The sequence below is a fragment of the Rhipicephalus sanguineus genome, chromosome 2 (genome assembly GCF_013339695.2).
Source record: "Rhipicephalus sanguineus isolate Rsan-2018 chromosome 2, BIME_Rsan_1.4, whole genome shotgun sequence".
Taxonomy (NCBI): domain Eukaryota; kingdom Metazoa; phylum Arthropoda; class Arachnida; order Ixodida; family Ixodidae; genus Rhipicephalus; species Rhipicephalus sanguineus.
The window spans coordinates 132,436,109-132,501,826 of NC_051177.1; the positions used below are offsets into that span (position 1 = coordinate 132,436,109).

The following is a 65,718-nucleotide window of genomic DNA, read 5'->3' on the forward strand; positions in this document are numbered from 1 at the left end:
TGTGTTACTGCTTTTACGCATTCCGCAATAAGTAAACTTTGAGTTCGCACTTTAGAACATGATTTCTGTGTACAATAAATAACTGCTTTGCCTGAGACACGAAATGCAGCCTTGTCTCATTTGCACTGACTGAGTCACAGTGTACACATATGTGTACGCGTGCTAAAACATAGTAAAATGTAATAACATTTTTTTTCTTTTGTATTATTTTCCTTCATGGCACATTCTCGTGTTGAAAAATCTTGTGGGGTCATTTTCGTGCACTTAAATTCGTGACTCCAGGGGATAATAATGGAAAAAACAAACCGAAAACAAATCATGTATATGTTGAAAACAAAATGGCACAGACAGAGCAGCCTGTGTCTGCACGTCCATACCGGTCCTTCTCAAGTTTTTTTGGCTCAATACATCGCCAAATGAAAACAAGCAACGACCTGTGCTCGCATTTTGGTAGCATCGTAATCGACGGTAATGCTTGTTTTCTGTATTTATCTGAAATAGTGAGTGTTGCGACATCAACACATACGGATGCACGTGCAGATAGTCCTTCAAATATTTGAATCACGTTCCTCTGCATCCAAACGTAAAAGACCGCCGTATGCTCTGGAAGGCAGGGAGCTTGCATATGTCGCAGCGTGCTATAATGACCTGCTTAACTCGTCTCATTTCGTCGCCACTCGACCACCCTCTCTGGAGGGATTATTTCGCAGAGTTAAGAAAGATGACGAATAAGTAGAAAGTCTGTGGCATGTGGAAGGATAATGTCAAAGAGAAAAAGGCCGCAGCAAAATTGGCGCAGCATTAACATAGCTAAAAAGAAAACGTTTAGGAAGGACAAAAAAGTGCACGTGCTTAAACATGTGCAGAAATTGGTACAGGCAACTTCAATGACATAATCAAGGTGGCAGATGTCTGCTCTGTACCGTAAGGTTCCCAGATAAGTCATTCCTCTTCGAGTAAAATGAAAGTGTAAGGACACTAATTTAAATATGTACGTACCGACATGGATCGAAAGACCATGCGAGATATGCTGTGTGGCAAAGCGGCCAGAAAGGATGGCAGAGACGTCGAATTTATCAAAGACGGAGGGAAGCATGTGTAATACAAACATGCGGCAGTTTACATGACATGGAAGGCGCAAATGATCTGGAACATTATGTCAATTTACAAGAAGGGAGACGTACAAGAGCAATAACTACGCAACGCAAGAATATTACTGTTACGCACAAGTTTTCTTATTTATTTATTTTACATACTGCAGCCATGTGAGAGGGCTATTGCAGGAGTGGGATTATACAATGCAGAAATGGCCGGAGCAGACAAATAATACAAGTTTCACGTTTATGTATAGTACAAAGGTGTAGGCAGCGACCATCCCTATAACTAGTACTAGCCTTTCTTCTATTTTGGCGCTTCGGCAGAAACAGCAGAATATGTTTATCAGGTGTGGTGCTTAGAAAACTCCCGTGAATATGTCGATGCTTTGGATCAAGTAAATTACTGGTCAGAAAGCCCTATTCCGGCATGTGACAGGAAGACGACAGTGGGATATTGCTGCTTCTAACAATGAGTAAAAGCCATGTTTACACTGCAAGCAGCTTTTGATTCGATATCCTCGCACGGAAATGAAATACGACAGGGTACGCATCATTTAATTTCATTGAATTTGTAAAATAAAGTACTTGTGAGCCAAAAACTATTTAATTTTTTTTCCTTTTAACTCCTGATCACTGAAGGAACTCATAGCGGTCTAGAAATATGTGGATAAAATGGAGGCATGATCCACTTGAAGGACCCCATGGGGTAAGTTTAATCTGTAGCTGTGTACTGCTACGTCCTCCACAGTATATCGTGGTCATTGAAGACAAATTGTCAGTATGTTTCTTTATGAATATTGATAAAAATGTGGTCATATGTATATAACACTCAGCCAAGGAAAGGTGGTATTTGACGCGCAGGATCGCGTCAATTTCCCTCTCCCGCCGGTCTCTAATGCAAAAGCTTAACTCATGGACTTGTAAACAATAAGTGCGAATACATGAATTCTGTAATTTAACCCGATGCTTTAAACATTCTGCGCACAATCCTAAAATAATTGGCCTAAACCATGACGTTCACTTCGTTTTCACAGAACTTTTAAAGCTTCCCATACGTATAAATCAGTGTGGGAACAGAAACTTATCAAGGCTTTTGTCCACTGCGTCACCGAAGTGATCGAATTCTCCGCCTTTGCTACATGTTATACAGGGTGCCATATAACGGTATACAGGGCAACCATAGAATGGTAAGGTCTCGAATTTGCCTAGAATCGAGGAAAGAACGGCAGAAACTGATACACAAGAAGTCAATAATTGACCTAGCACGGAGAGGGAAAGTACAAGAATTCAGGGTCTCGCTTCAGAACAGGTACTTGGCTCTAACCGAGCAAATCGGCCTTAGCGTTCAAGCCATGAATAATAATCTGACGTGTGTTATTAAGGATAGTGCCATGAAAGTCGGAAGTAAAGTCATTGGACAAGACACTGGGAACCCGTCCCAGGAGGCGAAAAACCTCATTAAGAAACGTCAAAGCAGGAAAACCTCAAACAGAACACACAAAATATCACTGGCAGAGCTTTCAAAGTTAATAAATAGGCGTAAGGTAGCCGACATAAGAAGGTACACCAAGGAGAAATCGAGCATGCTCTAAAGAACGGACGAAGCCTCAAACCGGTGAAGAGAAAACTGGGCATTGGCAAAAACCAGATGAATGCACTCAGGAACTAGACCTGTGCGCCACTGCGTCGCGCCGCTGCCGCCACCTGTTTTTGCTCACGCCGTTCGCGCCGCCGCTGAGGTCTCGAGAGGGAAGACGCCGCCGCCGCCACGCTACAATTGCGGCGCACAGCCGTTTGTCTTTTCTTTTAATATGAACGGGTAATCTGGACATAAAACACAACACATTACCGTTGGAGCTCTTCTCGATGTGTGCATGCAATGGACTGTCCCAGCCGCTGCTGATTGGCGGGATCTCGGCGAGTGGCGTGCCCTCTGTTTCCAGTTCTTTTCTTATTTTGACATCACGAATCTTTCACGACTCCCGACACAAGTGAGAGGAACAGAATGAGAGGAAGCACTTCAACCTTGCGCTTCAACATTGCAGAAAAAGAATGAGGAGGGAGCGCGCCTAGCGTTCACAAGCCAACCTCCTCCGACGCCGCTCCCCCCTCGTGCTTCATGCTCTGGTCCAAATTCCGAGCATGCTCCTCTTTCATTCTTTATGTCTGGGGTCGAATGAATTCTTGTATTGTTCACTGTAGCTGAGGAGTTATTCTCGATGTGTCCCCCTAGTGGACTGTCTATTTCGGCTGCCGCTGATTGACTGAAGTTCGACGAGCAGCGCGCCCCCTGTTTCCGGTTCTTCTTTCGTAACATCATTAGGCATCACGAAGCTTTCACAACTCTCGACACGAATGAGAGGGACGGAATGGTCCGCCGCGGTAACGCAGTGGCTATGGTGCTCGGCTGCTGACCCGAAGGTCGCGGGTTTTATCCCAGCTACGGCGGCCACGTTGTCGGTGGAGGCGAAATGCTAGAGGCCCGTATACTGTGCGATGTATGTACACGTTAAAGAACGCCGGATGGTAAAAATTTCTGGATTCCTCCCCTACGACGTTTCTCATAATTATATCGTAATTTTGGAACGTAAAACCCGGTATAATACTACTGAGGGACGTAATGCGCTTCAACGCAACAAACGCAGCCCCCAGATATCCGCTTTTGGGAGCACATCTCGGATACCGTGCATAAACTAATCACGCTAGCCATAGAATTAGGTTAATTCGGCCACACGTCTAACGCACCGGTACGCATTCCGTCCATTGTTCTCAAAAATCTGCGACACATTCATATGCTAGCTCAGGCTTGACAAGTTTCTCTTTCTGAAGATTTCGTCCACATTCTTCTTACGGTGGGAAGGTGCTGGCGGGTTGGTGCGTTGACGTGGTCAAGAGCGAGGTGATACCACGCCTCAGCGCTTTTCGAGTACTGAATGCTCTCTGGCGAAATGGGCTGTGGACATCTCCTTTAGATGGACACGTCGAGAATAGCGCTCCGGAAATTGTATCTTTCTCTTCTTCAGAAGATCTCCGAGTAGTGCCTGACCTCAATTCTGTGGCCTCCCCCAGCCTTAAAGGCGACGACACATCTCGCTGTATAGCATATTCGTGGAGTATTGCACCCAGTACACTTTGCATAGATAAATAAAATAGATAAGTAGTATATATCGATGCGTTAGTATACTTTCTTTCTTTCGTATTTACTCGAGTAAATCGATAAATAAATATAGAGGTAAAGGCAATGAAAAAATTAGAATAACAGATAGCTGAGTTAGTAAGTACTCATGCTCACAAGACACGACATGCAAACCGACACAAGAGAGAAATAAAGTGAATAGTTATCTCTCACATAGACCACCACGCGCACCTGATTGATAGGTATTGCCTCTTGCCTGAAAATGCGCAGATAAGTATTTGTGTATGCCTTCTTTTCCGCAGCTGTACGATTTTTGAGTTGGTAGCGGTGTTTGCAGCGTCTTTACTGCACCCTTGTGTCCGTGTCTGCCCGCCGTGTCATTTTAAGGGCCCCAAAACAGCCTCTGAAAGTGCAGATCGAGCGAGTTATTCTCTCTTGGAGTTTCTCGCCTTTTTGGCGCAATTCGTGAAGCCACAATAGTGATTTAGGTGACACCATTAGGGTACGCGCTTTCGATTGTTCGATATACGAGAAATACCAATTGTGAATTGTCTCCCACCCTGCTTTGCCATGAAGTCGCCCACCCTTTCTTCCTTGGCTCGCGTTACTATAGATTGTGCGCAATCAACTGGTTTCGCTCCATTTTGTGGTCTCGCAACTGGTTTCGCTCCGCCTATGCAACCGGAGAAAACAGGGTGTTACCGACAAGCGCGAAATCCTGATAGGTTCAACGCTTAGTGCCGACATTGTACGCGCATTTTATGACGAAATATGTGGCGTGAGTACATATCGCCTGTAAGAAGGGTAGTGAAGGCGAGAACAAAACCAACGGACAATGCGTCGGATTATTTATTTCTTCCAACGGACGAAATCTTTGCAGTGGAGACGATGCAGCTCTCCGGAAAAAAAAAAGGCGAGCCCCCTTCCACCATTTTTAAATGCGAAGCATTTCTTAGCGAACTTCTACGACTTTGAGCGTATCTATCTATCTATCTATCTATCTATCTATCTATCTATCTATCTATCTATCTATCTATCTATCTATCTATCTATCTATCTATCTATCTATCTATCTATCTATCTATCTATCTATCTATCTATCTATCTATCTAGCCGCCTACGACTTTGAGCTCTCCTGGCCGTTTCATTAATAGGATGTATGCCAAAATTGGTGTGACATACCATGACCGTATTACGAACATAAATGCCAGGTCATAACATGACAATCATGATATGCGTGTCATGAACAGCATGGTTTGCATGCCACGGTCTTGGGGCTCTTGCGGCCGTTTCGTTAATTTTATATATACCAAAATTGGTACGGCGTGACAAAAATTCATGACGAACATAATGACAGGTCCTAACATGCAAATCATGACAAGCATGTCATGTATAGCATAATTTACATTATATGGTCTAAGGGCGCCCGTGGCCGTTTAAATGAATGGATACATACCAAAACTGGTATGATGAGACATTTCTTTATGACGAACATAACTGACACATGGTAACATGAAAATCATGATATGCAAATCATGTACATGATTTACATGCCACGCTCATGGTGCCCTCGGACCATTTCGCTGGCTTGATATACAACAAAATTGGTATTACGCGACGAGACTGTATGATGAACGTAAATCAGAAGTGATAACGTGAAAGTCATGACATGCAAGTCACCTACGACATGATTTACATGCGACACCCATTGTCCGATTGCTGCCGTTTCGCTAGCGTGATATGCGTCAAAATTGGTATTGCGCGACGCGACTGTATGATGAACGTAAATGAGAGGTGAAAACTTCAAAATCATGACATGCAAGTCATGTACGCCATGATTTACATGTACGCTAATGGTGCCCTCGCTGCCATTTCGCTCGCTTGATATACACCAAAATTGGTGTTGCGCGACGAGACTATATGATGGACGTAAATCAGAGGTGGTAACGGAAAAAAGTCATGTACGACATAATTTACATGCTACGCTCGTCGTGCCCTCACGGCCATTTCGCTCGCTTGATATACACCAATATTGGTGTTGCGTGACGAGACGGTATGACGAACGTAAGTCAGAAGTGATAAGGTGAAAATCATGACATGCAAGTCATGTACGCCATAATTTACATGTACGCTCATGGTGCCCTCGCTGCCATTTCGCTCGCTTGATATACACCAAACTGGTGTTGCGCGAAGAGGCTGTATGATGAACTTAAGTCAGAAGTGATAACGTGAAAATCATGATATGCAAGTCATGTACGACATGATTTACATGCCACGCTCATTGTCCCATCGTTTCCGTTTCGCTAGAGTGATATACATAACAATTGGTATTGCGCGCCGCGACTGTATTATGAACGTAAATGAGAGGTGGAAACTTGAAAATCATGACAGGCAGGTCATGTACGACGTAATTTGCATGCCATGCTCATGGTGCCCTCGCGGCCATTTCGCTCGCTTGATATACACCAAAATTGGTATTGCGCGGCGAGACTGTATGGCGAACATAAATGAGAGGTGGTAACATGAATATCATGACATGCATGAAATTCACGACATAATTTACATGACACTGTCATGGTGCACTTCCGGCAGTTTTGTTAACCAGATATACAGGAAAATTGGTATGGCATGACACTAGTGCGTCATGAATGCAAATGACAGGTCATGCATTGTATATTCCAGAATACACGTTTCATTAGCATGGCATATACCGGATTGTACATGCATGCATGCATATCAAACATGCCATATATAGTGAACTAGATCCCATGGCATCATTGACTTCAGTTGTCTCCAAGACGAACAAGGCGATGTAGCAGCTCTCTGTCGGTTGCTTCGCATTACATCGACTCCCACAGTGCGTGGGATCCGCCGTATTTTTTCTATATTTTTCTTGCGATAATAATTATATGGACACTCTGGACAGGTTTTCCCCGTCGCTGTACTGTTCGTATAAAGTCCAAATAGACAAAATCGCTGCGCGCATCGTATGTTGTACCCGCAAGTAGAAGCTCGTGAGCGCTGGCGAGGAACACGGCTGAAGCAGATATGAAACTAGTAGGCATTCTATGTCGCACGAAGGGCGGATGCGATAACATCAACCCGCATGCGAGGCCGGACGTTATTACTCTTCGACCAGAAAGGAAACGACCCGCCTGTCTTTCGCCGGGCGAAGGAGCACGAAGGGACGCCGGGGTTATGGGAGGGGGGGGGGAGGGTGCTGCGTGGCTCGAGCAGCAACTCTGAACGTTGACTATAAGGGCGCGGTCGCTATGTCAGCCGACATCAGCAAACGGCTCGTGTACCCTTCTACGCACTTTCATTTCAGCGCTTCGTGCTGCGCCCACTAATACGAGAAAATGCACGAAAACCACTTCTTTCCCGGGTACGGCCGTATTCCCATGCACCATAGTTTTTTTTACTTATGCGAGATTGGATCAAGAGGAGTTAACTGCTAGTCTTAGTTCGTATAACATTACGGCATGTTGCTATCGCATTCACTGCTTCGCCATTTCGGTGAAAGTGATTTTTTCTATAACTCAAAGGGCAAGATTCTCTCTCCACCATCTCTTGAATCTCATTTTCCCTCCCCCCCTCCCGCGCCACGCCGCCGCCGATCCGATAAATCCCGTGCCGTTCACACGCCGACGCCGGAGGTGGAAATACAGGCGCGCTGCTGCCGGCGGTTTTGGGACCAGCGAACAGGTCTATCAGGGACAAGGAAGGCAAAGTGATTACCAATATAGATAGGATAGTTGAAGTAGCGGAGGAGTTTGGTAGAGATCTGTACAGTAGCCGGGACAACCAGGAAGATAATTTAAGAAGTAGTATAGCCCAGCGGAAAGGGTTATCCCACCATTAACGGCAGGGGAAGTAAGGAAAGCCTTGGAGGGAATGGAAAGAGACAAAGCCGCTGGTGAGGGATGACGTAACACCAGATCTGTTGACAGGTGGTGGACAGATTTATCTAGGAGAACTGGCTACCCTGTATACGAAGTGTCTCTTGACGGCCATGGTACCAGAATCTTAGAACAATGCTGACATCAACTTAATCCATAAGAAATGTAACATCCTGAACTTGAAAAATTACAGGCGGATTAGCTTACTGTTCGTTGTCCACAAAGGATTTACATAGATAATAGCGGATAGAATTAAGACAACATAGGTATTCAATCAACCAAAGGACCAGGCAGGGTTTCGTACAGTGCTCATCAATAGACCATATTCATACTGTCATTCAGGTGGTAGAGAAATACATGGAATGGAGCCAACCGCTATCTATAGGCTTCAGAGATTACGAAAAGGCATTTGATTCGGTCGAAATATCAACACTCATGCAGGGTATGCGGAATCAGGGCGGCGACGAAGCATATATAAATATACTGGAAGAATTCTGCAGTGGATCCACAGCCATCATAGTCCTCCATAAAGAAAGTGACGGAATCCCAATAAAGAAGGGTGTAAGGCAGTGAGACACGATCTCCCAAATGCTATTCACCGCTTGCTTCAAGGAGGTTTTCATGGCCTTATATTGGGAAGAGTTACTGACACGGGGTAATGGAGACTACCTTAGTAACCTGCGATTCGCTGATGACATTGCATTGATGGTTTAGTCACGGAACGAATTGCAACTCATGATTACTGAATAAGGAAAGCAGAAGAGTGGGTCCGAAAATTAATACGCAGGAAACTAAAGTAATCTGCAACACCATCGGAAGAGAACAGCACTTTGCGATAGGTAGCGAGGCACTGGAAGTTGTAAAGGAATGCGTCTACTTAGGACAGGTAGTAACCGCAGAGATGAACCATGAAACTGAAGCAGCTAGAAGAATAAGGACGGGATATAGCCCATTCGACAAGCATTCACATATAATATATGGTAGTTTACCTCTTTCGCAGAAAAGGAAGGTATATAACAGCTGCATCTTACCGGTACTTTCCTACGAAGCAGAAACCTGGAGGCTTACAGAGAGAGTGCAACTTAAATTGAGGACGACGCAGCCAGCAATGGAAAGGAAAATGATAGCTGTAACCTTAAAAACAAGAGAGCTGAGTGGGTCAGGGAAAAATTCGTCAGATCCCACGTACCATGGGTGTCGATGTTATGCGAAGCCTGCGGCGGGAAGGTGACTGTGGCGTAATATTTTTTAATGAGCGAAACGTTACAAAAGGACGCTTAAGGTTTGTATAAACTTTATACGCACACATATATGTTGAAGAGCCGCATATGTGGTCTATAACCACTTCTTTATAGTTGGGTAACGCTGCCAATGGCAACGTGGGTATTATACCAACACCAGAAGCGGTAAGCTGATATGTAGTGCTTATACTTGTCCCTTATAATGTAGAACGCACGCACGTTTCAGGAACCCGTGTGCATGAATGGAAGCAGTTCTTGAGAGTTCTTGAACAAGGTCAGCATCACAGTGGCCAGTGAGCACCAGCAGCTGGTCATGACTTGTTATCGGATCAGGTCGTGATCGTGGTGACGTGGGGTCCATGTTTATTCAAGTATGAGGTACAGCACAGCTGTTAGAAAGCGTGGATGCCTCGGTCATTTCGTCGACAAATTGTCCGTCGATAGAGCCGGCGAGATGTCGGAATCTGAAGTCACCCTTCGCGTTGGTGAGGTATAGGGCGTCGAGGGTGGTAGGCCTGGATAGTGCTACGTACACCAAGGGGGCGATCGGAGATCTGTTCGTTCCGCTTGTTCATTCTCCTGGGGAAGCACAAGCGCGCTGATTGGCTGAAGCGGGAGATGCCACTCAACGCCGGAGGGTGTCGCCATTTCTTTTTTTTGCTTGATCTTTTCTTTTTTGGTGACGTCATATCGCGTCATAACGAGTAGGGTGATGGGAGATCTCTGTTCTGCGCCGTTCGTTCTGCAGCCATTCTGGCGGCGCACGCGATTAGCCGAACCCGGAAAAAAACCACGTCTCTGAGGGGCGTAGCCATTTTTCTTTTTGCTTGACCTTTTATTTTTAGTGACGTCATACCGCGTCATAACGAGCATGTCGTCTGCTACAAATGAACGGATCGCGAGGCCGTTCGCACGCGTTCTCTCGAGCGAACAAACGGCTTCGCACGGCATGATGCGGCGGTTGCGGCTGCCGCAACAGCTGATTTTCAGGAAATGGCGCTTGCGACGTGTGCTTCTCTTGCGGTTGGAGGTGCGAGATGCGTTTGAAGCCATGAGCGAGTGCGGCGTCGCTTTCGGTTCTCGAAACGAACAGTGCGAACGAAATGAACGGGCCTGCCACTGGGCTGTGGTCTTACGCGCAGGGACTTCTTAGTTCAAAAGCGCTACCAGCTCTTGCCACGTGTCGTCCCAGTCCTCACTCGTGAACGACGGCCCCAGCGGGCGCGACGGCGTAGCTATCTGTGGGTGCTCTTTTATAAAAGCCAGCAGAAGCTCCCTTTGACGATCCGGCACCCGGGAGCCAAGCCAGACATTCCGGTGGGACGACATTTTGAAAAACTGCGCCAACCGCTACTTTTCTCTTTTTTTTCGCGTGCGCGACTTAACATAGCAAGCACGTTAGAAAAACTAACACCAATAAATATCAGCACTCAAAGCTATTGCTGTTTCAGAAACTGCTTGAGCTTGAAAAGAAAAACAATATCTTTTCGTATACCAACCGTATTTACTAGAAGGCGAGAAACACTTCGTTTTGAAATATTCGGTCCCTTTGCCGAGGACACACGATGCGCGTCTACTTCCGGAAAGCTCGCCGCTCACCGCTTGACGATTGGCTGTTCTCTTCCTGTCGGTGGAAGAGAGCTGCGGACCGCCAACTTTTGTGACGTAACACCGCCAGAACGAACGCGGAACGAACAGAGATCTCCGATCTCCCCCCAACATCAGTCAATGGCGCTTGTCGTATTCGTAGACTACCTGCGCGTATGTGGCCTATGCAGCCTAGTCTACAAAGGGGCTTTCAATCAAACTGGCATCATGGTCAATCAGCATGATGGCATCGCCCAGCCTCGTAAGAAATGGACACTTAGTCGTTTTGGTGGACTAAGTGCACTTTACGGTGCGATGATGTGAGCATCGTACGTAACTTTCGTTAATGTATTCCTCCGGGGTTGAGCAAAGCTTCAATATAGCTTGCTGAATCATAGGAATACAAATGCAATTTTTATTAGACTGTTATAAAAGCGGAGCCAACACTGGAACCACAGACGTTATTCTGATATGACGCCTGTATCGTAGGAGTATACACACCGTAGGAGTATCATGTAGTGTTTATTGCTTTCTTGGAAAATTTGATAGGAAGCACCACAACCACAACTGATGTTGCACCGACATTACGCCTGCATAGGCTGTTTTTTCCGAACTACCTTATAGACCTGGCGTGGCTCTGTGGTAGAATACCTGAATGCCACGCAGAATGCTTGGCTTCGATTCCTGCTGGCATCCTAGTGTTCAATATTACAGCGAAAGCTGTTATGAGATCATTTCACCGGCCGTTTTTGGCGCCGTAGTTGTCCGCCGCCGCCGCCGCCGGTGTCCGTAACCAGTATCGCTCGAAATAAGAAAAAAACTAAATAAGAAAAAATTCCAGGATGGAACGAGTGTCGAACCTGGGCCCTCTGCGTGGGAGCCAAGTATTCAACCTCTGAACCATGCCGGTGCTTGAAACTGCTTTGCAAAAAACGCCAGGCCTGCGCTGAAACCGCAGCACAGTCACAGCGAAAGCTGGAAGAGCGGTGTTTCTAGAGCCCGTTAAGCTCTCTTGGGGCTACAACACAAGTACACTAGAAAGGTACCCACTACGTCATAAATCACAATTTTTGTGAAGTTGGGAAGCACCTACTAAGCCATTATTCATCATTCTGCGGAGAAGCGAGGCACCAGCTACACGTCTGTAAGGCATTATGTCCACTTCGTTGACGCGACGACTGATGACGATGAAGAATTATGGCTCAGCCGTTTGTAATGGGTTGGAATCTTTAAACGGCCCACCAGTTATGTAATTTGCATTGAGTGACGCCCGGTTGCTATTTCCCTCTCCCGTCATGCTGTATAACATACGTTGACGTGGGAAAGAGACGGGGGGGGGGGGGGGGGCGCGAAGAACTTTACTGAGACCCCGAGGAAATGGATCATGCGCTTATGGGCTTCCTTGACAACCAATACAAGTGCACTTGCGAGGAACCCACTACGCTATAAATCATTGTAATTTTAATGTGACCCCGAGGAAGTGGATCATGCGCTTATGGGCTTCCTTGGCAACCAATACAAGTGCACTTGCGAGGAACCCACTACGCTATAAATCATTGCAATTTTTGAGAAGTAGGTCAGCAGGCACTGTGCCATTTTTCGTCATTCTACGGAGAGCGTTGGTACCGGCTAAACCCATGTAAGGCATTATGCGCACTTTGTTGATGCTGTGCCTGATGACGAGGAAGAATTATGGCAGAGTCATTTGTAATGGGTTGGAAGCATTCAACAACCTACTCATTGCGCAATTCGCATTGTGTGAGGCCTGCTTACAGAATTCGCATTGTGCGACACTTGGTGCTTATTTTACTCTTCTACCACGCTATATTGCATATGCTAATGTGGTTCCTTCTCTACATGAAGCCTGTATAGGACCTTTTTGCAAAGCAGTTTCAAGCACCGGCATGGCTCAGAGGTTGAATACTGGGCTCCCACGCAGAGGGCCCACGTTCGAACCTCGTTCCATCCTGGAATTTTTTTCTTATTTAGTTTTTTTTCTTATTTCGAGCGATACTAATTACGGACACCGGCGGCGGCGGCGGCGGCAGCAGCAGCGGCGGTGGCGGCGGCGGCGGCGGCGGCGGACAACTACAGCGCCAAAAACGACCGGTGAAATGATCTCATAACAGCTTTCGCTGTAAAAGGTCCTATACAGGCTTCATGTCGGGAAGGAACCACATTAGCATATGCAATATAGCGTGGTAGAAGAGTAAAATAAGCACCAAGTGTCCCACAATGCGAATTCTGTAAGCAGGCGTCACACAATGCGAATTGCGCAACGAGTAGGTTGTTGAATGCTTTCAACCCATTACAAATGACTCTGCCATAATTCTTCATCGTCATCAGGCACAGCATCAACAAAGTGCGCATAATGCCTTACATGGGTTTAGCCGGTACCAACGCTCTCCGTAGAATGACGAAAAATGGCACAGTGCCTGCTGCCCTACTTCTCAAAAATTGCAATGATTTATAGTGTAGTGGGTTCCTCGCAAGTGCACTTGTATTGGTTGCCAAGGAAGCCCATAAGCGCATGATCCACTTCCTCGGGGTCACAGTAAAATTACAATGATTTATAGCGTAGTGGGTTCCTCGCAAGTGCACTTGTATTGGTTGTCAAGGAAGCCCATAAGCGCATGATCCATTTCCTCGGGGTCTTCAAGACAGACCACCCAACGACATCAACAGCAGCAGAACTTGCCGCTCTTCGCGCTGCACTTTGTGTAGTCAACCGTGAACAGCCCCAACGATGGTCAATCTTCTGCGATTCGAAGGCAGCCCTACAATCTTTGCTATCAGCCCTGCGACACGGACCATACGAGCAGTTGGTCTTCGAGGTTAGATATCTCCTCCATACTTCGTTAGAGAAAGGACACCACGTGACATTTCAGTGGCTGCCAAGTCACTGCGGCCTGATAGGCAATGAACACGCCGACAATGCTGCTCGATCAGCTCTTCAAGGTGACAGGATCGAGACGATACCCCTATCAAGGACCGATGCTGCTAGCCAACTTCGAGTGGCTGCACAAGAAATGACTTCCTCCACTTATAACACAGTAAGCAGACTGCACAACCACCACCGCCACTGCCCGACCAATCTGCGTCTTCAGACACCTACGGGACTACGCCGAAATGATGCCACTCTGCTTTGCCGTTTATGGCTAAGTGTGGCTTTCACAAAGTCATTCTCCTTTCGAATCCAAATGGCTGACAACCCGTTTTGTGACAACTGTGGTAGCGAGGAGACACTACAGCACATCTTCTGCGACTGTCCTCGCTACAATGCGCAGAGGAAATCCCTCGCCGTCGCTCTTGCTCGCATAGATCCCAGACCGATGACGGCAGGAACCATTCTGGAATGTCGTCCTGATAGGTCATCGCGGGTGAAGGCGACGAAGGCAGTGCTAAACTTCTTGAAGGCATCAGACCTGCACCGTCGCTTATAGACTAACGTCGTTATGATGACCGTGAAATGTGTGTGACTTTTTGTGCGTGCGTGCTCTCCTTCTCTCTCTCTCTCTCTTTATATCTCCCCCATCCCTTCCCCCAGTGTAGGGTAGCATACCGGTCCTTCTAGACTGGTTAACATCCCTGCCTTTCCTTTCTCTCCTTCTCCTCCCTCCTCGGGGTCTCAGTAAAGTTCTTCGTGCCCCCCCCCCCCACCCCGTCTCTTTCCCACGTCAACGTATGTTATACAGCATGACGGGAGAGGGAAATAGCGACCGGGCGTCACTCAATGCAAATTACATAACTGGTGGGCCGTTTAAAGATTCCAACCCATTACAAAGGGCTGAGCCATAATTCTTCATCGTCATCAGTCGTCGCGTCAACAAAGTGCACATAATGCCTTACAGACGTGTAGCTGGTGCCTCGCTTCTCCGCAGAATGACGAATAATGGCTTAGAAGGTGCTTCCCAACTTCACAAAAATTGTGATTTATGACGTAGTGGGTACCTTTCTAGTGTACTTGTGTTGGAGCCCCAAGAGAGCTTAACGGGCTCTAGAAACGCCGCTCTTCCAGCTTTCGCTGTGACTGTGCTGCGGTTTCAGCGCTGGCCTGGCGTTTTTTTCCCTTCGTCGGTTCAACGCTGCCGATGTCGTTTTTTCCTAACGCTCTCGCATTTAATATCTGTTCTCGCCATTCCTGAGGTAATATAAACTGTCAACCACCTGTGGCTCATACCCGTGCACCACGGCCCGTGGTAAACGGGTGTGTGCCACACGTGTCTGGAGGAAAGGGTTTAACGAGGTACGCGCCAGGATTTTCGCGTTATTCATGTCATAACCAGACAGTCATATTCGTCAAATCATCTTACCCTCCCATGCCAACTTTGGCCGACACCAAGCTAAGCAGGCGATCATGAGAACCCCCAGACGTAGATAGATAGATAGATAGATAGATAGATAGATAGATAGATAGATAGATAGATAGATAGATAGATAGATAGATAGATAGATAGATAGATAGATAGATAGATAGATAGATAGATAGATAGATAGATAGATAGATAGATAGAAACGCTCAAAGTGACAAAGGTTTGCTAAGAAATGCTGCGCATTTAACAAACGTGCGTTAAGGACATCATAGTCGGAATCAAGAAGAAGAGATGGACATGGGCAGGACACGTAGCGCATAGGCAAGATAACCGCTGGTCATTAAAGGCAACTAACTCGAAAGTTAGGTGGGCAGACGAGATAAAGAAGTTTGCGGGTATAACGTGGCAGCACCAAGCAAAGGGCCGGGTTGATTTGCTGAAGATGGAAGAGGCTTTTGCCCTGCAGTGGGCATAGTCAGGCTGATAATGATGATGATGCAGGGTGTCCCAGGTATATCTATGTAGATTTTAAAATGTCCCGGCGCACTCTATGACGGCGCGACCAAATGGTGATCGCTGAGTATTGCCTGGAGCAACTAACGCTATTTCTTGTGCTCTTAATTGCCTAATTATGCATGCTTAGTTAACTAACTTTTGAAGCAACGAAGCTGAGCGGAAAATTCAAAAGAGAAAGTCGTAGATCAGTTCCCAAAATGTCCGGTTAGACAGTTTCTTACTTTCTGTGTATAAATATTAGTGTTTTTCTGCTTATTACAGATGCACGCGAAGTACAAAAAAAGTACCACGTTACATACCACTAAGGAACGGATGTCAGTTGTGGACGCTGTTGCCCATGCGCTGTGATCATGAGACGGTTCTCGGGGGTATTCAATTGTGCGGCTTTATGATTCAAATTCAGTCGTAGTGTGCGCTACTCATGGTCCCTTCTTCGTTTGGTCCTGGTTTAGTGTGCGCATTTTGATCAAGCACGAATTAAAAGCAGCTAGCCTAAATTTCCGTCTCACATATAGTTCCATGACATCTCGCAATATTCTGCCCAGAATCAAGACAGACCACGAGTTAAACGGCGAATATTCTGTAGCCATTTTCGCACCAGAGGGTTCCTCTAATGCGGCATCACTTAAAGGGTAGCCGCACGACTGTATTAGTCATTGTATTAGGCAATATATTGTTACGAGTGATTGTGTTTATTTACAGATGAGGTGAAATGGCATTGGGAAAGAGCAGCGTACTTCTGGGACAGGCCTAGTCCGGTTCACCCAAACACACAATCCAAGCGCCGGCTCCACTACTCTTCTTCTTCTTCCGCGACCCGTACGCTCGCGCATCTTCGTTGCATTTCCCCCGGCGGCAGATGAAGCTCGCCGAGCGAGTTAAATATGCCTATGATGGTACTTTTTGAGGCGGGCTACGTGAACAATTTGCGTAACGCGCGAACGCCGGTTATTGGCTGTGACCCGGGCGACAACGTAATTCACGTCACTGAGACGAGTGACTATCACGAATGGGCCGGAATAGTTTGCTAGAAACTTCCGGTACAATCCTTTTCTACGAACAGGAGTCCACAGCCAAACGTAGTCGCCAGGAGAAAACTCTACGGGGATATGCTTGGCATCGTAGCGACTCTTGCTGTGTTCTTGAGAATACAATGTTCGAAGGCGCGCTAGTTGACGTGCTTCTTCAGCACGACACAACGTCTGAGCGATGGACAGATCTTCCTCATGCGAGAAAGGTAAGAGGGTGTCCAGAAAGCTCCGTGGGTTTCGTGCGTAAAGCAGAAAAAAAGGCGAATGCCCAGTAACTTCATGCTTGGCGGTGTTATATGCGTAAGTAACAAACGGTAAGACGGCGTCCCAGTTCCTGTGGTCAGCATCAACGTACATCGATAGCATATTCGTAAGAGTCCGATTCGTTCTCTCAGTGAGACCGTTAGTTTGCGGATGGTAAGGGGTGGTGTGGCGATAAGAGGAGCCACAGAGGCGCAAAATTTTTTCAACCACATCGGCGATAAATTGCCGTCCACGGTCACTGATGACAACCCGTGGAGCATCGTGACGCAATATGACCCGTTGTAACAGAAAAGAGGAAACAGCGGCTGCTGTGGCCGATGTCAGTGCGTCCGTTTCCGTATAACGAGTTAAGTAATCTACGCACACTATAACATATCGGTGGCCGTATGGGGTCTTAGGAAGGGGTCCGAGCAAGTCGATGCCGACTTTTTCAAAAGGGGATGTCGGTGGTGAGATGGGCTGCAAATAACCTGCCGGGGCAGTGGTGGATTGCTTGTGGCGCTGACATATAGCGCAGCTGGCGACGTACTGTTTTGTTGTCTTCCACATTTTCGGCCAGTAGAACCTCTCACGTAGTCGATGTAGCGTACGTGTGAAACCGAGATGACCGGATGTTATGTCATCGTGCATAGAACGAAGGACGACCTGGCGCAGGCTTTCCGGCACCACTAGAAGCAACGGGAGGCCGTCGGCTGAATAGTTTCTCTTGTACAGCAAGCCATTTGAAATTGTAAAGTGCTTGTCGGCGGAGTTATGTGCAGCTTCGAGCAAGGGTTTCAGGGTAGGGTCGCGTTGTTGCTCACGTTTGAAGCTGCTGGTATCTGGGAAGTCGGACAAGACAGAAATTAAATAGTCATCAATGTCATCGTCGTCAGCATTGGTGTGTACTGAAGGAAGGCGGGATAAGCAGTCGGCATCCGTGTGACATCGTCCGCTCTTATAGGTCACAGAAAAGCTGTACTCTTGGAGGCGCAACGCCCAACGAGCCAGCCGTCCAGACGGGTCGCGAAGTCCCACAAGCCAGCATAGTGAGTGATGATCGGTCACTATTGTGAACTCGCGGCCATGTAGATACGGTCGGAACTTCTGAATGGCGAAGACGACTGCTAAGCACTCGAGCTCGGTGACGGTGTAGTTCTTCTCTGCTCTGGTCAGTGTCCGACTGGCATATGCTACGACGTGCTGACGGCTGTTGCAGAGTTGGACCAGCACAGCACCAACACCTAGGACACTAGCATCAGTATGAAGTTCAGTGAAAGCGTCAGGATCAAAATGCTTCAGGATGGGTCCTGAAGTTAATAAAAACTTCAGCTGTTGAAATGCAGCCTCACATTTATCATCCCACAAATACGGTGTGTCTTTATGAAGAAGGGACGTCAGTGGGGAGGCAAGTTGTGCGAAGTTCCTAATAAATCGGCGGAAATATGAGCACAGACCGAGAAAACTTCGCAGGTCCTTCACTGTTCGTGGTTGGTCAAAGTTGCGAACCACTGCGGTCTTCTGTGGGTCTGGTCGTACGCCGTCTTTATCCACGAGAAAGCCTAATACGAGGGCTTGCCGTTCTCCAAAATGGCACTTCTTTGAGTTTAAAACAAGGCCAGCTTCGCGTAAGCATTCAAGCACAAGTGACAAGCGGTGGTTATGCTCTTGAAAAGTCTTTCCGTAGATAATCACGTTATCTAAATAGCACATACAAATTTCCCATTTTATTCCACGGAGTACTGTATCCATAAATCTCTCGAATGTCGCTGGAGCGTTACACAAACCAAAGGGCATAACTTTAAACTCAAAAAGACCATCTGGTGTTACGAAGGCCGTCTTCTCTTTATCTGAGGGATGCATAGGAATTTGCCAATACCCAGAACGCAAGTCAACAGAAGAAAAATAGGAGGCAGAATGCTGGCAGTCCACGGCGTCATCTATACGTGGCAAAGGGTAGACGTCTTTTTTTGTAATGGCATTTGGGCGACGATAGTCTACGCAGAATCTCCATGAATTATCCTTCTTCCTGACTAGAATGACAGGAGCTGCCCACGGACTACACGATTCTTGTATGACGCCCTTCTTTAGCATGTCTTCAAGTTGCTCAGCGATGACTTTCCTTTCGGAAGGCGATACGCGATAGGGCTTCTGGCGTATTGGTGGTGCTTGGCCTGTATAGATGCGGTGTTGCGTACGTGAAGACGGTGGCGCAACGGTAGACGTCTCGTCTTGGGCAAAGTCAAAAACTGAGGCGTAGCCTGCGATCACCTCCTGCAGTAGAGACCGTTCAGTTGAAGGAAGCGACTTGTTGATCATGCGGTCAATGCTGGCAGAATAGTCGGGGTACGAATTGGCGTGGGGTTTCTTTACGGCCGCCGACAGTTCAAGTGACCGTATGGTAAGAGTACTTTGCTCTTGAAAGCTTGCCAATTTAAGTCCTGCAGGCAGAGATATGGGCTGCGCGGAAACGTTCACAGTCCACAAATCGGCACAACCATCGACGGCGAGCACGAGGCAACGAGGCACAATAACGTTTTTCTTAAGTGCGTTACTGAAGTTCGGCTAGGCTAAACCATAGTAAGAACCCGCACAAGAACGTGAAGAGTTTACGCGCACAAACATTGCGGTATGCGGGGCCAAACAGACGTCTTGAGACACGGAAAACACGTCCTACCTGTCATCAACGGTATCTTCCGTCAACGGAGAGGGCAACACGGTACGAAAAATAATCCCACCACTACCACAATCCAGAGTGGCACCACATTCACGCAAAAAATCTATACCTAGAATGACGTCGTGAGTCGCACGTGCAAGCACCGTTAGTTCAGCTCTAAACGTTTGATTTCCTACAGAAAGTAAAACAGAACAAACACCAACCGGGCTCAACGTTTATCCCCCTACGCCGCGGTACGTAGCACTCCGATTCCAAGCAAACATTACTTTCGTCCCAAGGCGATTTTTAAAAGACATGCTCATTATAGAAACTGCAGCACCGGTATCAACTAATGCAACAGTACTCACATTGTCTACAAAAACACTCGCTTTGTTCTCAACCATTACAACACAAGGGGGTCTTGCGGAAGATGATTTTGCGGCCTCGCCCCCATCGGTCGCACCAGTTAGTTTCCCAGTGGTGGTGGCGTCCCCGAGCGGCGACGCGGGGACGGGGATCGCTGCTGGCGTGCGGGTGGTGGGGTAACGCTGCGGTCGGAGCAAGGCGAGTCAGCACGTGCTGCGTGTTGCCGTTGGAAAGAGCTCTGAAATGGTCGAGACTCGCCAGCAGGCACATAGGGCGTGTACACGTTGAATCGTGGAGCTCGCTGCTGGCGACGGTAGCAGTACCTAGCGATGTGTCCAGGTAGCCCGCAGTTGTAGCAAGTACGGGTGTCGCGTCTAGTCTCCGGCGAGGTAGACCTCGTTGGTTGATAAAAGCCGGGAGATGGCGGCTGAGGAATAAATCGCCGTGATGCAGCTTGCCTGCGTTCCTGGTTTCCCGGTGGCCGTTCACTCCTTCGTTCGAACCGATCGGTGTAATTCGGGCGAGCCTCAAAGTAGCTCTGACGCATCCGAGGTACCGGTCGTTCATGGGGGCGTTGGTCGAATGCACACTGATGGCAGACACCGGCGGTGTCCACAGCTTGCAGTTGAGCAAGTTCTTCCTTAACCACTCGTCTTATAATCGAAGAGATGTCGTCCTGCGATGGAAGGTTGACACTTGCAATCGTGGGCACATTGTCAAGACGTCCAAATTTCGGTAGGATTCTCCTCCTCTTTAGCGCTTCAAACGCTCGGCAGTGGTTCCTTAGGTCGGAAGGTGTGTGTAGGTCTTCCTTAGTGATAAGAAAATTGTACACGTCTTGCGCAATTCCATTGAGGAGATGACCTACCTTATCTTCGTCAGACATGGTCGCACTCACGATTCCGCAGAGCTTCAAGACGGCCTCGATGTAGGTGGTGCATGTTTCGCCAGGTAACTGAGCTCTGCGTGAAAGCGTTTGCTCCGCCTGCTTGACCTTAGCAGTCGAGTCACCAAAACACCTCTTCAGCTCGTCCACAAAAATGTCCCATGTGGTCAATGCACTCTCGTGGTTGTCGAACCAAAGAGACGCGGTGCCAACGAGAAAAAACACCACGTTCTCGAGCTGCTTAGTAGTGCTCCAGCGGTTGCTGCGACTCACTCTTTGGTAGTGCTTGAGCCAATCCTCAACATCGTCATCCGGCTGCCCCGAAAAGGTCCTTGGTTGACGTTCCGACGTGCTGCAGCCAGCTTGTCCTGGCGGGTGAGCGTGTTGCTCATCAGCGGCGAGGTTGTTATGGCCTGCTCCTGCGTCCTCCATGTCTGGTAGCTGCGGTGGCAAGCCTGCCAAGCGTCTGCTCCGTCGCAAAATTGGTAGAGCTGGGTCGTCCAGATCGATGTACCCGGCACCTTCCACCAAACTGTTACGAGTGATTGTGTTTATTTACAGATGAGGTGAAATGGCATTGGGAAAGAGCAGCGTACTTCTGGGACAGGCCTAGTCCGGTTCACCCAAACACACAATCCAAGCGCCGGCTCCACTACTCTTCTTCTTCCGCGACCCGTACGCTCGCGCATCTTCGTTGCAATATATTAAGATGTGATAATAAATGCTAGAAAGTCTGAGAATGTTGGATATCAGTAAAAAATTAAAATAGGAATGAAGTGTCCAAAACATGTGTAGATATCAGTACATTTATTATCTTTCTGTAAATTTATATGAAGATATTAGCGTATATTTTGTTTGAAATCTCTACTATTCTATGATTCGTGATAGACCATACAATCATACCCAGCTCATTTTGCAATTATCATATTCCCTTTCTTTGTAACCTCTATCGCAGATGACTTGAGCGCTGTTTTGTGCTGGAAAGAAAAAAAAGAGAAATGGTCTGCAATTTAACAGGAGCTCTTTACTTTTCCTTTTTTATTTACATGGTGTAGGAAGTAGTTGTCGCGCAAATAAGCAAGCGGCTACTCCTTAGCCCTAAGAGATGTCGAGCATGGGACCCATAGACGGTCCAAAATTTTTGAACAAAGCAAACTCGCAGCACATACAATACACAACTTAGAGAACACCATGACACTATGACGCCTCAAAAATACGCAGAAAAATGTGTCCTTCTTTGAAGTTCTGACGTCATGCATAATGTAGATTAATTATCACGTAAAGATATAACATAACAATCAAAACAACATAATCAAGAACCACACATATGTATATACACGGTGATGTTACGTAACTTTACATAACATAAGGAAGACTAAAATATTCAACAATCACATAAATATACACTGTTAACGTTTAAACAAAACCAAACTTACATGCGCTAGTAACGCCCAGGAATGCCACTATCTCCAAGCAAAATTTTGAATGCGTCACTTTACTTGTGAATCTCGTACCACCTGCGATATTAATATCTCCAGTTGCTACAAGTTTATACAGATGGCGCCAGTGTACCAACATGAGCTCTTAAAGTCACAGGTGACACGAAATTCCCATGTAAACTGTGCGGTTATAGTACAGCACAGAGTGAAGCACATTACTTATGAACTCATTTTTCATCTTATAGTCGCTGAAAATATGACATCCACACATCAAAGAGCTATACCCAAAAATAATTTTGGAATATTATAGCAAGGAGCGATAGTAGTGTTTTCCGGGTAACAAGAAGAGGTCCATACCTCACGCAGCATTTGAGGTTACCGATGCAGCTTGCGTCGGTCCTGCGGGTTTTCAACCTAGTGCACTTTTGCAAGCAATATCCTCCGACGATCTCACAAATGAGCTGCTTTCCTGCATGGTAGTTAATATAATAATGAGTAATAATACGATACTTAGCTTCTCTTCTTGGTAACGGCAGTTATCAACTAATAGACGCAGCTGTGCAATGTTGGCTGCTGCAGCGTCACGATATAATGACACAGGATAACGGATAGCAGGGCAAGATGATTTAGGTTTGCAGCGTTAGACAACCAATACACAATGAACGAGAAGAAGCCAAGATATGCGCTGTACTATCAGCTGCAGTTTTTATTGAAAAGCTTTCTTGTATGACGCGTATATCATTTGTGAAAAAATATCACATCTGTGAAGTGACCACGTCATATTGGAAACAGAGAAAACAAAACGATACTAGTCACACGGTTTGATTGCAAGGAACATGGTAATCAGACCGTTACAGGTAAACGTCTTGATTGGGCACAATTGTGCTTAGGAAACCAAATTGCACTCATTGTATAGAATCAATTAAAATTCGCAATACAACGATAACGTATCTTAGAAGAACTTGTTGGGCGAGTTGGTGCATGACTTGTTCTAGGGTATGTGCGCAAAGCTCGGGCGAACACAGGAAAAAACGAGGTACAAACCTTCTGTCTACATCGTTTTTTCCTGTGTTCGTCCGAGCTTTGCGCACATACCCTACAACGATAACGGCCAGCATGGTAGTCGATAATCCGATCGTTGGCGGAACCATCGTCTTTTTACATGAATGATCTAAAATTCTAAGCTTATCGCTGGGGTTAGCATTAGCTCAAGAATAAGCTAGGCTACTCGTGCGGTGTGCGCAATCTTATTGGAATAGCCTAAAGCGATCGAGAAGTTACCAAAAGCTTGTGGCGCGGCACGCACCGATCCGTAGTAACAATTTTTCGTTGTTCCAGCACCATCACATCAAAAGTAAGAAATCAGTGTGTGGCAATATATTATCAATTATTATTGTCTTTTGGTATGGTCATCATTGGCTACATACGTGTTGATAAAATGAGACACCTGTCTTTTAATCTGGTATTGTGAAAGGCTGCAATTATTTATTTGCTACTCTGTTATGATAGCGTTAAAGCATAAAACTCAATAAAATCTGGATCGCAACCTCACGAAAGACAATGATACGCCAAATGGTACGACGTGGCGGATAAGGAGGAAAGTTTGCTCTAGCAGCCTTATGTTGACACATATTTCACTTGTGGCCAACATACGCCTTTCCACACGGTAAACTGACCATAAGTGTATACATATACACAGCACCTAGCTAACCAGGTACAAACCTATTGACATGCTTTGTTTGGCAACAATATTTTACGGAAGGTTCGCCGAATCTGTTGATGATGATGGGGCACATCTTTCCAGACTTCTGAACCGCAGAAAGAACAGTGTCAATCTCGTATTTATTGCAAACTATTGTTAGACTATGTGATAGGCAGTGCGGATATTGCACGAAATAAAATATGATGTTGTACCTCGCGCGTCCCACACGTGCTGCCACCTTGTGCTTCTTGAAACCTTTCATTAGCTAGTTGCAAGCTGTGGTTATCGCGTAATTCTCAGCAGCCTTGTTCAACTTCAGAAACTGACCGTTGCAGCTGTCATTCACCTTATGGTAGCATGAGTTTGTAAGCGAATAGTGTAAAGAGGAAAATACCAAGGATAGGTACTTATCGAAACGTCGCCAAGCCTGTCTGAGGCATTTTCTCCTGTTCATTCAATCCCCCCAGTGTATGGTAGCTGACCGGAAATTTTTCTGGTTAACCTCCCTGCCTTCTCCTTTTCTGTTTCCTCCTCCTTCCAATCAACCTACAATTTGCATTTCTACCTGTTGCCTTCCACCTTGGCTTACAATTTACCGTTCTTGATAATCTTGGAGTGGTAATTGTAGATGCTACGATACTAGCGGGTACAGAAAAACTGAGCCAGGAGCCATCGTGTCGCCATGATTCAATGTTTTCCTACCTGTTCTTCTTATTTGCCTTCTCTGGCTGGCTGCATTATTTCATCATTTTCTACATCCTGCCTCGCCCCAGAAGCAGTAGGCATTTCCAGGTGATGCAAAGCTTGAGCGGGTCTTTTAAACACTTTTTCCGTCGAGCGTCTTGATGGTGTCAGCGTGCACCAGTCCATAACGACCAGAGTATACTTCCAATAGTCGACCTAGCGACCAAAAGTACAGATTCTTCTTGTCGTCTTGAAATAATTCGACACCGTCTAACATTATACATCGCTTGGATCTTGGAGGGCATCCATACGGAGGTCGTAATTTCAGGGGATACTCTGTTTTCCACCTTTCCCAACGATGAGGGCCCTCACGGTAATTCCTCATCACATCTTTTATGGTAGACCGATGACAAGCTGATGTGTCACAGGAGTGGGGATCTCGATGAGCGATGATTGAATTCCCGACGAGTAAGCGTGCACAGCATGTCAGAGAGGGACTGACTATTCTGGAAGCTGTTCGTGATGTAGTCCGCTTCGTGTACACCTTGACCGAAACTAGCAACTTCGTTACTGCATTTGAAGAACATCGCAAGTAATCCTTCGTTGGTGTTCCAGCGCATAACTATAACTGCTGCAGAACTGCTGTCACATTCTTGTAGACACGCTTTGCTTTCCTCTGAACCTTCCAGAATTTGGCTGTCGTTTGTTTCACATTTCCGAAGGTTCCTTACGGTGTTATGCAATATTGACTTTGCGTTGTTGTCCTCATCCAAGGCTTGGTGAAAACTGTCGTCTCCTGGCCGCAAGTCATCGACAGAGAAGCTCTGCTACGATGTCCGGGGAAGTGTTCTGTATTCTCTGCTTACGTTGTTTAAGTCGTGGTGTAGTACTAGAGAGTACCGGCCGCCAGACTGCTTGAACGTCTTCTTAAACTACAGATGTTTATCAGAAGGATGTTCTCTGTAGTTAGCGACGCTTGTAAACTATCTTCGGGAAAGACCGTGCGATTGCCGCTGCAGATTCATCCACTGCATCTACTCGCAAGACGCTAAAAAGATGAGTAACGCTGTAAAGGATGGTCTTTTGGTAACACCGGTAGACTGGTCCTTGTATTGTCCAACCGAAAATAGTATCGATCGACACAAGACCTGGAACGTCTGGGCAACGAATCAATTCGCCGGTGATTGCCTGCCAGAGATAATCAGATCCTATTAGCAAGCTGATTCGGGTGGCTGTTGCGTCCTTAGGCCAGTAGTCGTTCGTGGGAAACTTTCCTTGTTCTTTATTATTGAATGAGTGTGTTGTTGGCTGACGGCACATTCACGTCGTGGCAAATGGCAGGGACGACTACAGCTTCTATGCAAATGTCAGCCTCGTTTTATCTGTCTCGAAGCTATATTTCAACCACGTTTCGCTTTTCTGATGCTGAAGAGCAAGTGCTTCTGAAGGTATTCAGTGCTAACCGTGTCTGTCTGACCACATTCAGAATAAGCTTACGAACTACATCTTGCTGAATAAAGGTCCTGTGGCTACCTCCACCCAGAATCCCGCAAATGCATTTGCTCTTGTCGTTGTTGACTATGCCGGTGCAAAATGTCTGAAGGTCGACCGCGTTGTCCTTGATTGGTTGTTTGCTAGAAGGCGTTTCATTGCAGGCTCAATCCGCTTAGAAGAAACGCACGCTGTGGTGCTTCTTGATTTTCCTGTTGTCGTCGTGGTAGACTTGTAACTTGGGTCGCGCCTACTTGAAGCGTGTCTTCCGGGGCAGGAGCTGAAGGTGATCTTGACTGGGTAATCCTTCGCTCGATGTCCTCTTGACGTGCAGCGGAAGCACCGGTTGTTCTTTTTCAGCTGCTGTTTCTTGGCAGCAAGAGGGATATTGGCACTGCAGCTTCTCGTCCCATGTTGAAGAGTACGGCACAAGAAACATTCCCACCATGCGACAGACGAGGTGTGCAAAACTGACGCCGTTGGGATGCCACTGTGTGCTGTCCGTGCGATCTTCAATTGAAGGCCTTGGATGTGGGAACGCGTGCTGGTCCCTGCTTTCTAGCTCCACCCGTATGAACAGAGAAATATCGCCAGCTCGGCGTACGACGCAGCTGACGCATCTGCTGGTGCACCCTAAGACGAGACTTGAGCAGCACGTACGTCAGAGGGCCATGTCAAGACGCGTGGTCACTTTGCTCGAGTGAAAGAGGGACTGATTTCGTACGGTAGAGCCTGCTGCAAGATATCGACGAGCATAGCTGAATATATAAGAGTCGGTACGTTCAGGGCTCCAAGACAGCGCATATTGAGTTTTGTGGCATCGTACAATCTTCGCGAACCACGGATGTCGGTGGCTGAGGTCACGTTCGGAAGATTTCTCAGTGCCGTCAAATGGTGCTGAATAATCATTGCTTCATCGCCGAATCGTTCCTTCAACATGGCAACGGCGTCGGCGTAACATGATTCGGTCATGGGCAAGCCCGCGGTTGCTGCTGCTGCGTCACCAGATGGGAAACTCTTCAGGTAAAAGAATTTAAGATAATCAGGTCGTTGTTGAGATGAACAACTTGTTCAAATTGCTTCCAAAAGCCTGTCCACTGTGAGATGTCACCTCTGAACGTTGGGATAAGCAGCTGAGGTTACCGGGGCGCCATGAATCTTGCGGGAGCCTCGTTTCTGAAAGCCGGTGCTTCTGGGCTTTCACCACTGAGAGCTTCAGCATGGCCGTCGCGATCTCTCCCTATTTCGAATATTCGGCATTGCAGCTCAAGAAGGATGCTAACGGCTTCATTCTGGTCTTCAGTTATGGCTGCATACTCCTTTTTGATATTTTCTGTCGGAATATACTACTCATATAGCTCGTCGATCTGAGAGAGCTCGTCTTTGCTAGCCGAGAGTCGCTCCTTTACAGCTTCGAGCTTCGCGATTTCGACGTTAACGGAGTGAAGCAAGAGTCGCGCTTCCTGGATTATTTTTGTGTTCTGCGAGCGTCATGGAGATCACTTGCCTTTGAGCCGATTCATTGCGTGAACAATGCTGCTGGCCAAAATAATTGTACGAACGCCGATCTTCGCATCCATGATCCGTTGATTCCTCACCGCCCGCGACGCGAAGCCAGAGTAGATTCCTGGTCGCTGTGCGTAGGAGGAAGGCGTGTCTGCACGTGGGTTTTCGGCACCAAAATGTAGATGCTACGGTATTAGCGGGTACAGAAAACTGAGCCAGGAGTCATCGTGTCGCCATGATAGAATGTTTTGATGATGATGATGATGAGCCTCTACACATGGCTGATACCCACACTGGGGGATTGGCCAAGAATTGTAGATATGAAGATTAAAAACTACCAAGTTAACACAAAAGACAGACAAACATAAAAAGAACCGTTGTGCAATAATTATTTCTACATTCAGCCCAGACTTCTCATCCTAACTAGAAATTAGAATAATGAAATTAATGTGGTACCGAACGTCTTCTTTTTTATTGATTTTTTTTTCTTATTGATTCATTGCTATTATCGGAACAGGTTTGCAATTAAGAACTTAAAAACACATTCGTTTTGTTTCCTGAAGAAAAGCAATTACAGCATCAAACATATTCCTGTGGCTGACGCCCAAATCCGAAGCACCGAAAGTTTTCCTGCCTCTTCTTCTTCTTTGCCTTTTCTGGCTGGCTGCGTTTATTTATCAATTTCTAGAGATATATTAGATTGATAATCTTAGAGCAAAATTTTCTTCTCATATAGGTGAAAAAACCCGACCTAAATCTATCCTTTTTGGTTGAATCAACAAATTACTTTTACGAAGATTCGTCGTACGCTTCGGGTCAAAAGTCGCTCCTGCTTTAAGTGGTATTTTTTCAAGTGTCTGAGCAAAGCTTGCGAAGCCCTGCCTGTGAAGCGGCAACTGATACCGAGGGTGGTATCAGTCGCCGCCTAAATAATACTGATCACTAAGTAAAACTTCAGCAACATTCTTTGATTGCAAAATATCATGGGAACAACCAAGTATTAATCTAAAAATTATTCATTCAAAATGTGTGTGTATGCTTGCAGGAATGCGTGCCTTTCTTTCAATTTCTGTTAAGCTAACACATAACAGGGTGTTTGTGTCACATGTAAATTGCTGTCTTTTAGTATGGTCAAATACAATAGCAACTGTGATAAATATAATATACGGAGTATAAAAGATAGCGATTAGTTGCATATAGCAAACGTCGGCTTCTGTGTGCACGCGGATGAACTTTTTAAATGCTTTAGTATTTTCCAAACTCACGAACTTGAAGAGCACTCCCTAGCAATAAGCAATGTAAAAACAGTGTTCCATCACAACAACAGTGCCGTTTTGAATATCTTTGTACTGAAATCATGTGTTATTCCGTACCCTATTCGTCACCTAGAGCAGATCTTGATCATTCCATTCAAAAGAACACAATTTGGGCGACAAATGCTACGTTTGACTGTTCCGGCGATGTTATAACTTTGAATTTAGACAGTATTTCTGTAATTCCAGTAAAATGAAATTTGTGCAGTATTTATTGCGCAATAAAACTTGCAGTTTTTTAAATTGTTAAAGGCAGAAGGAACACAGTTCTGAAGAATGATCTGTTTTGATACAGAGCCCCCTTGAAGGATAAAATAAATTTTGAAAATTGAAATGCAAAAAATATGCGTTCGTTGCGTTGCGTCAACGTACGAAATATTCAGATTTTCCCAACGACCGGTAAATAACGAAAAGCAACAGAATGTACTTTACTGAAGCTACATCTAAGAGTACCGTTTGAGCTCTGTGGACAAGTCTCGGATACCGCCATTCGCACATCCATAAACGAATAAAAACGAGGTACTGTTTATTATAATGCTGTAATGTTGTTGTCCAGACATGATACCAAATTAGGGTCTACTATTTCTGATATTATGCTTGACTGACATGCAAAATGGCTAGGTTGACTCTGGCTCCAGCTGTGATTATTGTTCTCCAAGACCACCAAAATTTTTTGATCACTGACAACGCCACCGTTTCTTGCACCTGATTTTCTATGACACGGGGCTCCCTAATGCGAGTATCTCGTTAAGATTTACGACGTCAATTCTCACCATTCCTGTGTTCATATAGACTGAATCACGTTAGATGCATACCCATAATTCCACGAGCCATGATAGGTGGTTTCTTTGACTGGTATGATAATGATTGACCCAAGTCTCCATGACGAAAGCTGTCCGCTGTAACGAATTGTGCAGGACAATGCCATTATCATCAGTCTTTTGCGCACGTATGAAAGACCAAGCAATCATCACAAAAAGAAGTTAAAGGAGCCACGCAACACATTTCGAACATAAAATGCTGTCAGAAAAAGCAGCCAATCGGTAGTCGAGGATTCTGCGAACATACGAGCCAAACATTATAACGCAGCACGAGGCATAGAATATAAAATCAAATTTCAAATTCATCTGGCGATCGCTCGCTCTTCTCTCAACAAATGATGTCCTATACCGAAGATCAACTCCCTCATATACCCAAAAGCACATGGACACTGCCATTGGCTCATTTGAGCGTCAGTGACCTACGCAGTTACCGCGGCCGTCGTGGCGCGCGACGTGCCCGCGCAGCGCTCTGCAGCGAGTACTCTCGTGATAACACTGAATGCGAGCGCTGGCTCTATAAAACCAAGAAAAGGCAGTGTCCAAGGTCATGACGCGTGCTGTCGTACGGGCGTAGAGGCTTGCTCCCTTGTCATACTCCCCCCTCCTCTCCGCCCCTGTGTAGCTTTCGCGTGCTCGCTGAGGCACATGGAGATAGCAAGCGCTTAAGGCTTGTACGCGCTATCCGCACACTCGCACCGCTACACCCGCCCCGTTCGAACAGCCGAGAGCGGCCGCCCCTATGATGTCACGAAGAGCGGCTCTCAACTTTTGCAGCCGCCGAGGCGGTTCGCCAGGCGTGCCTCTCATTGGCTGCTCGAAGGCAGCCGTCTTCATAGTAAACATGGCGCTTGCTCGAAGCGGTGTGGGGGCGAGGCCTATCACTGCAGCGGCATGAAAAAACTGCTGATTTGATCGTTGTGACCATCATAAGCGCTATACAACTCCCGCGGAGCTGTTCATTGAAGGCAGCCAGGCAGTGTGCACTTCCTGTGCCTGACAGCGCATGCGATCGTCAACTGAAACGAAGAAACGGACGCAGTGTAGAACGTGTGTTGTTCTGATGCGAGTGTCGTCATTTTGGAGTATTGTTTTGTAAATGCCGTCTTTCAAGTGTAATCGCAAAGACTTTAGAAGATTTCCATGACGTAATCATGCACCGTGCTAAGCAGTATATGCGTTCAGTGCGCGCCTAAGTGAAAAGTGCTCAAGGGAAGAAGTGTTCGCGTCGGGTCTGTTGTGTGTGAATGCCGTTCGTCGCGGCAAACAGTAGTCGAGCCGAAGCTTCAGCAACGATGCTACGATCAGGATTGGCAAGTTTTATTGCTCCGTCATTGTTGTCATTCGTAATGCGCAACGTCGTGCGAGTGTTGTGCCCTATGGTATGAGCTGTGGTGAAACTTCTGCGCATCGTGTCACATCTCAGCAATTCTGTCCAGTGCTGTCAAGTGTGTTCAAAAAATAAAAACCGTGAAATATACTGAATAAGAGGCTGGGTCCGAGCTAGTTGGTCCACTGACATTATGAAACCGTTAATCGCACAAAGACGGGAACAAGAAGACGACACACAGAGCGCTAGAAATATACTGAATAAGTGGCTGGGTCCGAGCTAGTTGATACACTGACATTATGAAACCGTTAAGCGCACAAAGACGGGAACAAGAGGACGACACACAGAGCGCTTGCAGAAATATACTGAATAGGAGGCTGGGTCCGAGCTAGTTGGTACACTGACATTATGAAACCGTTAAGCGCACAAAGACGGGAACAAGAAGTAGACACACAGAGCGCTCGTGAAATATATAGGAGCGCGGTGCTAAGTGTGCGATTTGTGGTTGCGTGCGTGTGCCCTGAAGTGGACCTTGTATACAAGCCATTTTCGTACTTTTAGTCTAACCTTTCGGGACACACAGTATGATTGACGTTTTATGAATGCGTGAAATTTACATAATTTTATGTCGAGGTTCCGTAGAGCAAATTTAAAGCAAGTGAAAGTATTACAATAAATCATGATGTATTTGAGAGCAGTTGTTATTGCAATGTAAATAATTACCTCATTACTGCACAGTCAGTCATGCTATATATCTTCCTAGACCGAATCCAATGACCACACAAGTTAAATGCAATAAAGATTAAAAAAGATGGTTGATCCCTCCGTCATAGGAATCGGAATAACACCAAAGTAAAACGTGCCGTTACAGAAGTAACTTAATGTTTACTGTACATTGACATGAGAGAGTTTGCACAATGTATATTGATGTCTGCCAGCTAATGGCGCCGTTTAACGTCTATGCACTCACTTTGATGATTGGTGGTACATCTTCATCCCGACGACTAAAGTCCATGTTAAATGATTAAACAAACCCTTGTGGTAGCTCTAGTAGTTAACGGTATATTCTAGTACAGTATAGTTAACGGTGAAAGCGTAATCAGAGAACGAGGTGTAATAGCCAGAAGAGCGTCGCATATTAGACGCAGAACTTGGTCGCCATCCCGCGGCATGTTAAAATGTGATTGAACACCACGGCCGGACTAGAGGGAAACGCAAAGCGCGTCGTGCCGCCCCGGTAGCCCGGCCGCGATCTTTCTCGGGGCGAGCGCGTGAGCATGGAACGCGGTGTTACAGCCAGGTAAGGTAGGCGCGCGTCGCAGCGCTATTTTTGGTTTGTATTAGCGTGATGCTCAGCGAGGCCGACAGTTTTACGACGCTTGGGCAAAGGTCGCCACCTCGCGGTGTGTTAAGGCATTGACAAAATTCAACTTCTATTGAAAACGCGCCGAATGGGACTGACGCGTAAACGCGTTGCAGGTGCTAGTCGCGGAGGCCACAACAATGACGACTTACTTTACCTTACCACTCCCAGAGGTCAACACCACCCCGCCGTCCGGGAGAGTGGTAGATATAAAAGGCGCGTTCGTAAAGCCTCCAGAGTCTGTGACCGTGGCGCAGTGGATAGCGTGCCCGGCATCTGCTATTGCGGACCGAGCGGTCGTTGGTTCGATGCCCGTTGACGGTGGCTTTTTTTCTTTGCCATCTGATTGTGTATATTTTTTCGACGTCATTTCCGTGACGGAAACACGTCACTGAAGTCTTGGTGGACCCCGGCATAAAACACTTTCGTGTTAAAATAGATTTTGATAACCCTTGTGAAATGTTCCCCGACCGTCTAGATAAACACGTCACTTCCTTCACCAAAGCTGGCATGTTAAGCAAAATAGTTTAAGGAGACGTGATATAAAAGAACTTTAGACAACAAGAATGCTTAATTTACCGTTAGCTCAGTGTTCGTAGTCTCTTCCTTGCCATTAGTGTGCCGTAATTGCAAAAGTAAGCCTCTTCTCCAAACGAGGATGCCGTGTCGCAATGGGCTAAAATATTTTCTCAATACCTTGGATGAATACGACTATGATTCGTCACTCTCGTTGGTGGTAGATGCTGTGCGGTTGACCAGAAGTAGCCGAAGGATCTTGCAGCAATACTGTGTGCCGATCACCTGCCCTTGGCAGTTGTTGAGGCTTTCTCAGCAAATGAGAATGCGGAACCTTCCAAGTAGGCATAACAGTTAAATCCAGCACGATGTGCATGTTTGCATGAAGAAGATGTTGCACAGCTATATAAAAAAATCCTGAGCTACTCCACTTTGTGCAAGTGGACGCCCAGCGAAGCTGCGTAGCACACTGATTTATTTATTACATTTATACATTTATTATTAAATATTTTAAATTTAGCATATGCTCCTTTAAAGCAATTCTTCCTCAATCGCGTGGGCCAGAAGTGCAGTGTGCAGGTTATTTATTCATGTACACGGCTATTGATTTGCAAATTTTTTATTTGCTTTTTTCAGTTTTAGTATTTTAATGGACCAGTAGTGAAAAGTGGGGTTTGCCCGATTTTTGTGGCACATAACCGCTAGAGGCTTTCTGTTGACTAAATAGCTGTTTGCGGAGTTACAATATGTTCATATTTCTTGTTACTCTGAGAGTTGCAGTCATGTCAACCAATTTACCTGGTGCGTCAGCTGCCGTTTGCACTCAGTCTGAGAAGCCACAGTCGCTATTACAGCGAAAGCTGTTATGACATCACAACAAGGGCCGTTTTTGGCGCCGTAGTTTTCAGCCGCCGCCGCCGCCGGTGTCCGTAACCGCTATCACGCGAAATAAAAGAAACGATTTTTTTTTAATTTCCTGGATGGAACGGGAGTGTGAACCTGGCCCTCTGCGTTGGAACCCAGTATTATACCTCAGAGCCATGCCGGTGCTTGAAACTGCTTTGCAAAGAGACCCTACACAAGCTTCATGTCGGGAAGGAACCACAACAACATATGTAATGTGGCGTAGTAGACGAGTAAAATAACAAATAAAACCTGGCGTCACACACTGCTAATTATGTAACCAGGCGTCACACAACGCGAACTGCGCAACGAGTAGGCTGTTGAATGCTTCCAACCCGTTTCAAAGGGTTCCGCCATAATTTTTCATCGTCATCAGGCACAGCATCAACAAAGTGCGCATAATCCCTTACATGCGTTTAGCAGGTACCACGGCTCTGCGTAGAATGACGAAAAATGGCATAGTGCCTGCTTCCCTACTTCTCAAAAATTACAATGATTTTTAGCGTAGTGGGTTCCTCGCAAGTGCACTTGTATTGGTTGCCATGGAAGCCCATAGGCGCATGATCCATTTCCTCCTGGTCTCAGTAAAGTTCTTCGCCCCCCTCCTCTCTCTCCCACGTCAACGTACGTATACAGCATGGCGGGAGAGGGAAACAGCGGCCGGGCGTCACTCAATGCAAATTGCATAACTGGTGGGCCGTTTAAAGCTTCCCACCCATTTGAAAGGGCTGAGCCATAATTCTTCATCGTCATCAGTCGTCGCGTCAACAAAGTGCACATATTGCATTACAGACGTGTAGCTGGTGCCTCGGTTCTCCGCAGAATGACGAACAATGACTTAGTAGGTACTTCCCAACTTCACAAAAAATTACAGCATATCCACGGGTGAATGATGAAGAGCTTAGCCGAAGCTCCTGAAGCAATCATGGTTACATCGTGAAATGTTCAGTGGTTTCGCCCAGGAGTAATCAAAGCGATACGCCGCTTTCATTACTGCACGCCATCTAGCGTGCAGGGTGCCGCTGCTTTTTTTCCTGTTTTTTCTCTTTTTTGTTTTTTTTCTTTTCTTCTTTTTTTCTCTTTCTTTTTTTTCTTTTTTTCTTTCTCCTTTCTTTTTTTGCATATATATTGTACACATCTCTATGGGACAGCGCCATCTAGTGTATCTTCACCCAACTGCAGTTTGCATGCATCTCTATGGGACAACGCCATCTATTGAATGATACGGGAGACGCGACGGCGGGGATACGCCGCATGGAGCGACGACCGACCAGGTGATGCTATAAGGAGCTTCGCCCCTAAAAATTGTGATTTATGGCGTAGGGGGTACCTTGCTAGTGTACTTGTATTAGTAGCCCCAAGAGAGCTGACAACGGGCTCTAGAAACGCCGCTCTTCCAGCTTTCGCTGTGACTGTGCTACAGTTTCAGCGCAGGCCTGGCGTTTTTTTTTTGATACTGTGGCTGTTGATGATGATGAAATATAGATAGTCGGGCGCATCTCAACTACCCCACTGTTTACACAGTTGGCATAGTGTGATGCCTGCAACAGTTCTATGTTTCCAGCACGCATTATTACATCTGTCATTGTGACTCCTCGCCCACCATGACAATTTTGTGGGGTCGTTTTCCAAAGCAGTTTCAAGCATTGGCGTGGCTCTGTTGTGTAATACTTTACTCCCACACAGAACGCTTGGTTTAGATTCCAGTTCAACCCCTGATGTTTATTGTTTGCATCCATTGAGATTTTTTCGCTAGTGGACAGCGCTGCTGACACCGACACCGCGTTTTCTGCAGCACATGCATTTTAACACATGACGTGAAAAGCTTACAATATTATTTAGGGGTACACGAAAACAGAATGCTAGGGTTCAGGCACTGAAGGCCACTCCTGTGTTAGTATTTCACAGATTCAAGGAAAACATTATTTTTATGGTAGTTGAAAGGAGCCAGGTAACACGCCCACACTCGCTGATGAGCTTCACGAGATAATCACTTATGTAATACAAGTCATAGCATGTTCTCGATGGTGAAACATTCAGGTAATGTTGCTTTTGGCATTTCAGTTCATCAAGTACCTCTTAAGTACACGTCCACCTTGCTCTTCGGCATTTTCAACATTTAATGTGTGAAACTGCATCAAAGGTCTGCTTTTCTTGACGATGTGGTCAAGGGCTGTTGCACCACTGGCATGAAGTGCATCATTGCCTTCACACATGGAGCTCAGTCCCCTGAAGACTACCTCACTTCAATTGCTATTGTATTTTCTTGTCAAGACATATGCACACCCCTGCTTAGGAAGTGCTGTGTCATCTGCACGATAAATATTATAGTGCGTAGCAAAATAGGAAAAGCTTCGTCAAAGAAGCCATCCCTGTCATGATATAAGCAAACGCTCCTGGATGTTCTTCATGAAACTGAGCTAATTTTCCAGCCAGGGCAACCGATAGTGTTGCTGCTGTGAAATAGGTATCTGGCAGACACACCCGCTCCAGGTTGTCATATATGTTTAACAGTTTTATTTTCTTCATAAAGCCAGTTGTAGAGCCTGCTTCCTCGAAGGTGCATGCAGCTGAGTTGCTATGGCAGTGCAGATGTGTGCGGCCCGAAGCACGGTCCGCTTCAGCATTAAAATTTCTGGTAAGTTTTGCTCTTTTGTCCTTCTGGACCTTGTACATCCACTGGAAAAATGTTCCAGTAATCACCTTAAGCTGTTAGTCAGGGTCTGCTCAGGGAATTGACTTCAGGTATTCTTCAGAGTGTGGCAAGGGTCAAAACTAAAAATATTAGCTGTGTCGTCCCATGGCTGGCTCATAGTTGTAGACAATGAAGAGGTATTTAGCAGATTAATTGCTGTTTTGTTGGCAGAGTAGCTGCTGGTCATCGTATAGACTAATATGAATCTTGTTGACTCCACTGCTGCCATTATGACTTCTTTGACCCAAGCAAGGAGATCCCTCCAATTGAGTTGATGTATCAAATAATACGAGCAAGGTATTGTCTGTTTGCTCATCCCACAATGAAGATCTATCTATCTTCTAGGATGCAATGTCGTTTCGTCTGTCTTAATCCAATAAAGGTGTCCGCCTTTCGGTCTTATGACGACTGCAGTATTATTGCAGCCTCATGAGTTCCTGTGAATTTGTTTTGATTGCTGTATTACATACTACCGCTAGAAAAAAAATATACACAGAAGAGAGACACGAACCGCAGGCTGCGGTGTGAAACACACTTCGGCTTACACTAAATGTGAGAGAGGCGTTGTATACCAGATCCTCCTGACGTGCGGCAGGTATTATGTTGGGCAGACTGGCCGCTGTATGAACGTACGAGCTAGGGAACATGACATAAATCTAAGGAAAGAAAATAAACTGGCGCATCTTCCTGCGCGATGCAAGGTCTGCAAGTGCGAACCACAATTTCATGAGGTGACGATCCGGGGTAAGGGCAAGTATCAGACAGCCCGTGAGTTACTAGAAGCCTTTTATATCAGTAAGTTAGGGAATGAATGTATAAGTGACACGTCCGTAGAGCTGCGGTTTTCTGAAATTATGTTGATTGAGATGAGGGTAGGTTAGGCAGTGTTGTTGGCTATTCTGCGCATGTGTGTGTCACATGTATATATCGCTACGTTTCATGCTTGAAATAAATCAGCTGGAAGTGCCGCCCACATGTCGTCCTGTTCATGTCTCTCTTCTGTGTATGTTTTTTTTTCTAGCGGAAGTATGTCATACAGTAAGCAATACTAACTAGGTCATGAAGAATTTCTACTCAAGTTGTTTTGCTTGCTGCTCAACATTTATGGCAATGAGCAGCACAGGTGATACTAAGCGTCAAATGATACATTCCATTATATCTTCAGGGTAGCTTCGGCGCTCACTGCATGGATTAGAATCTGATTCAAAAGGAAAGCTGCCTTCCTTTCTTCTTTGCTAGAATCCCTAACAATTATTTGCATCAAGCTGCAAATATTGTCTTCACGGTAGGCGGTCAGATTTTTATTCTTACTTGCTCAGTAAGGTTGCTGGAGCTTGAGAAGTGGTAGGAAATTTGAGCATGCAGTCTTGTTAGCAATGAAACATAACAAGTCACTCACTGCAGATTCACTCACTGCTGGTGGCCTGAGTGGAAACGCTTCCAGTGCACTCATTATTGTAGTCTTGCGCACATGAAATGCCATATAATGGCTCTCCTTTGGTTTTTCGCTTATTTCGTTGCGAACGGAATGGTAGTTCCCTAGCGGTTGCCGCCTAGCTAGGTTTGTGTTGAGCTAGGCGCCAGGTACGAAGCAAATGCTTCAAAGACAGTCGACATGGCTCCAGAACAGTTTTGCTATATGGTGGCCTTCAATATGATCATTTTGAAGAAAGTACCTGCTGCACACATCTTTTGATTACAACTTGTTAATTAGAAGGTCTTCCCTAGCAGTGTTTCTTTGCCATTTTAGCATAGCAGCTTGTCGATCAGGTCTTAAGTAGATTAAGCACCAACTGCCATCCATTGCTGGGATACTTATGTACTCATCTATTGCTGCTCGCCCCCCTCAACAGTCTGTATCATATGACCGAGCAGCGATGCCGACCCATATCTTGCGAACCACCATGATCGCTGTGCAGGCCTCTTCCTAAGGCCTTCAGGTCCGTTTTTTTCGGTGTCAGCACACGTAGCGGTCTCTGTACAACATCCCTACGCGCCTCACTTGTGTTTATCATCATATTAAAGTTATGGTTATTAGAAAGTTCTGATCGCCGACACTGGTCGTGCGAAGATTGTTGTCGTCACTCCTTACTGGACTGTATAAGATTAACGTCTTGCTGTTTGCATTGGTGCAACACCCCGGTTATATTTTTGAACGGATGATGACTGACATTCTTCATGGCTACAAGTGCGAATACTTGGCTGTGCTACATTTAAGTCATTTGAGTTCTTTCTTAACATTTTTCAACACACCATGTTCCACTTTTAGCGATTGTCACGTACTTCACCTCTGCTGGTCAGTTTGAAGACGTCACATTTTGCTACACGCAAGATCACAATATTAGGACAGCATCTGCTAGGAAGGTGTTCTTCGTGCTGCTAATAATATAATAATCATATCTGGAGTTTAACGTCCCAGAACCACGATATGATTATGAGAGACGACGTAGTGGAGAGCTCCGGAAATTTTCACCACCTGGGGTTCTTTAACGTGCATCTAAACCTAAGTACACGGGCCTCAAACATTTTCGCCTCCATCGAAAATGCAGCCGCCGCGGCCGGGATTAGATCCCGCGACCTTGGGTGAGCAGTCGAGCGCCATAACCACTAGACCACCGTGGCCTTCGTGCTGCTGCCGAATATTCCTAGCCCAATTCAATGAAGTCGCTTTGGAGTTTCATTCGCCTGTATGACATTATCACGAAATAATCTTGCACGCATGTTGTCACAAGGATTCTTGGGTTTGTGAACATTACACCTTTCTGACTTACCTGCCAGCTTATCCCTCATCAACAACCCTCCGTCATTAAGCGTCTTGTTTATATATTGAAGACAACTCCCTCTTCAACAGACTCTGTCATTAGGCTTCTTGCTTTTATATTTGAGACAATGTCCTCCATGCCACGTGTGCATGTGAATATGTGCTGCTTTCTATAACTACCCACAAAGCACCCACGCTGCATTCTCAAAACCTGCAACTCCCTTCATCAACTATACTACTGCAGCGGAATGTATACACTTGTGTGCAAGTATGTGCATGCTTGAACTGCTTGCCATCAGTAGAAGGCTCTCCTGAATGCCCGGGCAGTACACTTCTGATTTCCACCAAATGATGAGGCTGTTTGCAGGTTTTTAAACGCCACTTTATACACAGAGGGAAAAGCAAGCACACACACAAACAGCACACGACGCGAACACAAAGAAAACAAGAATGAGCTAAAGCGTCTATACTTAATCAGGCATCAGATTGTCTGACGCAGGCCAACGCACTGGATGAATGGTCGGGCTGCTTGAGTCAGGCGAGGAGAGGCATGCTGACAAGTGGAGCGGCTGCTTCGAAGACACGGTGCTGGCTTGCAAAGGCTGCCGAAGACACCAGAGCCTGATGAGATGCGTTCGAGGCGGAGAGCTCATACGGCCAGGTGAAGCCCATCCCTATCGGAAAAAACAGCGTTCCAGTGCCTCCCAGTGCCTTTCAGCGCACTGGGTGGCACTGGAAACGCTGTATAGTGTGCCCCAGTGTACTACAGTGCGCTGGGAGGCACTGGGACAAACTGTACAGCGTGGCCAGTGCCGCCCAGTGCGCTGAAAGACGCTGGGAGCACTGTACAGTGTGGCCCAGTGTCTTACAGCGCACTGGGAGGCCCTGGCCACGCTGTACAGTGTCTGCACGCGCACTGGGAACACTGGCAGCACATTGGAAAAAACTGGACGCACTAAGTGGAATTCATATAAGATTTGGCATTGGGTCGCGAGAAGGCAAAAGAAAAACTTACGGAATATCTTGAAAATATTCTATTGTGTGTCCTGTACATATCTAGCTTTAGTTAAGCGACGGAGGTTTGTATACGCTGAAGCAATCGTCTGTCGAGCGCTCGCGTGCGCGCTTTCTCTGAAGTGTGTGATCAAGTGTCGTAAATGTAGTTCATATAACTGCATCGAAACAACTTATCATTCGCAACACAATATGACATTAGTATTAGTCTGATAATAACATCAACCTACGCTAACAGCTAGTCCTTCCATATGGGCTCGTACCGCTGAAAGCCGCACGTCACCGGCAACAGTGAGCCAATGTAACGCTCAATCTCGGAGTTTTTAGCTTCTGATTCATGTAGACGAAGGTGCTAATATGGCCTCACTTGAGTCGAGTATGATCGAAACTACATTCTAACGGTTATTAGATTCTTCGTAATTGAATATCCGGCGCACGGAGTACAGCTCTAAGCCTAACGGCCGGTTCGGCTAGGATGCTGTACTGCGGCTGTATAGTACGCGGAACGTAAACAAAAAGAACAGAAAATGTGTTCAAACGGGTGACGAAAACTAAAGCCTTCAGTGTGCAGGTCAGATGCACATTGTTGTTTACGTAGGTATGACTGACTGCTTAGCGAGCCAGTGCGATTGCCGCAACACATCTGCGGTTACGCTAATATTTTTTGCGGCAGAACGGGCCAGACAGACGTTCCGATCCTAGGCAGCACACGAAAAACAAATTAACTACCTTCCCTTAGGTTCTCGCGAACACGAAGAAACTGAAATCTGCGTTTGTAAACGAGAAAAATGAAAATACTGGCTGCCGGAGGTAGTTATAACATGAAGAAAAAAGTGCCGGTGTCTCGTCTTCCAGCGGTAACGTGTCAGACTCAGGATGTATGCTGCATCGAGGTGGTGGGTTCGACTCCCGCTCGGTGCTTTTTTTTTTTTGAGGTTTTTCTTTTTTTTTTTTGTCGCGGTGCTCGCGTATTAGCCCTAATTACGATCGGGGTATGACCACTGCTTCTAGAAACAATTTAAAAGCCCGATTTCGGCCCGTAACGGGTCGCCCAGTGTGCAGTGCGCCAGCGTCCAGTGTGCCGTGCGCAGCGTGCCAGCGTCCCAGTATCCAGCGCCACACTGGTCCAATAATCAGGTATGGCACTGGGACAGTGCCACTGGATTTTCCGATAGGGATAGCTTCAACTTCTGGATTGCGTCGCAGAGGTTCGACACTCAGGCCCGATCACCCGCCTCTGTCCCACACCAAACAACACTGTCTTCCCTCTTCCTTTCTTCTGCCCTGCAGAAGACTCTTCTTGTTCGCGCCTTTCTTGCACGTGCATCAGCGTCCCTGTCGTCTTCTTCAACCACAACATCCACAGGCACTGTCGCTCGTTCGCACGCACGCCACACCTTCATACGTTCGGCTATGTTTTCTCATCTTTGTCGTGTCTCGTCATCATCATCGGATGTAACCTGTGTCTTTTTGCTGTAGAGGCCTCGGGCCACATAAATGTCTACCAAGCCAAGACGTCATACGTGATGGAAATGCGCCGTTGTACACTATATATGCCTACAAAACTGACTGAAAAATATCGACGCTGGAGGGGGCGGGTGAGTTCGACCCTCGACCCTGGCTGTGCCAGTGAACCATTCCTTGGTCGCTTGAGCCCCACGTACGCACTGCCATCCGTTTTGAAAGTATTTTGGGTATTTTGTCGTGATTGTATTTTCACCAAAACAGGTTGGCTATTCATAAAAGCAGCAAATTCAGTAGACATGACACTAAGTACGGTTATTGATTTCCCATCTGCATTATCACGTTTGCCTGACCTGATTGAACATCTTGCAATGAGTTTCGAAATTATTAGTATTTGTCCGAAAAAAGTGACACTTACTTTCGGTATTTCCAGTTAAAGGACAAATATATCCGTGAAGCAATTGAGGCAGCAATTTTCTCTTTCCGCCTCTTAAAATAATTTCATGACAAGAACACTGGAGCTGATTGGGATATATTCACTGCACAATTGAATGCACAAGTGCATTCCTATCATAAGCATATTGTTATCAGAAGGAGTGTCTTCTCAACTATTATACACAATATATATAAATTGGTACAGTTGAACCTCGCAATAACGAAATTGGCTGGGAGACCGCAATGTTTCGCTATCGTGAAAATATCGTTATCAACAAATAACAGCAGAAACAGGACACTGGTGAGCAAAATTTCAATTTAATGCCAAATTTCAGTTTGCTTGCCTTGTCCATCGTCATCATTCATTAAACAATTATATCTTGCAATGCAGCCAGTTTCCCCGTTGCGACAACTTCTTCATGCGTTCACATCCAAACCACGTCGAAAGCGTCCAACACACGTCCCTCACATCCCGTCGTTTCGTCGTGTTCTCCCCGTGGCATGTGCTCTGTGAATCGGTGATGGCAGCGTCTGTTTCGTGCATGCTGCTTATGATGTACTGGACCTCTTCCAGAAGCCGAAACTTGAAGTGACTGTGCGCAGTGTCGCCTTGCGGGTTGTATAGCCTGCCATGTTCAATAACTGATTCTATGATGTTATCATTGCACTGCTTTTGGTGATATCGAACACAGGTGGAGACTATGGGGGGCTTCACCTGTGTTTGAATCTCAAATTATCGAGATTCAAATGCTTTGACTTCAACACTTTTACTGGCGAACACACAATAAAAGTAACATGTGTCATTTGGGGCACAGGGTCCCGTTTAAGGGCTGCAGCATCATGCATGATTTTGAAGGAATACATGCTTGTTGACGTTTGTGACTTGTGAAAGCAAACTGATAGGAAGCTCACGGGCGAGACACACTTAGTCAATGGCAGATGACTTTTTGTCATTAGTCACCCCCTTTGTCCATTTTTCTTGAAGTCAGTTATATACGCAACAACGGTACAGCACCATAATTGATACGCTAAGCCTCTCCATGTAAGCGGTAACATATGCTGTTGCTTACACCTACATTGAACCGTTTGTTGCGAACCAATAACTGAAACTATAATTTACGATGTGGGTGCAGACATTCTTCCAAGAACATAATTTCGGTTATTCGTTCAGTTCCGGTACTGCTTCGGTTTGATTTCATATATTTAAACACATCGCTCTAAGCTGATAAAATATTTTTTATTTGAGTTCAGCTGCGTTCCAAAAAAACAGATTTGGGTTCAGTCTCACCCAAAATTACAGTTTGAGTACATTTTAACGCGATAGCGTTAAGGCGCTTGTTCCGCGGAAATTCCGGTGTCGGCGTTAGCGTCGTTGGTTGTGAGCGAAAAATCATCTTGTAAAAAATAAAAATAAAAATTGGGGGACGCTTAAGCTTCGCCTTTAAGAGTTGAACGTGATAGCGATATCCTGCCCCCCGCGCGCACTTCGAACACTACGAGTGTTCAACAGAATGCGCGCACTAAGGTGTGTGCCTTATGTAATGGGTAGCATGCTTTAAACCAGGAGCAATTATGCGCGAAAACTTTTTCGATGTTGCGATGCACCCACTACGCGGTCTTAAGGGAATACGCGCAGTAATGTGTGTGCCTTTTGTAATGGGTGGCTGTCTTTAAACCACCAAGTCGTTATGATATTGACATGGTGTGACGCCCGATGGCAATGTACGCTTGTACCACGCAATAATACTGCGATATTACGTCTCGTACTGTGACACCCGTATACAGGACGCGTATTCTTGGGAAGCATCATAGTTACTTCCGGCGCAGCTCCAAGCAGAGGCGTGGCTGTGTGGTGGAACACCTGCTTGCCACGCAGACGCCCTGGGTTCGATTCTCACTCGGACGCAACCTTTTTATTATTTATTTTATTTGCAGCTTTTTCGATTTTTCGGTCACGGACAAGATCATGATTTTTCGCTCACAACCAATGGCGCCGACACCGATGGCAGAATTTCTGCGATACGAGCTCTTTAACCTTATCGCGTTAATATAAAAATCACGCCATATCCACGAAGCGAATGATAGTTGACGAGCTGGCTCACAGATCATCGGGTAATCGGATAATCGGGTTTCGCCTGCGTTGTTATCATCATCAAGGCTCTCGAAGAACTAGAGGAAGAAGACTTCTATTTCGCCCGAGCGTGCGCACGATACAGTTCGCTATGCTTATAGCTATGCTATATGCGGTTTTGCCTGCGTTAATATCATCATCAAGGCGCTCGAAGAACAAGAGGAAGACTCTTTTGCGCGAGCTGCTCCTGTAGCGGTCGCCTCTGGAACCAAGGTTACGCTTAGGGCGCAGGAATTTGCCCCAGCTTAAGAATCTGGCGAGCCAGCTCCTAAAAATTTTATGTTCGAATGAGATTCGAACCCAGGCCGTCAGCGAGCAAACAGGTGTTCGACCACAGAGCCACTCCATTGCTTAGAACTGCACTGAAATTAACTTCAGTGCTTCAAAAACATACGCGTCCTGTGTACAGGTGTCAGAGTACGAGATGTAATATCGCAGTAACGGAGAAAGAGCGTATATTGCCATCGGGCGTCACACTGTATGAACTGCATAACGAGTTGGTGGTTTAAAGCCGGCAACCCATTACAAAAGGCACACACATTCCTGCGTGTATTCCCTTACGAACACGTAGTGTGTGCATCGCAACTTCGAAAACGTATCACGCGTGTAATTGCTGCTTGTTGAAAGCATACCACCGATTACAAGGGGCATGCACATTAGTGCGCGAGTTCTCTTACACACACGTAATAGGTACATTGTTGTCATAAAAGTGCTGCTAAAGAGGGCGGAAACCTTTACGTTTACTGTAGGTATGTCGATGTATAGGTGTGTGTGTGTGTGTGTGTGTGTGTGCGTGTGTGTGTGTGTGTGTGTGTGTGTGTTGTGTGTGTGTTTGCGTGCGTGTGTGAGACCGAGTGACTGAACATAATGACAAGCAAAACAGAGCATGATGAGGATGGGGCCGGATATCGCTATCGCGTTCAACTTTTAAACGCGAAGCTTAAGCGTCCCCCTTTTTTTTTGGGTTGGTGTTTGGTGCGACACCCTGGTGCTGCTATAAACAATGCATGGGCAAATAAGTTGTGAAGAAAGCAGCTTACAACATGTTGACACATACCTAAAAGCATGATGTCCACATTGTCATTCTGAACCAAGAATTAAGACCCACAGATTGCGTTCAGTGCGATAAGTTATGATAGCTCTGATTTTTCAGGCTACGTTACTGAAAAGCTCGTGCTAGGGGCAATGTTGGCATTTTATTTTCAGGAAATGAGGGGGGGTGGGGGTGGGAGGGCAGTATAATCCCTAGGTATCTACAGCAGCGTCCACGTCCGTGTAGAGCGCGCGAGCAGCTGGTTTTTGCTCTGTGGGGCGACACGTTGAGGCAGTTTCGGTCTCTCACATGGTCAGCCCTGGCTACTATGCCACGCGTGCTCCTGACACACCACTTCAGAGCCCGAAACTGCCTCAAGGTTTCGCCCAGCAGCAGCAGAAAAAAAAACGGCTGCTCGCGCGCTGTACACAGACATGGCCGCGTTTGTAGGTCCGTGAGTGTAGTGTGCGTGATCACACATCCAAACTGAATACTTTCAGAAGTGTTTTAAACCTATCCTTTGTCTGTGCCAGTGGTCTGTACAATGGTAAAAAATATGGGACGGAACAAAGTAATATTGATGATGTGCATATTTGTATATCTGTGTATGCGTAATCAATTCGCATTCAGCACATTGGCTCGGCTGTTGTGCCTTTACAACAAGGGAATTCTTAAAGTGCTTTTTACAGTGCTGATAGGGCAAATCTCATTCTACTTGTGTAGTGAATACCTTGTGTTTAATATTGTTATGTGCCGCATACAGAGAGGACGAAGAAGAGGAGGACGGGTTCTTTGCTGTTCCGCCATCTTGGTTGTTACCCCGATCACTGCAATTGTGTGAATATTGTAAATACAGCCTTCTTCTGTCGTCTCCTCGTAACAATATGATCACAGTATCACATTTGCGCGGAATGTATTGTTCACTTTTCAAAGGTGTGCCCATGAACTATCTGTGTGTCTGTACCCAAAAACGGCCTGAAGGTTTCCTTGCTTACCTTATGCTATATCGTGTACATGTTGCTAAGAAACAACCTCGTACACTGCAAGCATTATCGTCTTTCAATAAAGGATGCAAATGGTGTGCAGACAGAATAAATGAAATAATGCCTGCGACTTGCGGCAGGTTGCAATTAGTATGAGAGCACGTGTGGCTAAATATTCCGTTCCTGCTCGTCTGCGGCACCATATGAGCTTTCATTTCACCACCATTCAAGCAGCTGTGCAAACCCTGCCCACGGCCGCTAAATAAAAGAGGTGCGGCCTGCCGAACGCTCTTTCGCGCCGGTGACAGCGCTAGTTCTTGCTCCCGCCGCCGCAGCGCTGCACAACGGTAAAGAAAACCCGCTCGCACAGGCGGCCAGCCGGCTGCGTGCATACGTTTTAGTGGTCATTACAGTCGCCTCGCGTTGACCTGTGATTGCCTTTCGGCTGTTTATGTGCAAGACACGCCAGATGACGTATCAGTATGGTTTCCTTTGCGGTTATTGCTACTATACGCGAGAAGGGCACGCCCATGAAGACACACCTATAAGCGTGCTGTACAGCGCCGCTGCCAAAAGATAGATGGATGAATGTAAAATTTTATTGAACAATCGTTCTGTTTTTTTTTTCTTCTACTGGGAACAAAAGTGGTCCACTGCTGTTCGTTTACGTCCTCAGTCGTTTGAATGCTCTAGCTTTTGTTATCTGCATGGACGACTTCCTCATTGCGGGGGCTTTTTTAGAGATGCGTGATTACTTTCTGCTCTTCAAAATAAACTAGCCTGACATGGAATATCTGCGACGTATATACTTGCTGAATCTGGTGTATATCTGCTTCGCATTGCACTAATAAGTGCCATTTTTTATTGACACCCGATTCAAACATGAGTTGTTACCATTGAACTATACATTACTGAAACACAGTAAATGCAAACGACTTTCCTACACATTGTACCAAAATATCAAGTTGGGCGAGTTGGCGCGTACTCACGTCCTGAAGAAACAGCGCAGATGAAAAACGAAAACAAGAAATGGCGGAAGGACACACAGCGCTGCACACCGAATCGGAGGTTCATTGGGTTTTAACTCTCGCGTTTTAACGCGGTCTTCCACGGCAGGGCTGTGTAGGCGGCCGTCCAGTCCAGAGAATCCTTCCACGTTCGACGTCATGCCATTCACTACGCTTTCTGTTTCAGCAACTTCTGCAAGCAAGGGATTGACAACTTCTTTTGAGCTTTGACACTCGTTTAGTTATTATTGTTTGCTGTTCGATATGAAATGAGTAGGCTAAACACGAACAAGTGGTCTACCTTTCAATGAGGACGCGGCTAGCTTGTAAGCTGGAAAAGATGAAAATATGGTCGGCCCGGCTGTCGGTCGCTGCACCATGCGCTCTACCTTGAAGTCGTACTGCCGATCTCCACCACGGCGACAGGTCTTGGGCATCGCATTTATGGTGAATTGTCCAATCACAATAAGCACTCACTGACAGAGCCAACGCAACAAAAAACCCGCACCTTTTCTACCTCGCAAGCAAGCGTACGGCTGCCCATTTCCAGCAAGAGCTTTTGCTTGCGCTCGCCCGAGCCAACGCCCCGAGCGTTCGCTTACTAGCGGCCGCTGTTTACCGATGTGCAGCGCCCCCGCGGTAGCGTCTCAAAACTCTGCATGTCACGCGTTCCCCCATTGAAAACGCACCCATTCGGCAGGCCGCACCTGTTTTTTATTTAGCGGCCGTGCCCTGCCATGCATGGCATCATTGAACCCATCGCAATGTTTATTCATTTCATTATCTTGGTTTTGTTTAAAATAAAATACAATAACTGGCAAGCTGCGTTTGTCATTGTATGCATTTTCCATATTTTTCTAGCCTCTGTTGACCTTTTGACCACTTTATTGTTGTACTGTTCATATTTTAAATGAAATGTAGCGGCAGATGGACAGCCACGTGGGCCTTGTTTTTTAGGCATTACTGCCCTCTGTGCACTTGTATACCCCTGTCCAGAATACATCCATGAATTATATGTTGCACTGTACATCACCACTGTTAAATGAACAAATATGGTGGCTTTGCTGAAGTGGTATTTGATAGTAAAATAAGAAAACCAATCGATAGATTATTTCACATATCAAGAAAGTAATGAGATCGTCAAATGGTCATTCTCAGGGGGTGTTCATGGGACTGTTGGGCCACTTCTGTTCACCTTTATGCTAAGAGACTGTACCAGCAGGACAAAATGTCTAATCACATCAACTCAAAGAGGGCGTGCAATTTGCTGATGATGCTGCAATATTACAGGAGCCATACGGAAAACACTCACTTCGAACAGTTACCAGAGGACCATTATGGACCTACCCAATACATTTACGTTACATGCTAAATGCAAAGCATTTCTTAGCGAACCTTTGGCAATTTGGCCGTTTCTATCTATCTATCTATCTATCTATCTATCTATCTATCTATCTATCTATCTATCTATCTATCTATCTATCTATCTATCTATCTATCTATCTATCTATCTATCTATCTATCTATCTATCTAGCCGCCTACGTCTGGGAGCTCTCATGATCGCCTCATTTATTGGCGGAGACCAAAATTAGCATGGGAGGGTAGGATGGTGTGACAAATATGACTGCCGGCTCATGACATGAATAACTTGAAAATCCTGTCGCGTACGTCGTCAAACCCTTTCCTCCAGACACGTGCGGCACATACCTGTTTACCACGGGACGCGGTGTACGGGTATGCGCCACGCGTGATTGACAGTTTATACCTACACAGGAACGGCGAGAACAGACATTGGTAATTTAAATGAGAGAGCGTTAAGAAAAACCGACATCGGCAGCGTTGACCCGACGAATGTAAAGAATTAATATAAAGGCACCAGCAGGAATCGAACCGAAGCATTCTGCATGGCAATCAGGTATTGTACCACAGAGTCATGGCAGGTCTATAAACTGGTTTGGGAAAACAGCCTATGCAGGCGTAATGTCGATGCAACGTCAATTGTGGTTGGGGTGCAGGCTATCTAATTTTACAAGAAAGCGCTCAACACTACATATGTGCTCCTACTACAAAGGCGTCATACCAGGTTAGGTTCTGTGGTTCCAGTGATGGCTCCACTTTTATAGCAATGGAGTATGTGCTCTAGCGTTAGTCCTGACGTTACGTCAAAAAATGAGTTGCCCTTTAAATCAGAGTTGTCGACGTGCTTAGTAAGCCAACGATGTGCACACAGCTACTACACTTACAAATACACGTCAATCCACCTCGTAATGCTTGGTTCAAATCCATAAAATACAGCGTAGAAGTGCTCACTGACTGCTTCGCATGAAACCAATTCCCACAAGTCAAGGGATCTGTCGCATTTTTTCACATCACAGCTACCACAGCTGAAGGAAAGAACTGGCTCAATGGGCTAGTAAAGTATTATTGATATTTGATTTTGTACCTCATCTAGGGCAAAGAAATGTCGCCTGCATCTTCGCACGGTGGGAACTCGATTAAATGCGTCGCAGAGTGGTGGGGGCACCGCGTGAATGTTGCGTAGTTGGGTTTCGCAGAAGCGTCGTGCTGCCCGAGTGATGGATCCGCGGCTCGACGTTCACGAACGGTTGCTGCTTCTCGAGCACGACGTTCAGGGTTCACAGCCCGTCGTTGCCGTTTCGCAGCTGCTTCTCGTTCCCCGAGTGAAGGATCCGCAGCCCGTCGTTGCCGTCTCGCAGCAGCTTCTCGTGCACGAAGTTCCGGGTCCGCAGCTCGCTTCAAACGCTTGCGTTCAGCGTCGTATGCTCGTCTCTTCGCAGCCTTGTCTTCTGCGTTGCTTGCTGTTGTTGACGCCGACGACGGTGAGGGTAGGGTGATGTCGCCTTCAACGAGTGGCGGGACGCTGATTGAAGGTACTGTTGCTTCCATCGCATCTACTCGAGTCAAGCAAAGCGTCAAGTCAAGCGAAAGCCAAGTAAATACGCCCTTGACTGAATTCCGAACGCGCGCTCCGCCGCTTATATACACACCGCCCGCGTTCGATCGAGAGGAGGGAGGGAGGGAGAGGCCTGCTGCCGGCACGAGACGAGCCGAGCATGCGACGAGCCGAGCAGCTTCAGCCCGTGAGGCTGAAGCTGCACGGCTGCGGCGCGAATCGGATATTCAAAATGTGAAGGACAGTGAAGCGGCGAGAAAGCGCGCGTACCGTCAAGCAGAGCCCGAGGCTGTGCAAGCACGAGAAGTGGCTGCAAAACGCATCTGGCGAGCTCTGCCCGAAGGCGCCGACGCGCGCTTCCAGCGGGACTCCCTTGATCACAGTTTCGGCCATAGTTTCAGTGTGTGCAACAGATTGTGGTTCTCAAACAATCGTCACGGAAATGACGTTGAAAAAATATACACGATCAGATGGCGAAGAAAAAGAGGTACCGTCAACGGGCATCGAACCCACGACTGCTCGGTCCGCCACAACAGATGCCGGGCACGCTATCCACTGCGCCACGGTCACACACTCTGGAGGCTTTACAAACGCGCCTTTTATATCTACCACTCTCCCGGTCGGCTGGGTGGTGGTGACCTCTGGGAGTGGTAAGGTGAAGTAATTCGTCATCGCTGCGGCCTCCGCGACTATCACTTGCAACCATAGAGTTTCCTACAATACTTACTAGAGGGAACTCTGGCGCTAGTGTCTATGGGAGCTGCAACGCATGACGCTTCAGCCAGCATGGGAATGATGGGTAGTACACAAATTTGTCTAAACTTCGTACTTTCGGCTCCGTTTGGCGCCGCGTCGGCTGCATCCGCTTTGTCGAAAAACAAAGTTCAGCAAAAGTCAGCAGTTTCACTTCACCATTTTAACTTCTTTAGGCTCAGCAATTCAAATCTGGTCACGAAGTTCACAACGGTCTATTCTTTTATCCGAAACGAACGCCAAAACACAGCAATAAACAAAGCCACAAGTACGTTTGAAGCCGCAAGCACGAAGACTAGGCAAATTTGTGTACTACCCATCATTCCCATGGTAGCTGAACGATCGCAGCGCCAGAGTCCCCTCTAGTTAATTTTAGGAAACTCTATGCTTGCAACGCGTTACGCGTCCGTCCCATTCGGCGGGTTTTCAATGGAATTTGAATTTTGTCAATACCTTAACGCACCGCGAGGAGGCGACCTTTGCCCAAGCGCAGTAAAAGCGTCGTCCTCGCTCATATCATCACGCTAATACAAACCAAAAATACCTCTGCGACGCGCGCCTGCCTAACATGGCTGTAACACCGCGTTCCACGCTCACGCGCTCGCCACGAGAAAGATCGCGGCCGGGCTACCGAGGCGACACGACGCGCTTTGCGTTTGCCTCTAGTCCGGCCGTGGTGTTCAATCACATTTCAACATGCCGTGGGATGGCGACCAAGATCTGCGTCCAATATGCGACGCTGTTCTGGCTATCACACCTCGTTCTCTGATTACGCTTCCACCGTTAACTACTACAGCTACCACAAGAGTTTGTTTAATCATTTAACCTGGACGTTAGTCGTCGGGATGGAGATGTACCACCAGTCATCAAAGTGGGTGCATACACGTTAAATGGTGTCATTAGCTGCCAGACATCAATATACATTGTGCAAACTCTCTTGTATCAATGTACAGTAAGCATTCAGTTACTTCTGTAAGGGCACGCTTTACTTTCGTGTTATTCCGATTCCTATGACGGAGGGATCAACCTTGTTTTGTTTTTAGGGGCGAAGCTCCTTAAGGCGGCACCCGTTCGTCCCTCGTATTCGTCGTCATCGTAGTAGTCCGTAACAAGTCTTACGCTTTGACCTCCAAGGTGGTGCCGGTGGGAGATTTCTCCTGTGCGTTGTTGAACAATAAAAAATTCGCAGCGTGCGCGTTAACTAAAAGCCGAATTCTTCTGTCTCTCATTCCCCATTAGCAGCCATTGGCATGTTCCAGTAGGAAACGTTAGTAGAAGTAGACGTGTAAGTGTTAGCTAAAAGCCGACTTCTTCTGTCTCTCATTCCCATTAGCAGCCATTGTTTACCTCCAAGGTAGTGCCTGGTGAGATTTCTCCTGTGCGTGATTAAACAATAAAAATTTTGTTCAAAACGCCGTTGATTGATGAAATAAACCAACGAAAGACGCCAGATGTTTTGTAAAAGCAGAACGAAAGAACGCCAGATGTTTTTCTTAAAGTGTAGTAGTAGTAGTTGTATGTAGCCACCTCGCCCGATCGTCAATGGGCGAGGTGGACCGGCAACGGCGCGAGGACCCTGCCGTACGAGAGTTAAATCACACTAAAAGACATACTTTGCGGGCGATACACTCTAGTGAGCTTTCAACTTTTCGTCTTAATGTACATGATAAAGAAATTATTTCTACGAAAAACGCAAGGCACACCTTGAGCAATATATTTGGTTTTGGCACGCTAAATGGAACCATGAGGCGATGCGAAGCCGGAGCACTTGCACGATAGCGTTCCGTTGGCGTTCGTTGGGCATGCTACCGACCTCGCGTCGTGGAACGCGCGTCCTGTCTTCCCTCTAGCCTTGCATTTAATTCGCACAGGGCGAGCGGGGAATGCGGTCGCTCTTGGCGCTCTTTCGCTCGGGAGCGGACTTCTTCCTTGCATTTCACCGATCACAAGTGATAATGAAGGGACCACGTAAACCAACAGTACAATAAAAGTTTGATGTTTAATATATACACGATGTTTCACACTCTTTATATTATGTACTAGGCGCATTTCACGGAAGAGTTTCACGGTTTACAGATGATTCCCTCCGTAGCTTCGCCCCACTCATGATCATTCACCCCGTGGATATGCTGTGATTTTTTTTTGAAGAATCTAGCTTTCGTGGATTCTCCCAAGTTTTTAATCTTAGGTTACTTGCTGTAATATAATTTCGTTTCTTTAGGTGCTTTTTCAACATTATATAAACACAAAATTTCTTTTCTTAATGTTAATGCATTTTTTCTACGTTAGTTATCCTCGTTCAACAGTAACCACTTTTGCTGCACGCTAAAGGGGGTCATGAACACATGAACAACTTTTCCATCTAATCGTCCAATGACCTAAGTATCGTAGTTTATTGCCTCATGAATGGATCGCCGAAAAAAAAATTCTCGAGACCGTCAAGAACGAGCGGAGTTACACGGATTTTTCGCGCGTCTTTTTATGTTGTCTCATCGCACGAGTGTGCTGGAAGCCACAAAGGGAAGTATGGCACTGGGGAAAGAAGTGGCGTCAACGCGCGCGATGACCTTGAGTGCGCGCGATTAAACGCGATCGCTCTCTCCTGTTATGATTCCTGCGGGTGAGTGTGGCTTACTGTGTAATGTTAGCGGACTATGGGGTGCGCCGCCGGCACGTCGCGGCATTCCGTGACAACAAGAGTATCTGATCCAAACGCCGCTCTTGATTTATGTCGATTGTTGACCAATAGCATGCTATCTGCTGTTCGACGTCAAACGGCTGAGAGAGGCAGCTACGAAGAGAGTGAGCGCATGTCTGTCTTTGTGAGAAATCGTCAACTTCGCTCTACGCTTGTGAACTTTGCTACAGGCGCACGACTGCGAGATTTGGCTGAAATGTTCGAAATACTTTCTGCTATCCGCTGGATGTTTTTTCTCACCAGGCCTAAGGATTGGTTCATGACCCCTTTCAAAACAAGTAGATTTCGTTGAGTCGGAACACGGTTTCAGGAATCAGTAGTAACAAGGACCGAGTCGTCGCTATCCCATACTCCCATTAGCATCGCACAGGCTAAAGGATGTGGTAAGTAGACACGGCGTTAACGTTGTCCGATCCGCTGTTACTTAGGCAGGTAAGACATTCGCAGCTGTGCAGAAAAAGAAAAGAATGAGCAAGTAGTACATGAAAGACCACTTAAGTGCTTCTTTAAAAACCCGCAATATTACAGACTACCGTACTAATGCGGTATATAAGGGTCATTCTACCTGCGGCCGCTTCTACATAGGGGCGATGGGCCGCGGTATAAGTCAGGCTAATGGCGCATAAGCGGTTGTAACCGGAGGTCCCACATCTAATGTGTCTTAACATCGTCGTGAATGTAAATGCATGCCGAAATACGGTGAATGCGCATTGTTATATAGCCCCAGGAATGAAGAAATGCACCCAGTGGTAATGGCTTGGTATATCAATAGTAGCTGAAACGCGTGCTTCAGCAAACCTTCGATTCGCCTACGTGAACAACAAATGAAATGCTTTAAGAGTTATCTTTCCCGTAGTACCCGGCGCTATGTGTGTCGGATTGACAGTTGGCGCTACCGTATCTGCGCATGGGCAGATAAATTCAGAAACGTTGTAGTTCGGGCGAGTTGGTCATCTATGAACTTATCTTGTATTAGCTCGGTACAAATAAGAAGCAAAACGACACGGCAGACAGGTACGCGCCCACCTGTCTGTCGTTTCGTGTTTACTTCTTTTTTTTTTTGAACCGCGCTAATACAAGCTAAGTGCAGATAAGTTTTGTGTCTACTCTTTATTCAGCTGCAGTGCGCCCACTGATTTGATAGCTGGTGTTTCTGCTGGCTTGTTCTGCTCTCTTTATCTTACCAGACATCTCATCTCTCTGTGGTTCTATCCAGTTTATCGCACAACCTCCAGGACCCGCCCAACTTTGGGGGTGCGTGCAATACCTGCAATACAATTCTCTCAACAAATTCAACCAGACATTTTCTCATGGTAGGAAGGTAGCGCCATTCATTTAATTCCTTCTATAGCCATTGTACCATTCCGTCACACACGCATCCTGCTCAAGCGTCTGTTTGGCACATCTGCTAAATAGCAAGCGTGCCTCGGGGCTGGTTAGAACATATTCTTTGGAAAAGGAAGCCACGATCGAAAAACGCAAACATGCTGGACAGCATGAATTCCAATCTCATCAGGGGCGTAGCCAAGGGGGGGGGTTGGGGGGGTTCAAACCCCTCCCCGAAATTTTTCAGTTTTGCATGTGTATATATACACGCACACATACAAACACACGCACGAACATACATAAAGTATGGTTGAACCCCCCCCCCCCCCGAAAAAAATTTCTGGCTACACCCCTGAATCTCATCCTGTCACTCGTCCAGGCACTCGTCCTGCCATTCATGTCTGTGTTGTCTTGTCGTGCCTTCCTTTTCTAAGTCATTGGCTACATGGAACGCCGAACGCAAATGAGGGAGGAAGAAAGGGAGAGGAGAGCGCCAGCCACGAAGCACGGACAGTTCAGATTCCTCCTCAAAATCATTCTACGGGTTTCCGAAAGTATCGTTAAGACTTGACGACGAAAGCCTTAGCGCCGATGCGTAAAATATGGGCACATAGCTTTTCATTATCCCGTCACCCAATAGGGCGCTCGCTAACGGACGTCGGCATGCATATAGTTCTTTATTTTCTACAAACGCCGGCACCGCCACATCTGGGAAAATTTTCTAAGAGGCACCACGCGCCGCTCCTTCACGCAACTGAGTGTGCCGTGACAATGGACACCGGACGTCTCCTTTTGTCTAAAAGCCCGAACCGCACGTACGCTGGTCGAGCACGCACTGTACGCGCTCCGGAGGCCGCGCATGCGCAGACGAAGCAAGTGCAGCAAAACGCGCTCGGTACGCGAGTGTTCGCGGCGATCTGATGTGGACCTTGAAACTGCGCGTGTTGGGAAGCGCTTGGAGCCCTGCAAATACGCAACTGTGGCATGGTTGTTACAAGCACCGGCTTGACCGACGGATGATGATACGCGCCATGCGAAAAATTTTTGTTCCTATTTACTTTTGAATGCATGTAATAGTCAAAAAAGGTACCTGAAGGAGGTTTTGTAAGTACTCTGATGAACTATCTGTAATTTTGTACGAAACGATGTCTTGCACGTCTCAGGAAGCGCGCGCTCGCGTGTGCCTTCGCGCGTAGTGTCTGGGTGAAAACCGCCATAATTCGCTGGAGACGCCTGGGCTGCGCGCACTGACGCGCTCCCCGTGCGCGTTTGGGAGCGTACGTGCGGTTCAGGCTTAAGAAACATCATGTCCAGGCGCCCTTCCGTCTGTGATGTATGCGCCCTTCTGAAAGTCTTGGCCACCCCTTGCGACAATGCCTGCACTTTGTGATGAATAGGCTGTCACCTCTACAAGTTACATGGTTCGCACCTGTTGCTTTCCTGTGCTACAGTTATTCGCGCTATGCTTCACACCGCCACAATCTCTTTAATTATGGCTCCAGTTTTTTTAGTTCGCGTTGGTTTCACATTCTTGAAATATTTTCCCCTGAAAAATGTTTTTTTTTTGTGTCCGCGTGGAGACTCTGCCTGGTATTTCTGAAAGCTCTATTTCATCAATTTCAGCACACCATGCAACAAAATGTGCGTTTAAAAGTAAAACTGAACAATAATTTAGTATGAGAAAAATGGCGCTGTCAATGAAATTATTTGACCACTGATACCGTTGTCTTACTAGAAACAACCCTGCTAAGTCAAGGGCATATGCTAATACACATTGGTCAGTTATTCAGTTCATAATTGGAGGATACAACGCTAGCTAACAAGCAAAACGATCTAGAAATAAGATGGAATGCATGTTATTAGTGGTCCGTGTAATCGCGCCGCTTTGCTACCGTATCTGTAGGGATTTCTGGCGTGATATGCAGCTGGTATGTTCGAGCTAAAGTTTTTGGAAATTTCTCTGCGTCAGTTTACTTAATAAATGTACAACGTAAGGAGACAGTACATACCGGGTAAGATAGTTGTGAAGAGCAAGGCCAATACAGGAATTGGCCCTATCACAAACATATTCTATATACCACTCCTGCGACTCCAGAAGGCGACAACTCAGAGCGGGACACTGAGACTGCGTGAGCTTTACTGCTATTCTTTCCTGCGGCCAGTGAGATGCTCGATCACTTTGAAGGTCAATACACAGTATAGCACAAAACGCTTCAAAATAAGCGTGTGGACATTGGCGATCTCATATTAACGATGACCTGCTTTCCTTACGCTATGCTACTTTGTGACCACATGTGCAATTGCTATTTTAGTATGCGGCTACAAAACAGCTTTCTCCGCTAAAAGAAATCTTCGTAAAATATGAGTTCTTCGTAGGGTAATCTAGGGGCTATTTTAAAGAATTCTACGAATTCACGAAAGCTATTTGCTGTTTTGGGTAAGACAGATCACAATAGTCATTTTGTCAGTTGACACCACGAACTGCCTAGCAGATTTGTTATAGTCGTTATATCACTACACATCATCGGTAGATCTATTGAGATGCCTCATCAAACGCGAAACTTTACCATCGGCGTCAGCGTGCCGCGACGTCGGGGAGGAGTGACGCGAAAACTATGATCACGTGATCACATCACCATATGACGTCACGACGACATCACAAATCGCCAAAATTGGTGTCTTATTTTCACGCCATCGTGACGTAACCTCACATTATGACGTCATCACCTGACATCGTACCTTGGTCAAAGGTGGACCAATCGCGGAGGCAGTGCAAAACCAGGGGAGGTGCCTCCGATCCTGGAGGCAGTGCAAAACCGCGCTAGTTGCAGAAAGCTTTCGGAGGGTGATGAGGTAGGATCAATATAACGGACTGAGAACATAAAAAATGGTATTCGCCTTCTAGTCGTCTTATATTCGAATATAGCTAAGACGCAGAAGATATATTTACATGCGGTTATGAAGCGACGTCAACCTCTAGCAAAACAGTGTATAGACCCTGATCATCACCACCATCATCATCAGCCTCACTACGCCCACTGCTGGGCAAAGGCCTCTCCCATGCTCCACCAATCAACCCGGTCCTGTTCTTTCTGCTGCCACGTTATACCCGCAAATTTCTTAATCTCATCAGCCCACCTTACTTTCTGTCTCCTTCTCGTGCGTTTGCCTTCTTTTGGAATACACTCAGTTGCTCTTAATGGCCAGTGGTTACCCTGATGCCACCCTTTAAATTCTGGTAAGGGTCCCAGGTAGATCTTTTTTGCTACGATCAGGGAACCGCTAATCTTAAACCGACAAAAACGCGGCGGAGATGGCGCGAATAGACCACGTTTGTCTGTGTAAAAGCTATATAAATTAGAACTTAGGTGCCAGTTGCACCGCAAGGCTGGGTGCTCTCGCAACTCCTCCACAACTTGGCTTTCCTCAATTTCACGCCTCCCAGACACTGTACTAGAGAATATCACGCATTATACGTAGATGACATCACACTGCGGTCATGATGCTCAAGTATAGGCGAATAGAAGGAACGTTTTCACGAGCCTGTTAACATCATCGACACATACCTCAACACCTGCAATAAGCTGCAGAAAAGTTTCAACTGTTAATACCCGGCGCCTTCACTAGATGAACGTAGCTGGGGCAGGCAGTCAAGCCATGACGTGCCTGTCCTACAAGTTTATCTGCAACAGGCAGATGTTGGCTTCGAACGGCACGCTGTCACCCGAATGCCATCCCTTGTCACCCTCCCACGCGGACAGCAACCCCCGCCCCCGCGCCAGCGACTGCCGCACCAGGCAGAGGATGAAAGGCACAACGGGGTGAGTTGAAACATGACTGGCGCTATCGCATAGTCTTGTCGAGAAGGAACCATCAAATGAAACGCTACATCATTGTGGGCCACGTAATCACAAGTCTGAATGACCGGTTCGTTAGCACAATTTCCATCACTATATTTAAGAAAAAACTAGCATATCTAAGTAACATGCCATATGTACGGTGACGTTTTCTTGTTATTAGTTTGCACCGCAGTTCATGCGGATATTGTTTTTCGATTGCACTGCTGCAATGGGCAATGCTATTGTGAAAAATTTTGACAATAACTATTTGCTGTCGTCAATAAACTGTTGACAGCTTGCGCTCTGTGCTTGTCAAAGCGTTTTTATACTAACGTGACGTAAAAGATGTTGGCGCACAAATAAGGCACCGGATACTTCTTAACACTTGAATGGATCGATCATATGGCTGAAAAAAAAATCCGGCCGATCCCACGCACTGTGGGAATCGATGTAATGCGAAGCAGCCAGCAAAGAGCTGCATACATCGCTTTGTTTATTTTTGAGGCAATTGAAATCATTCATGCCATGGCACCTAGTTCACCATATATCTCATGTTTGCCACGCACGCGTGCATGCACAATATGGTATATGCCATGCCAATGAAACGTATATTCTGGTATATACACTGCATGACCGGTCATTTATGTTCATCACGCACTCGTGTCATGCCATGCCAATTTTGGTATATATCCACTTAGCAAAACGGCCGGAAGCGCACCATGACACTGGCTTGTAAATCTCCCCGTACATGACATGCATAACATGATTCGCATTTAGGACCTGTCATTTATGTTCGCATTACAGTCACATCGCGCAATACCAATTTTGGTGTGTATCAAACGAGCGAAATGGCAGCGAGTCCACCATGAGCGTGGCATGTAAATCATGCCACACATGACATGCATATCATGGTTTTCATGTTACCACCTGTCATTTATGTTCGTCATACATTCGCGTCACGGAATGCCAATATTGGTCTATATCAAGCTAGCGAAACGGCCGCGATCGGACAATAAGCGTGGCATGTAAATCATGCCGTAAATGATATGCATATCACAATTTTCAAGTTACCACCAGTCATATATGTTTGTCATACAGTCACGTTGCGCAATGCCAATTTTGGTGTATATCAAGCGAGCGAAACGGCCGCGAGCGCATCATGAGCTTGGCATGCAAATCATGACATGCATGTCATGGTTTTCATGAACCACTTGTTATTCATGTTCTTGATACAGTCACATCGCGCAATACCAATTTTAGTGCATATCAATCTAGCGAAACGGCCGCGAGCGCACAATGAGCGTGCCATGTAAACCATGTCGCACATGACACGCATGTTATGCTTTTCATGTTACCACCTCTAATTTACGTTCGCCATACAGTCGCGTCGTGCAATACTAATTTTGGTGTATATCAAGCCCGCGAAACGGCCGCGAATGCACCATGAGCGTCGCATGTAAATCATGACACACATGACATGCATGTCATGGTTTTCATGTTACCACCTCTTATTCATGTTCTTCATACAGTCACATCGCGCAATACCAATTTTGGTGTATATCAACCTAGCGAAACGGCCGCGAGTGCGTCATGAGCGTGGCATGTAAATCATGACGTGCATGACACGCGTGTCATAATTTTCATGTTACCACGTGTCAGTTATGTTCGTCATGTCGAAATGTCTCGTGATACCAGTTTTCGTATATATCCATTCATTTAAACGGCCGCGAGCGCCCCGAAACCATGTCATGTAAATCATGCCGCACATGACATGCGTGTCATGATTTGCACGTTAGGACCTGTCATTATGTTCGCCATGAACTCTTGTCACGTCATAGCAGTTTTGGTATATATGAAATTAACGGAATGGCCGCGAGAGCCCCAAGGCCGTCGAATGTAAATAATGCTGTTCATGACATGCATATCATGACTTTCATGTTATGACTTGTCATTTATGTCCGTAATGCGGTCATGCTATTTCATACCAATTTTGGTATACATCCGATTAACGAAACGGCCAGGAGAGCAAAAAGTCGTAGGCGGCTAGATAGATAGATAGATAGATAGATAGATAGATAGATAGATAGATAGATAGATAGATAGATAGATAGATAGATAGATAGATAGATAGATAGATAGATAGATACGCTCAAACTCGCAGAAGTTCGCTAAGAAATGCTTCGCCTTTAAAGTAAACATACAAACAGTAGTACATGGAAGATATACACACAAGCACATATATGTAGAACCACACAAACACGTGTCAAACAACGCCATCGCAACGTAAACGTATTGGCTGTTATGTGGCCCGTATGTGTCATCGTGTTTTTTCCTTCATCCAGTTCTATGCGCAACACTGCTCGTCTCAAAGCATCTGTTGCTTTGTTAGCGTAATGGTACTGTTGCCCTCGGCGCACAAATAGTGTACGAGGCCGAAAAATTCAAAGGCCGTTTCTCCTGCCATAGAAAGATTGCTTGAACGACCGGCTGAGGCGTTGGACCATGCTGGCGCATCCAGAAAGCAACGGCATGGTCGTGCGTCTCAGTCGTCAGTCGAACTAGCCGTCTTGCTCGATAGACAGCACTGGGTGGAAAGGCTGTACCCAGTACTACCGGTACTGCGAACAGCCGTCGAGGATGACCTTGGAGTCACTGCAGCCAAGATACTCTATACATCAATACACGTTCTAAGCGAGTTCTTCCATCAGTGGCGTCGCAGAACTGAGCCATCATTTCTGGCTCGACCAGTTTGGACCTAACAACCTCGTATCAGCCATGGACAGCTTGCATTGTGTTTTCCGACAATGGACACAGTCACGCGCGTGTTACTGCGACGCGACTCAACCAAGTTACCGTTGCTTTCATCTTACAAAGGTCCCTCTTGCGCTCTTTAGCGTGAAGAGGAAACCTTGAATGTAGATGTTCATTGCAAAGGAGAGACTGTCTTGCGCACGAATAAGACCAGTCTACCTTCAATATCACATTTTTCCTTCCTTCCACCATTTATTCTTTACCCTCAGGTTTCCTGAGAGGGAACGCTTGTAGCGATCGCCTGTATCTTCTTTCTTTCATTCCCTGAACAATGAAGTACCCATTGACACACCTGCGCTCTTTTTGCCACTTGAGGAAAATTCTTCCCGCTTCTCAGAACGTCGGTTGTCGGTTGCCCTCAACTTGGGGTCGTTATGCCTTGCTTCTTCGTAGTATCTGTGGTGTTGCTAGTTCTCGTTGGGTGGCAGCCTCTGTGATAGCTCGATGAGTCTACACGAAGACCCCCGGACCACGCTGAACCCAAACAACTGTCGTACCTTGAACTTTGTGCAAACCTTTGTCATATTCAATAGGGAGCCACTAACGAAGACATCCCAGGTTGGCAACTTATACATCTGTGACAGTTCAGCAGCCTGATGGAGCTACCGGTTTGTCACTACGCGTGCGCACACCAGCACGATCTGTACCAGTACTTACCATAATATTTACAGTCATGACGGCCGCCAGCCGCACCCAAATCACTGGTCGTTTCAATTGTTCCGCAAGAATCTTCATCACGAGCCGTAGCTCATCCAGCTTCTGAACGAGTACTTGTGCCTTAGCTGGTTCTGATGGTGCATGTGATGGTGATGGTACTGGAGCAAATGGCGCAATGTCGCATCTGTAGGGCTGCAAGACGCCAGCTTGTACTGTTTCTATGATGTAGGCCATGGAGCTCTTGGCCCGCTCCGCTCGGCTGACCATCATTATTTTTCCGTTTTCCGTCCACACCCAGATTTGCTGGCCTTCTGGAAGTTGCATTTGATGCCTGGTTTGATGACACTTGTTATATCTCCTTTCTACCTTCATTTTGTGCGATGGGTCTCTCAATACTACTTTGTCTGTTGGTGGCCATTTTTGGTGCAGCAATTATAGGCACTGCTGTTAGGTCCACTCTAACGAAGCGTGAGGCGGCGAGCGAAAGTGCAGGGAACCGTTCAGGTCAATGGCAGTAGCAGAAGCTATATCTTATTTTTCTCTTTTTCTAACCTTGCGGCACGAGGAACGAGGCATATGCGTGCGCCATAAAACAAAGGGGCTAGTGAAGGTAACGATGGCCGCTTGAAAGATCTCCTCCCCTCTCCCCCTTTAAGAGAAGGGTAGCGATGAAATGGCACCCAAGAAACGGTCATTGATGTCACGCGGTCGGGCAAATGCTTTCTTTCAGCGGCGGGAAAGTGATAGAAATAGCATAATGCTGACGCGGTCGTTAGATAGGCGGGTTTGACTGCCTATCGCAACGATGTCACGTTGAGCCCTGAACTGCCCACGGATCCTTTGTCTCGCTTGACATAACCTCTTGTATATATGCGCACATTGTTTTCATGACGGGTTCATTTCTGAGGGGAGGAGTAATTAGTATTACAGAGTTGACTTTTGGGCTAGTTGGTGTTTAGGCATGGGAACCATCGTAAAAAGCGCTACACCACACAACACAAGAGAAGACCAGACGAGCACAGGCGCAAACTAACAACTGATTTATTTAGGCAGATCCCCATGTATATATACCAACAGGCTGCGCAGGCGCATCGTCACAACAATCCTCGGAAAAATGAAACATATCGCTAAATAAAATCAATTTCAGCTTTACACAGCGCAATGGAAGTGTCGATGACACACTCCTCACCTGCTTCTCCGATTAAAAACGCTTCCAACGTTTCACGAGCCGTTGTTCGTCTGCTTCTGCCAACACTTTTTGCGCATCAGAAACGTGGTGCACAATTCGGGCATGTCATGCAGTGGTCGACAAGATTACTTTTCTCCTTGTTAATTAGATGTCTTGCGCGTTCCCTGAGCCGGTCATTGAGGCAGCGCCCCATGTGGCCGATATATTCTTTGCCACAGGTCAGGGGAATCTCGTACACGACGTTGTCGGCACTCTAGTGCGCCTAATGCTCCCCGTACAAACGTTATGCTTTCCTAGCGGCATTTGATGACACCAATAAGCAGACGCGCGGTCATCGCTGCTGTTGCCGTAGCGAAACGTGCATCATCACACAGCCACCACCATCGTCGCTGCCCTGTCGAGGCAGCACACCCGGCGAAATTCCATGGTGTTTGCATGCGGTATGTTAGGGAGCACTACGCGCATAGGCGCGCAAGTGGGCATGTCACGTGATATCCATTTGTATTGTGCGGGGATCTGTAGCAAGCAGAAAACAAAAAATAGTGTGAGTTGCTCCATGCAGTAGTCGGCAACATTCGTTTGGTCGCGCTGTCATAGATACCCGCCGTCGGAATATTTGTAAACTATGGCTGCATTTAGCAGGGGCACCCTGTATACATTTTGTTTCAACTCAAAGGAATACGATATATGATAGCACGAATGAACTGAGTGAAACGTACATTATACTTCTTATCACAATGTTTCCTCTTCTCTTTTCAAGTGAGGGACGATGGGGCTGTGGTAGCGCAGCATATCGCGCCACGTGTATATCTGGCTGACAATATCTATGAAGGAAAGAAGATTACTTTTAAGGGCTCGTTTCTCTTTGTTAGACACAATATTAATGGGAACTAACAGACAGCAATGCCAAGGAAAGTATAGGGGGTGTTATTTGTAGTAATTAGAACATGTGAAGAAAGTAAAGTGGACGAAAAGATAACTTGCCGCAGGCAGGGACCGAACCTGCGACCTTCGAATAACGCGTCCGATGCTCTACCACTAAGCTACGGCGGCGGTCATCTCCCCGTCCACTTTATAGGGTATATATGTGAATTGAAACTGGGGAGTGTCAGTCAGCGCCAGTCACAGCCATGGCGGCGAGTGTGGAACACTTTTTTCTGCCTTTTTGGCGTCACGTAGCACGTGCTCTATTTACGAGTAGGCAGCTGACCAATAATCTCTCCCATACTTCCTGAGTTATCTTTTCGTCCACTTTACTTTCTTCACATTTTTGTTCTGATTACTACAAATAACACCCCTTATACTTTCCTTGGCATTGCTGTCTGTTAGTTCCCATTAATATTGTGTCTAACAAAGAAAAACGAGCCCTTTAAAGTAATCTTTCCTTCATTCATAGCGAGGGTCTCGTTCTGGCAGACATGATGCCTTCAGGTAGTATGCGAGGGATTATTGGCCAGCTGCCTGCTCGTAAATAGATCACGTGCTACGTGACGCCGAAAAGGCAGAAACAACAGTGTTCCACACTCGCCGCCATGGCTGCGACTGGCGCTGACTGACACTCCTAAGTTTCAATTCACATATATAGCCTATAAAGTGGACGGGGAGATGACCGCCGCCGTAGCTCAGTGGTAGAGCATCGGACGCGTTATTCGAACGTCGCAGGTTCGGTCCCTGCCGGCGGCAAGTTATCTTTTCGTCCACTTTACTTTCATCACATTTACGCTCTAATTACTACAAATAACACACCCCATACTTTCCTTGGCATTGCTGTCTGTTAGTTCCCATTAATATTGTGTCTAACAAAGAAAAACGAGCCCTTTAAAGTAATCTTTCCTTCATTCATAGCGAGGGTCTCGTTCTGGCAGACATGATGCCTTCAGGTAGTATGCGAGGGATTATTGGCCAGCTGCCTGCTCGTAAATAGATCACGTGCTACGTGACGCCAAAAAGGCAGAAACAACAGTGTTCCAC

The 65,718-nt window shown here is 46.4% G+C and overlaps 1 long non-coding RNA gene across 2 annotated transcripts; it reads right to left on the minus strand.

The window, feature by feature from the left end:
- Positions 1 to 21,769: 21,769 nt before the first annotated feature.
- Positions 21,770 to 57,399, minus strand: LOC125757504 (uncharacterized). Of its 2 annotated transcripts, XR_007415276.1 has the most exons (5): positions 57,261 to 57,399; positions 47,542 to 47,752; positions 29,922 to 30,005; positions 22,768 to 22,879; positions 21,770 to 21,948 (listed from the first exon to the last, which is right to left on the minus strand). It is a non-coding gene; the product is annotated as an uncharacterized LOC125757504 (long non-coding RNA). The 2 variants fall into 2 exon arrangements; XR_007415275.1 differs by lacking the exon at positions 47,542 to 47,752.
- Between the last annotated feature and the right edge of the window lie 8,319 nt (positions 57,400 to 65,718).